The sequence below is a fragment of the Triticum urartu genome, chromosome 3A, assembly GCF_056163025.1.
Source record: "Triticum urartu cultivar PI428250 chromosome 3A, HENAU_Tu73, whole genome shotgun sequence".
NCBI lineage: Eukaryota > Viridiplantae > Streptophyta > Magnoliopsida > Poales > Poaceae > Triticum > Triticum urartu.
The window spans coordinates 112340318-112412406 of record NC_141875.1 but is presented as its reverse complement, the minus strand read 5'-3'; the positions used below and the strand labels follow the sequence as shown (position 1 = coordinate 112412406).

The window sequence follows — 72089 nt, the reverse complement described above, 5'->3', positions numbered from 1 at the left end:
CTATCGGATCTCACTTCCATAAATGAACATGAAGGGATTGACAACCCCTAATCGCGTTGGTTGCACTGAGCTCTTTGTGTTGTGTAGGTACGAGGGACTTGCGCGTGGCCTCCTACTGGATTGATACCTTGGTTCTCAAAAACTGAGGGAAATACTTACGCTACTCTGCTGCATCATCCTTTCCTCTTCGGGGAAAACCAACGCAAGCTCAAGAGGTAGCAAGAAGAATTTCTGGCGCTGTTGTCAGGGAGTCTACGCAAAAAGTCAACATACCAAGTACCCATCACAATCCCTATCTCCCGCATTACATTAGTTGTCATTTGCCTCTCGTTTTCCTCTCCCCCACTTCACCCTTGCCGTTTTATTCGCCCTCTCTTTCTCCTCCCCCTTCTCCTTCTCCGTTTGCCTTTTTCTCGCTTGTCTTGTCGTCATGGCTAGTCTTATATCTTCTCCGTTATCTCCCGAGAATGAAGTTCTAAATTTTAAACAAAGGGAGGGAGAAAATCTGAAAGACGCTTGGTATAGAATTTCCAATGCTCAAAACAGAGCTATCAGGAAGCAATCTACTTCAGTTCTTCTTTGTAATTTTTATGTGGGTGCTAGTCCTTGGTATAGATATATCCTTGATACCATTACCGGAGGGAATTTCTTGGGTAGCCATACTTTTGATTCTTATAATGCTATGATAGACTTATTTGGCTCACCACATCTTTTGGTTAATGGAACTATGTTAACTTTGGAGCATGTTATGCAAAGGCTTGAAATTATTGAAAAAAAAGTTGCTACTATTGAATCAATTGAAAATCTAGATAAAAAGATTCATAATCAGATCACTCAATATGGGTCTAAGGTAGGCATGACTTTGAAAAATATTACGGAGAAGGAACCCATGGTAGATGAGAAAATAAATCTAGATTCCTCTAGAATCGATAAACTTGAGGGTATCATTACCACTTTGGGAACCGCTTTTTCTTCCGCAAAGAATACTCCTAGTCCTCCCACTAAAATTGCTAAGCTTATGTATGTTCCTAAGAATAAGGGTGAATCATCTAGTAAGGAAACTGCGGGTCTTAAATCTATAAGTATTCATCCCGATATTTTTGATTTCATTAAGGAACCATTTGCTACAAATGAATTTTTCGATCTTGTGCCTAAAAGTTTGATAATTACTAAAAAGAAAGGGATCTCTAAGAAAGGTAGATGCCTCATTGAAGAATTGCCTTCCAAAGATGGCAACACCTAGATCTATCCTCGCTTTTATGCCTAGCTAGGGGCGTTAAATGATAGCGCTTATTGGGAGGCAACCCAATTTTATTTTTTTTATTTTTTTTGTGTTTTTCTTCTGTTAGGGAATAAATAACCCATCTACCCTCTGTTTGGGTGTGGTTTTGTGTTTTAATTAGTGTTTGTGCCAAGCTAGACCTATTGGATCTTCTTGGATGATAGTTATTTGATCTTGCTGTAATTTCCAGAAACTTTGCGTTCAGTGCCCGGATTACTAAAAATCATCAGAACGTGATAAAATACTGATCCCAATTGCTGCTGATCAATAAACAAATTCTCTAAGTCATCTAATTTTGGTAGATTTTTTGGAGTTCCAGAAGTTTGCGTTAGTTACAGATTACTACAGACTGTTCTGTTTTTGACAGATTCTGTTTTTCGTGTGTTGTTTGCTTATTTTGATGAATCTATGGTTAGTAAAATAGTTTATAATCCATAGAGAAGTTGGAATACAGTAGGTTTAACACCAAAATTAATAAAGAATGAGTTCATTACAGTACCTTGAAGTGGTTTTATGTTTTCTTTCTCTAACGGAGCTCACGAGATTTCTATTGAGTTTTGTGTTGTGAAGTTTTCAAGTTTTGGGTGAGTTCTTTTGATGGATTATGGAACAATGAGTGGCAAGAGCCTAAGCTTGGGGATGCCCATGGCACCCCCAATATAATCCAAGGACACCAAAAAGTCAAAGCTTGGGGATGCCCCGGAAGGCATCCCCTCTTTCGTCCACTTCCATCGGTAATTTACTTGGAGCTATATTTTTATTCACCAACATGATATGTGTTTTGCTTGGAGCGTCTTGTATTATTTGTGTCTTTGTTTTTTAGTGTGCCACAATCATCCTTGCTATACACACCTTTTGAGAGAGTCGTCTATGAATTAAAATTTGATAGAATACTCTATGTGACTCACTTATATCTTTTGAGCTATGTAGTTTTGCTCTATGTGCTTCACTTATATCTTTTGAGCATTGAAATTTTGCTCTATGTGCTTCACTTAGATCTTTTAGAGCACGGTGGTGCTTTGTTTTAAAGAAACTATGATCTCTAATGCTTCACTTAAATTATTTTGAGAGTCGTAATAGCATGGTAATTTGCTTAATAATAACTTGCTTGGTATTCAAGATTTGTGAAACTTTCTTTTGAGTGCGTTGAATACTAAGAAAAGTTGGATGATTGATAATTGTTTTGAGATATGGAGGTAGTAATATCAAAGTCATGCTAGTAGAGTAATTGTGAATTTGAGAAGTGCTTGAGTTAAAGTTTGCAAGTCCCGTAGCATGCACGTATGATTAACATTATGCAACAAATTTGAAACATGAGGTGTTATTTGATTGTCCTCCTTATGAGTGGCGGTCGGGGACGAGCGATGGTCTTTTCCTACCAATCTATCCCCCTAGGAGCATGCGCGTAATACTTTGGTTTTTGATGGCTTGTAGATTTTTGCAATAAGTATATGAGTTCTTTATGACTAATGTTGAGTCCATGGATTATACGCACTCTCACCCTTCCATCATTGTTAGCCTCTACGTTACCGTGCATTGCCCTTTCTCACATTGAGAATTAGTGCAAACTTCGCCGGTGCATCCAAACCCCGTGATATGATACGCTCTTTCACACATAAACCTCCTTATATCTTCCTCAAAACAGCCACCATACCTACCTATTATGGCATTTCCATAGCCATTCCGAGATATATTGCCATGCAACTTTCCACCATCCAGTTTATCATGACACATTCATCATTGTCATATTACTTAGCATGATCATGTAGTTGACATAGTATTTGTGGCAAAGCCACCGTTCATAATTTTTACTTGTCACTCTTGATTCATTGCATATCCCGGTACACCGCCGGAGGCATTCATATAGAGTCATACTTTGTTCTAGTATCGAGTTGTAATCATTGAGTTGTAAATAAATAGAAGTGTGATGATCATCATTCAATAGAGCATTGTCCCAAAAAAGAGAAAGGCCAAAGAGAAAAAAGAAGGCCCCCCCCCAAAAAGGGGCAATGTTACTATCCTTTTTCCACACTTGTGCTTCAAAGTAGCACCATGATATAGCGAGTCTCATATATTGTGCTTCAAAGTAGCACCATGTTCTTCATATAGAGAGTCTCTTGAGTTATCACTTTCATATACTAGTGGTAATTTTTCATTATAGAACTTGGCTTGTATATTCCAACAATGGGCCTCCTCAAGTGCCCTAGGTCTTCATGAGCAAGCAAGTTGGATGCACACCCACTTAGTTTCTTTTGTTGAGCTTTCATACATTTATAGCTCTAGTGCATCCGTTGCATGGCAATCCCTACTCCTCGCATTAACATCAATCGATGGGCATCTCCCTAGCCCATTGATTAGCCTCATTGATGTGAGACTTTCTCCTTTTTTGTCTTCTCCACACAACCCCCATCATTATATTCTATTCAACCCATAGTGCTATATCCATGGCTCACGCTCATGTATTGCGTGAAAGTTTATGAGTTTGAAATTATTAAGGTATGAAACAATTGCTTGGCTTGTCATCGGGGTTGTGCATGATGAGAGCATTCTTGTGTGATGAAAATGGAGCATGACTAAACTATATGATTTTGTAGGGATGAACTTTCTTTGGCCATGTTACTTTGAGAAAACATAATTGCTTTGTTAGTTTGCTTGAAGTGTTATTATTCTTTATGTCAATATGAACTTTTGTCTTGAATCTTTCTAATCTGAATATTTATACCACAATTAAGAAATTTTGCATTGAAATTATGCCAAGTAGCACTCTGTATCAAAAATTCTCTTTTTATCATTTACCTACTCGAGGACGAGCAGGAATTAAGCTTGGGGATGCCTGATACGTCTCCAACGTATCTATAATTTTTTATTGCTCCATGCTATATTATCTACTGTTTTGGACTATATTGGGCTTTTTTTCAACTTTTATATTATTTTTGGGACTAACCTATTAACCGGAGGCCCAACCCAGAATTGCTGTTTTTTTGCCTATTTCAGTGTTTCGAAGAAACAGAATATCAAACGGAGTCCAAATAGAAAAATCCTTTTTGGAACGTGATTTTCTTCTCGGATAAGACCCAGGAGACTTGGACCCTACTCCAAGAAGTACCAGAGGCGGTCACGAGGGTAGGGGGCACCCCCCTACAGGGCGCACCCCCCTGCCTCGTGGGCCCCTCGGTGCTCCACTGACGTACTCCTTCCTCCTATATATACCCACGTACCCCCAAACGATCAGAACAGGAGCCAAAAACCTAATTCCACCGCCACAACTTTCTGTATCCACGAGATCCCATCTTGGGGCCTGTTCCGGAGCTCCACCGGAGAGGGCCGTCATCACGGAGGGCTTCTACATCATCATAGCCCCTCCGATGAAGTGTGAGTAGTTTACCTCAGACCTTCGGGTCCATAGTTATTAGCTAGATGGCTTCTTCTCTCTTTTTGGATCTCAATACAATGTTCTCCCCCTCTCTTGTGGAGATCTATTCGATGTAATCTTCTTCTTTTGTAGTGTGTTTGTTGAGACCGATGAATTGTGGGTTTATGATCAAGTCTATCTATGAACAATATTTGAATCTTCTCTGAATTCTTTTATGTATGATTGGTTATCTTTGCAAGTCTCTTCGAATTATCCGTTTGGTTTGGCCAACTAGATTGGTAGTTCTTGCCATGGGAGAAGTGCTTAGCTTTGGGTTTGATCTTGCGGTGTTCTTTCCCAGTGACAGAAGGGGCAGCAGGACACGTATTGTATCGTTGCCATCGAGGATAACAAGATGGGGTTTATTTCATATTGCATGAATTTATCTCTCTACATCATGTCATCTTGCTTAAAGCATTACTCTGTTTTTAACTTAATACTCTAGATGCATGCTGGATAGTGGTCGATGAGTGGAGTAATAGTAGTAGATGCAGAATCGTTCCGATCTACTTGTCACGGACGTGATGCCTATATACATGATCATGCCTAGATATTCTCATAACTATGCTCAATTCTGTCAATTGCTCAACAGTAATTTGCTCTGTAGGGGAACGTAGCAGAAATTCGAAATTTTCCTACGGATCACCAAGATCTATCTATGGAGAGACTAGCAACGAGGGGAAGGAGAGTGCATCTACATACCCTTGTAGATCGCTAAGCGGAAGCGTTCAAGTGAACGGGGTTGATGGAGTCGTACTCGTCGTGATTCAGATCACCGATGATCCTAGTGCCGAACGGACGGCACCTCCGCGTTCAACACACGTACAGCCCGATGACGTCTCCCACGCCTTGATCCAGCAAGGAGAGAGGGAGAGGTTGATGAAGATTCAGCAGCACGACGGCGTGGTGGTGGATGCAGGGCGTCACAGTAGCAGGGCTTCGCCTATACTACGAGAGAGAGACGTAACGGGGAGAGAGGGAGGGGCTGCACCAAAGGCAAAAGGTATGTTTGAGAGGCCCTCCTACCCCACTATATATAGGAATCCCAAGGGGGGGTGCGCCAACCCCTAGGAGATCCAATCTCCAAGGGGGCGGCCGCCAGGGGAGGAGTCCTCCCCCCCAAAGGCACCTAGGAGGTGCCTTCCCTCCTTGGGACTCTTCCTTAGGGTTTCCTCCTTCACCCTAGGCGCATGGGCCATAAGGGAAGTGGCGCCCCAGCCCACTTTGGGCTTGATCCCTTCCACTTCAGCCCATGGGACCCTCCGGGATAGGTGGCCCCACCCGGTGGGCCCCCGGGACCCTTCCGGTGGTCCCGGTACAATACCGATGACCCCGAAACTTGTCCCGATTGCCGAAATAGGACTTCCTATATATAAATCTTTACCTCCAGACCATTCCGGAACTCCTCGTGACGTCCGGGATCTCATCCGGGACTCCGAACAATATTCGGGTTACTGCATACACATATCTTCATAACCCTAGCGTCACCGAACCTTAAGTGTGTAGACCCTACGGGTTCGGGAGACATGCAGACATGACCGAGACGTTCTCCGGTCAATAACCAACAGCGGGATCTGGATACCCATGATGGCTCCCACATGTTCCACGATGATCTCATCGGATGAACCACGATGTCAAGGACTTAATCAATCCCGTATACAATTCCCTTTGTCTAGCAGTATGTTACTTGCCCGAGATTCGATCGTCGGTATCCTTATACCTTGTTCAATCTCGTTACCGGCAAGTCTCTTTACTCGTTCCGTAACACATCATCCCGTGATCAACTCCTTGGTCACATTGCGCATATGATGATGTCCTACCGAGTGGGCCCAGAGATACCTCTCCGTTTACACGGAGTGACAAATCCCAGTCTCGATTCGTGCCAACCCAACAGACACTTTCGGAGATACCTGTAATGCACCTTTATAGCCACCCAGTTACGTTGTGACGTTTGATACACCCAAAGCATTCCTACGGTATCCGGGAGTTGCACAATCTCATGGTCTAAGGAAATGATACTTGACATTAGAAAAGCTTTAGCATACGAACTACACGATCTTTGTGCTAGGCTTAGGATTGGGTCTTGTCCATCACATAATTCTCCTAATGATGTGATCCCGTTATCAACGACATCCAATGTCCATGGTTAGGAAACCGTAACCATCTATTGATCAACGAGCTAGTCAACTAGAGGCTCACTAGGGACATGGTGTTGTCTATGTATCCACACATGTATCTGAGTTTCCTATCAATACAATTATAGCATGGATAATAAACGATTATCATGAACAAGGAAATATAATAATAACCAATTTATTATTGCCTCTAGGGCATATTCCCAACAGTCTCCCACTTGCACTAGAGTCAATAATCTAGTTCACATCGCCATGTGATTAACACTCACAGGTCAGATCGCCATGTGACTAACACCCAAGAGTTTACTAGAGTCAGTAGTCTAGTTCACATCACTATGTGATTAACACTCAATGAGTTTTAGGTTTGATCATGTTGCTTGCGAGAGAGGTTTTAGTCAACGGGTCTGAACCTTTCAGATCCGTGTGTGCTTTACAAATCTCTATGTCATCTCCTAGATGCAGCTACCACGTTCCATTTGGAGCTAATCCAAATAACTGTTCTACTTGGAGCTATTCTAAATTGTTGCTCCATTATATGCATCCGGTATCTCTACTCAGAGCTATCCGGATAGGTGTTAAGCTTGCATCGACGTAACCCTTTACGACAAACTCTTTTACCACCTCCATAATCGAGAAAAATTCCTTAGTACACTAGTTACTAAGGATAACTTTGACCGCTGTTCTGTGATCCATTCTTGGATCACTCTTGTACCCCTTGACTAACTCATGGCAAGGCACACTTCAGGTGCGGTACACAGCATAGCATACTGTAGAGCCTATGTCTTAAGCATAGGGGACGACCTTCGTCCTTTGTCTCTATTCTGCCGTGGTCGAGCTTTAAGTCTTAACTTCATACCTTACAACTCAGGCAAGAACTCCTTCTTTGACTGATCCATCTGGAACACCTTCATGATCATATCAAGGTATGTGCTCATTTGAAAGTACCATTAAGCATTTTGATCTATCCTTATAGATCTTGATGCTCAATGCTCAAGTAGCTTAATCTAGGCTTTCCAAATAACCCTATATGCTTTCTAGAAATTCTACGTCATTTCTGATCCATAACATATACTCATCAGAAATTCTATAGTGCTCCCACTCACTTCTTTGGAAATACAAGTTTCTCATAAACTTTATATAAACCCAAAATCTTTGATCATCTCATCAAAGCGTACATTCCAACTCCGAGATGCTTACTCCAGTCCTCAGAAGGATTGCTGGAGCTTTGCATACTTATTAGCATCTTTCAGGATTGTCAAAACCTTCCAGTTGTATCACATACAACCTTTCCTCAAAAATCGTCGAGGAAACAATGTTTTGACATCCTATCTGCAAGATTTCATAAATAATGCAGTGATTGCTAACATAATTCTAACAGACTCTTAGCATCGCTACGAGTGAGGAAGTCTCACCGTAGTCAACTCCTTGAACTTGTCGGAAACTTCTTAACAACAAGTCGAGCTTTCTTAATGGTGACATTTACCATCATCGTCCGTCTTCCTTCTAAAATCCATCTGTACTCAACAGCCTTACGACCATCAAGTAGTTCTTCCAAAGTCTACACTTTGTTTTCATGTATGGATCCTCTCTCGGATTATATGGCCTCGAGCCATTTATCGGAATCCGGGCCCACCATCGCTTCTCCATAGCTCGTAGGTTCATTGTTGTCTAGCAACATGACTTCCAAGACAGGATTACGTACCACTCTGAAGTAGTACGTATCCTTGTCATCCCATGAGGTTTGGGAGTGACTTGATCCGAAGTCTCATGATCAATATCACAAGCTTCCACTTCAATTGGTGTAGGTGCCACAGGAACGACTCTTTGTGCCCTGCTATACACTAGTTGAAGTGACGGTTCAATAACCTCATCAAGTCTCCACCATCCTCCCACTCAATTCTTTCGAGAGAAACTTTTCCTCGAGAAAGGACCCGATTTTAGAAACAATCCTTTATTGCTTTCGGATCTGAGACAGGAGGTATACCCAACTATTTTTGGGTTGTCCTATGAAGATGCTTTTATCCGCTTTGGGTTCGAGCTTATCGGCCTGAAACTTTTCCACATAAGCGTCGCAGCCCCAAACTTTTAAGAAATGACAGCTTAGGTTTCTCTAAACCATAGTTCATACGGTGTCATCTCATCGGAATTACGTGGTGCCCTATTTAAAGTGAATGTGGTTGTCTCTAATGCCTAACCCATAAACTATTGTGGTAATTCGATAAGAGACATCATGGTATGCATCATATCCAATAGGGTGCAGTTATGATGTTCGGACACACCATCACACTATGGTGTTCCAGGCTATATTAGTTGTGAAACAATTTCCACAATGTCTTAATTCTGTGCCAAACTCGTAATTCAGATATTCATCTCTATGATCATATCATAGATCTTTTATCCTCTTGTCACGACGATCTTTCAACTTCACACTGAAATTACTTGAACCTTTCAATAATTCAGACTCGTGATTCATCAAGTAAATGTACTCAACATCTACTCAAATCATCTGTGAAGAAAGAACATAACGATATCCACTACATGCCTCAGCACTCATTGGACTGCACACATCAAAATGTATTACTTCCAACAAGTTGCTTTCTTGTTCCATTTTACTGAAACGAGGCTTTCAGTCATCTTGCCCATGTGGTATGATTTGCATGTCTCAAGTGATTCAAAATCAAGCGAGTACAAAACGGTCCATTTGCATGGAGGTTCTTCATGCATATACACCAATAGACATGGTTCGCATGTCTCAAACTTTTCAAAAATGAGTGAGTCCAAAGATCCATCAACAGGGAGCTTCTTCATGCGTTTTATACCGATATGACTTACGTGGCAGTGCCACAAGTAGGTGGTACTATCATTACTATCTTTTGGCATGAACATGTGTATCACTACGATCGAGATTCAATAAACCATTCATTTCAGGTGTAAGACCATTTGAAGGTATTATTCAAATAAACAGAGTAACCATTATTCTCCTTAAATGAATAACCGTATTGCGATAGACATAATCCAATCATGTCTATGCTCAACGCAAACACCAATCTCGATGGTAGAGGGAGCGTGCGATGCTTGATCATATCAACATTGGAAACACTTCCAACACATATCGTCAGCTCACCTTTAGCTAGTCTCCGTTTATTCCGTAGCTTATATTTCGAGTTACTAACACTTAGCAACCGAACCGGTATCTAATACCCTGGTGCTACTAGGAGTACTAGTAAAGTACACATCAACACAATGTATATCCAATATACTTCTATCGACCTTGCCAGCCTTCTCATCTACCAAGTATCTAGGGTAATTCTGCTCCAGTGGCTGTTCCCCTTATTACAGAAGCACTCAGTCTCGGGTTTGGGTTCAACCTTGGGTTTCTTCACTAGAGCAGCAGCTGAATTGCCGTTTCATGAAGTATCCCTTTGTTCCCTTGCCCTTCTTGAAACTAGTGGTTTCACCAACCATCAACAATTGATGCTCCTTCTTGATTTCTACTTTCGCGGTGTCAAACATCGCGAATATCTCAAGGATCATCATATATGTCCCTGATACATTATAGTTCATCACGAAGCTCAAGCAGCTTGGTGGTAATGACTTCGGAGAAACATCACTATCTCATCTGGAAGATTAACTCCCACTTGATTCAAGTGATTGTTGTACTCAGACAATCCGAGCACAAGCTCAACAATTGAGCTTTTCTCCTTAGTTTGCAGGTTAAGAAAATCGTCGGAGGTCTTATACCTCTTGACGTGGGCACGAGCCTGAAATTCCAATTTCAGCCCTCAAATCATCTCATATGTTTCGTGACATTTCAAAACCGTCTTTGGTGCCTCAACTCTAAACCGTTTAACTGAACTATCATGTAGTTATCAAAACGTGTATGTCAGATGTTCGCAACATCCACAGACAACGTTCGAGGTTCAGCACACTGAGCGGTGCATTAAGGACATAAGCCTTCTAAGAAGCAATGAGGACAATCCTCAGTCTACGGACCTAGTCCGCATAATTGCTACTATCAACTTTCAACTAATTTTTCTCTAGGAACATAACTAAACAGTAGAACTATAGCGTGAGCTACGACATAATTTGCAAAATCCTTTTGACTATGTTCAGAATAATTAAGTTCATCTTATGAACTCCCACTCAGATAGACATCCCTCTAGTCATCTAAGTGATTACATGATCCGAGTGAACTAGGCCGTGTCCGATTAACACGTGAGACGGACTAGTCAACGTCGGTGAACATCTTCATGTTGATCGTATCTTCTATACGACTCATGCTCGACCTTTCGGTCTCTGTGTTCCGAGGCCATGTCTTCACATGCTAGGCTCGTCAAGTTAACCCTAAGTGTTTTTGCATGTGTAAATCTTGCTTACACCCGTTGTATGTGAACGAAAGGATCTATCACACCCGATTAACACGTGATGCTTCGAAGCGACGAACTGTAGCAACGGTGCACAGTTAGGGGAGAACACTTCTTGAAATTTTAATGAGGGATCATCTTATTTACTACCGTCGTTCTAAGCAAATAAGATGTTTAAACATGATAAACATCATATGCAATCAAATAATAGTGACATGATATGGCCAATATCATATAGCTCCTTTGATCTCCATCTTGGGGCTCCATGATCATCTTGTCACCGGTATGACACCATGATCTCCATCATCGTGTCTTCTTGAAGTTGTCTCGTCATCGACATGCAAGTCGTGATTCCCTTGACAAGAACATGATCAATCTCATACATCACATATATCATTCATCACATCCTTTTGGCCATATCACATCACATAGCATACCCTGCAAAAACAAGTTAGACGTCCTCTAATTGTTGTTTGCATGTTTTACGTGGCTGCTATGGGTTTCTAGCAAGAACGTTTCTTACCTACGCAAAACCACAACGTGATATGCCAATTTCTATTTACCCTTCATAAGGACCCTTTTCATCGAATCCGATCCGACTAAAGTAGGAGAGACAGACACCCGCTAGCCACCTTATGCAACTAGTGCATGTTTGTCGGTGGAACCGGTCTCACGTAAGAGTACGTGTAAGGTCGGTACGGGCCTCTTCATCCCACGATGCCGCCGAATCAAGATAAGACTAGTAACGGCAAGCATATTGAACAAAATCAACGCACACAACTACTTTGTGTTCTACTCGTGCATAGAATCTACGCAATAGACCTAGCTCTGATACCACTATAGGGGAACGTAGCAGAAATTCAAAATTTTCCTACGTATCACCAAGATCTATCTATGGAGAGACTAGCAACGAGGGGAAGGAGAGTGCATCTACATACCCTTGTAGATCGCTAAGCGGAAGCGTTCAAGTGAACGGGGTTGATGGAGTCGTACTCGTCGTGATTCAGATCACCGATGATCCTAGTGCCGAACGGACGGCACCTCCGCGTTCAACACACGTACAGCCCGATGACGTCTCCCACGCCTTGATCCAGCAAGGAGAGAGGGAGAGGTTGATGAAGATTCAGCAGCACGACGGCGTGGTGGTGGATGCAGGGCGTCACAGTAGCAGGGCTTCGCCTATACTACGAGAGAGAGACGTAACGGGGAGAGAGGGAGGGGCTGCACCAAAGGCAAAAGGTATGTTTGAGAGGCCCTCCTACCCCACTATATATAGGAATCCCAAGGGAGGGGTGCGCCAGCCCCTAGGAGATCCAATCTCTAAGGGGGCGGCGGCCAGGGGAGGAGTCCTCCCCCCCAAAGGCACCTAGGAGGTGCCTTCCCTCCTTGGGACTCTTCCTTAGGGTTTCCTCCTTCACCCTAGGCGCATGGGCCATAAGGGAAGTGGCGCCCCAGCCCACTTTGGGCTGGATCCCTTCCACTTAAGCCCATGGGACCCTCCGGGATAGGTGGCCCCACCCGGTGGGCCCCCGGGACCCTTCCAGTGGTCCCGGTACAATACCGATGACCCCGAAACTTGTCTCGATGGCCGAAACAGGACTTCCTATATATAAATCTTTACCTCCGGACCATTCCGGAACTCCTCGTGACGTCCGGGATCTCATCCGGGACTCCGAACAATATTCGGGTTACTGCATACACATATCTTCATAACCCTAGCGTCACTGAACCTTAAGTGTGTAGACCCTACGGGTTCGGGAGACATGCAGACATGACCGAGACGTTCTCCGGTCAATAACCAACAGCGGGATCTGGATACCCATGATGGCTCCCACATGTTCCACGATGATCTCATCGGATGAACCACGATGTCAAGGACTTAATCAATCCCGTATACAATTCCCTTTGTCTAGCAGTATGTTACTTGCCCGAGATTCGATCGTCGGTATCCTTATACCTTGTTCAATCTCGTTACCGGCAAGTCTCTTTACTCGTTCCGTAACACATCATCCCGTGATCAACTCCTTGGTCACATTGCGCATATGATGATGTCCTACCGAGTGGGCCCAGAGATACCTCTCCGTTTACACGGAGTGACAAATCCCAGTCTCGATTCGTGCCAACCCAACAGACACTTTCGGAGATACCTGTAATGCACCTTTATAGCCACCCAATTATGTTGTGACGTTTGATACACCCAAAGCATTCCTACGATATCCGGGAGTTGCACAATCTCATGGTCTAAGGAAATGATACTTGACATTAGAAAAGCTTTAGCATACGAACTACACGATCTTTGTGCTAAGCTTAGGATTGGGTCTTGTCCATCACATCATTCTCCTAATGATGTGATCCCGTTATCAACGACATCCAATGTCCATGGTTAGGAAACCGTAACCATCTATTGATCAACGAGCTAGTCAACTAGAGGCTCACTAGGGACATGGTGTTGTCTATGTATCCACACATGTATCTGAGTTTCCTATCAATAAAATTATAGCATGGATAATAAACGATTATCATGAACAAGGAAATATAATAATAACCAATTTATTATTGCCTCTAGGGCATATTCCCAACATGTTCACCCACCGTAAAAAACTTATGCTCTTGAGAGAAGCCACTAGTGAAACCTATGGCCCCCGGGTCTATTCTCATCATATCAATCTCCATCACTTTAATCTTGTTTTGTTTTTACTTTGCCTTTTACTTTTCACTTTGCATCTTTATATCAAAAATACCAAAAATATTACCTATCGGATCTCACTTCCATAAATGAACATGAAGGGATTGACAACCCCTAATCGCGTTGGTTGCACTGAGCTCTTTGTGTTGTGTAGGTACGAGGGACTTGCGCGTGGCCTCCTACTGGATTGATACCTTGGTTCTCAAAAACTGAGGGAAATACTTACGCTGCTCTGCTGCATCATCCTTTCCTCTTCGGGGAAAACCAACGCAAGCTCAAGAGGTAGCACCAGCTGGAAGCATAGCCTCATAGTTCTGCCACCAAAGACTAGGAGGACCTTCCAGGTGATATGCGGCATAGGTGACCTTGTCACTTTCAGCTACATTCGCAGAACGCAGCTTGTGAGTGATACTACGAAGCCAGTCATCTGCATCGAGTGGTTCAATGGAATGATGGAAGGTAGGTGGTTTCAGACCAATGAAATCATAGATGGTCGCTGACTCCTTGCACTGGGGTGCGGTGTTCTCCTCGATACGTGCTAACAAGCGGTTGGTCTCACGCTTGTTCATATCAACTTCTAACATGAACTTTGCCAACGAAGGCTGATCGGGAGGATCCTCATTCCTACCATCTCCATGGTTCCGGCTACGAGCAACAGAATTTCGGTTAACTGACAACATCCTGAAGAACGAAACCAAGGAAACAAGGATGGATTCAGCATCATCATAAGGATGTAGAATATAGTACAAGGAAAATACTATCTCTTGAACTCCTAGGACAATTCCGGCAGCATAACGACAGTAAAATGCTCAAAATGAGACATCCTGCAAATGATGGGGTAGCACCATACTCAACATCATCACTTAAGGTTCTGAGATATTACTAAACAGACTACACCGGAAGTACTTGAACTGGGATAAGACTCTGATCAACCAATCCTAAGAGACTACGGAGTAGTAACATGTGATCCTGATAGACAGAAGAGAAAACCTAGTTCCTTAACCCCGTAGGAAAGATAGGATGACTCAGATCAGAAGGGCAAGAGGTGAAAGGAGTAAAAAGAGCCTTACGTTCCCTTCCACAATCAATCCCCTTATATAACTAAAGAGTTTCTAGACTCAACTTCGACCAGGTTGGCTTGGAAATCCTACAGGTAGTCAGGCTCTGATACCAAAGCTGTCGGGACCCCGATTCCACGTCACGTTGATCTAGCCGGTAACACCTCATATCACTTTGCGGCCTCACGCACGGTATTCCCACGGGTGTCGCCTTACCTTGGCCCGGGACCGTTTGCGCCTTTTGGCTCACCTATATGATTGTGTCGCTAGCATCCATATGACAAAGAACCCGGGCCGACATGGCTAGTCGTGAACCCAAAGCGGCACTAACCTATGGGGACAGGCATACATGATTCACATCGAGCATGTCGGTCAGCAGCGTGTGAATTCGGGCTATAGCACTAGGCTAACAGGACTCCGGGGAACCCGGGCTGTAGCAGGCTAGGCAGGACTCCGGATGTCACCGCGTGACATTTCCCCGAAGGGACAGACACAAGAACGAAGTGAAACACATGCCGGCCAGTCAAGTGTCCTGAGCAGTAGTGCTGGGCTAGCAGGACTCCGGTGAACCAGACTGTAGCGGACTACTATGGCTCAAGGAAGCACTAGACTACATTTCCCCATAAGTGAGGCTACCAAGGATAAGCAACTAGATTGTCGGATCCCACACATAGCAATACACGTCACACGTACGCATAACATGCAAGTATGTGCTGTACAACATGGCATCACAACATAACGCAACTCATATAGATAAATGTTGGGGAACGTTGCAGAAAACAAAAATTTTCCTACGGTTTCACCAAGATCCATCTATGAGTTCATATAGCAGCGAGTGATTGGATGGATCTACATACCTTTGTAGATCACGAGCGGAAGCGTTCAAAGAACGGGGTTGATGTAGTCGAACACGACGTGATCCAAATCACCGATGACCAAGCGCCGAACGGACGGCACCTCCGCGTTCAACACACGTACGGAGCGGATGACGTCTCCTCCTTTCTTGATCCAGCAAGGGGGGAGGAGAGGTTGATGAAGATCCAGCAGCACGACGGCGTGGTGGTGGATGCAGGGCGTCACAGTAGCAGGGCTTCGCCGTGTACTACGAGGGAGAGATGTAACAGGGGAGAGGGAAGCACCAAAGGCTGAGGTATGAAGTCCTCCCTCTCCTCAACTATATATAGGAGGGCCAAGGGGGGGTGCGCCAGCCTAGGAGATCCAATCTCCTAGGGGCGGCGGCCAAGGGGAGGTTTCCCTCCCCCCCAAGGCACCTAGAGGTGCCTTCCACCATTGGGACTCTTCCCTTAAGTGGAACCCTAGGCGCATGGGCTTTTGGGGCTGGTGCCCTTGGCCCATCTAGGACAAGGCGCACCCCCTACAGCCCATGTGGCCCCCCGGGACAGGTGGCCCCACCCGGTGGGCCCCCGGGACCCCTCCGGTGGTCCCGGTACAATACCGATAACCCTGAAACTTGTCCCGATGGCCGAAACAGCACTTCCTATATATAATTCTTTACCTCCGGACCATTCCGGAACTCCTCGTGACGTCCGGGATCTCATCCGGGACTCCGAACAACATTCGGGTTACTGCATATACATATCTTCACAACCCTAGCGTCACCGAACCTTAAGTGTGTAGACCCTACGGGTTCGGGAGACATGCAGACATGACCGGGACGACTCTCCGGTCAATAACCAACAGCGGGATCTGGATACCCATGTTGGCTCCCACATGCTCCACGATGATCTCATCGGATGAACCACGATGTCGAGGATTAAACAACCCCGTATACAATTCCCTTTGTCAATCGGTATGTTACTTGCCCGAGACTCGATCGTCGGTATCCCAATACCTTGTTCAGTCTCGTTACCGGCAAGTCACTTTACTTGTACCGTAATGCATGATCCCGTGACCAGACACTTGGTCACTTTGAGCTCATTATGATGATGCATTACCGAGTGGGCCCAGTGATACCTCTCCGTCATACGGAGTGACAAATCCCAGTCTCGATCCGTGTCAACCCAACAGATACTTTCGGAGATACCTGTAGTGCACCTTTATAGTCACCCAGTTACGTTGTGACGTTTGATACACCCAAAGCACTCCTACGGTATCCGGGAGTTACACGATCTCATGGTCAAAGGAAAAGATACTTGACATTGGAAAAGCTCTAGCAAACGAACTACACGATCTTGTGCTATGCTTAGGATTGGGTCTTGTCCATCACATCATTCTCCTAATGATGTGATCCCGTTATCAATGACATCCAATGTCCATAGCCAGGAAACCATGACTATCTGTTGATCAACGAGCTAGTCAACTAGAGGCTTACTAGGGACATATTATGGTCTATGTATTCACACGTGTATTACGATTTCCGGATAATACAGTTATAGCATGAATAAAGACAATTATCATGAACAAAGAAATATAATAATAATAATTTTATTATTGCCTCTAGGGCATATTTCCAACAGTCTCCCACTTGCACTAGAGTCAATAATCTAGTTACATTGTGATGAATCGAACGCCCATGGAATTTTGGTGTTGATCATGTTTTGCCCTAGGGAGAGGTTTAGTCAACGGATCTGCTATATTCAGGTCCGTATGTACTTTACAAATATCTATGTCTCCATCTTGAACATTTTCACGAATGGAGTTGAAGCGACGCTTGATGTGCCTTGTCTTCTTGTGAAACCTGGGCTCCTTGGCAAGTGCAATAGCTCCAGTGTTATCACAGAAGAGTTTGATTGGCCCCGACGCATTGGGTATGACTCCTAGGTCGGTGATGAACTCCTTCACCCATATTGCTTCATGTGCTGCCTCCGAGGCTGCCATGTACTCCGCTTCACATGTAGATCCCGCCACGACGCTCTGCTTGCAGCTGCACCAGCTCACTGCTCCACCATTCAATATATACACGTATCCGGTTTGTGACTTAGAGTCATCCAGATCTGTGTCGAAGCTAGCGTCGACGTAACCCTTTACGATGAGCTCTTCGTCACCTCCATAAACGAGAAACATTTCCTTAGTCCTTTTCAGGTACTTCAGGATATTCTTGACCGTTGTCCAGTGTTCCTTGCCGGGATTACTTTGGTACCTTCCTACCAAACTTACGGCAAGGTTTACATCAGGTCTGGTACACAGCATGTCATACATAATAGAACCTATGGCTGAGGCATAGGGGATGACACTCATTTCTTCTATCTCTTCTGCCGTGGTCGGGCATTGAGCTGAGCTCAATCTCACACCTTGCAAAACAGGCAAGAACCCTTTCTTGGACTGATCCATTTTGAACTTCTTCAAAATCTTATCAAGGTATGTGCTTTGTGAAAGACCAATGAGGCGTCTTGATCTATCCCTATAGATCTTGATGCCTAATATATAAGCAGCTTCTCCAAGGTCCTTCATTGAAAAACTCTTATTCAAGTAGGCCTTGATGATGTCCAAGAGTTCTATATCATTTCCCATCAAAAGTATGTCATCTACATATAATATGAGAAATGCTACAGAGCTCCCACTCACTTTCTTGTAAATGCAGGCTTCTCCATAAGTCTGCATAAACCCAAACGCTTTGATCATTTCATCAAAGCGAATGTTCCAACTCCGAGATGCTTGCACCAGCCCATAAATTGAGTGTTGGAGCTTGCACACCTTGCTAGCATTCTTAGGATCGACAAAACCTTCCGGCTGCATCATATACAATTCTTCCTTAAGGAAACCATTAAGGAATGTCGTTTTGACGTCCATTTGCCATATCTCATAATCGTAGAATGCGGCAATTGCTAACATGATTCGGACGGACTTTAGCTTTGCTACCGGTGAGAAAGTCTCATCGTAGTCAACCCCTTGAACTTGTCGATAACCCTTAGCGACAAGCCTAGCTTTATAGATGGTCACATTACCATCCGCGTCTGTCTTCTTCTTAAAGATCCATTTATTTTCTATGGCTCGCCGTTCAACGGGCAAGTCAGTCAAAGTCCATACTTCGTTTTCATACATGGATCCTATCTCAGATTTCATGGCTTCTAGCCATTTGTCGGAATCCAGGCCCGCCATCGCTTCTTCATAGTTCGAAGGTTCACCGTTGTCTAACAACATGATTTCCAAGACAGGGTTGCCGTACCACTCTGGTGCGGAACGTGTCCTTGTGGACCTTCGAATTTTAGTAGGAGCTTGATCAGAAGTATCTTGATCATCATCAATAACTTCCTCTCTAGTCGGTGCAGGCACCTCAGGAACATTTTCTTGAGTTGCGCCATTTTCCGGTTCAAGAGGTAATACTTCATCAAGTTCTACTTTCCTCCCACTTACTTCTTTCGAGAGAAACTCTTTCTCCAGAAAGAGTCCGTTCTTGGCAACAAAGATCTTGCCTTCGGATCTTAGGTAGAAGGTATACCCAATAGTTTCTTTAGGGTATCCTATGAAGACGCATTTTTCCGACTTGGGTTCGAGCTTCTCAGGTTGAAGTTTCTTGACATAAGCATCGCATCCCCAAACTTTTAGAAACGACAGCTTAGGTTTCTTCCCAAACCATAATTCATACGGTGTCGTCTCAACGGATTTCGACGGAGCCCTATTTAAAGTGAATGTGGCAGTCTCTAAAGCATAGCCCCAAAAAGATAACGGTAAATCGGTAAGAGACATCATAGATCGCACCATATCTAATAGAGTGCGATTACGACGTTCGGACACACCATTACGCTGAGGTGTTCCAGGCGGCGTGAGTTGTGAAACTATTCCACATTTTCTTAAGTGTGTGCCAAATTCGTGACTTAAATATTCTCCTCCACGATCTGATCGTAGAAACTTGATTTTTCTGTCACGTTGATTCTCAACCTCACTCTGAAATTCCTTGAAATTTTCAAAGGTTTCAGACTTGTGTTTCATTAAGTAGACATACCCATATCTACTCAAGTCATCAGTGAGGGTGAGAACATAACGATAGCCACCGCGAGCCTCAACACTCATTGGACCGCACACATCAGTATGTATGATTTCCAATAAGTTGGTCGCTCGCTCCATTGTTCCTGAGAACGGAGTCTTGGTCATTTTACCCATGAGGCATGGTTCGCACGTGTCAAATGATTCATAATCAAGAGACTCCAAAAGTCCATCTGCATGGAGCTTCTTCATGCGTTTGACACCTATGTGACCAAGGCGGCAGTGCCACAAGTATGTGGGACTATCATTATCAACCTTACATCTTTTGGTACTCACACTATGAATATGTGTAGCTATACGCTCGAGATTCATCAAAAACAAACCATTAACCATCGGAGCATGACCATAAAACATATCTCTCATATAAATAGAACAACCATTATTCTCGGATTTAAATGAGTAGCCATCTCGTATTAAACGAGATCCTGATACAATGTTCATGCTCAAACTTGGCACTAAATAACAATTATTGAGGTTTATAACTAATCCCGTAGGTAAATGTAGAGGTAGCGTGCCGACGGCGATCACATCGACCTTGGAACCATTCCCGACGCGCATCGTCACCTCGTCCTTCGCCAGTCTCCGTTTATTCCGCAGCTCCTGCTGTGAGTTACAAATGTGAGCAACGGCACCGGTATCAAATACCCAAGAGTTACTACGAGTACTGGTAAGGTACACATCAATTACATGTATATCAAATATACCTTTGGTGTTGCCGGCCTTCTTGTCCTCTAAGTATTTGGGGCAGTTCCGCTTCCAGTGACCCTTCCCTTTGCAATAAAAGCACTCTGTCTCAGGCTTGGGTCCATTCTTTGACTTCTTCCCGGCAGCTTGCTTGCCGGGCGCGGTAACTTCCTTGCCGTCCTTCTTGAAGTTCTTTTTACCCTTGCCCTTCTTGAACTTAGTGGTTTTATTGACCATCAACACTTGATGTTCCTTCTTGACTTCTACCTCTGCTGATTTCAGCATTGCAAATACCTCAGGAATGGTCTTTACCATCCCCTGCATATTGAAGTTCATCACAAAGCTCTTGTAGCTTGGTGGAAGCGACTGGAGGATTCTGTCAATGACCGCGTCATCCGGGAGATTAACTCCTAGCTGAGTCAAGCGTTTATGTAACCCAGACATAGTGAGTATGTGCTCACTGACAGAACTATTTTCCTCCATCTTACAGCTGAAGAACTTATCGGAGACTTCATATCTCTCGATCCGGGCATGAGCTTGAAAAACCATTTTCAGCTCTTCGAACATCTCATATGCTCCATGTCTCTCAAAACGCTTTTGGAGCCCCGGCTCTAAGCTGTAAAGCATGCCGCACTGAACGAGGGAGTAGTCATCAGTACGTGTCTGCCAAGCGTTCATAGCGTCTTGGTTCTGTGGGACGGGTGGATCACCTAACGGTGCTTGTAGGACATAATCTTTCTTGGCAGCTATGAGGATGATCCTCAAGTTCCGGACCCAGTCTGTATAGTTGCTGCCATCGTCTTTCAGCTTGGTTTTCTCTAGGAACGCGTTGAAATTGAATACAATGTTGGCCATTTGATCTACAAGACATATTGCAAAGATTTTAGACTAAGTTCATGATAATTAAGTTCATCTAATCAAATTATTTATGAACTCCCACTTAGATTAGACATCCCTCTAGTCATCTAAGTATTACATGATCCGAGTTAACTAGACCGTGTCCGATCATCACGTGAGACGGACTAGTCAACGTCGGTGAACATCTTCATGTTGATCGTATCTTCTATACGACTCATGCTCGACCTTTCGGTCTTTTGTGTTCCGAGGCCATGTCTGTACATGCTAGGCTCGTCAAGTTAACCCTAAGTGTTTTGCATGTGTAAAACTGTCTTACACCCGTTGTATGTGAACGTAAGGATCTATCACACCCGATCATCACGGCGTGCTTCGAAACGACGAACTTTAGCAACGGTGCACAGTTAGGGGAGAACACTTCTTGAAATTGTTATGAGGGATCATCTTATTTAGTACCGTCGTTCTAAGTAAACAAGATGCAAAACATGATAAACATCGCATGCAATCAAATAATAAACGTGACATGATATGGCCAATATCACATAGCTCCTTTGATCTCTATCTTGGGGCTCCATGATCATCTTGTCACCGACTTGACACCATGATCTCCATCATCATGATCTCCATCATCGTTTCTCCATGAAGTTGCTTGCCAACTATTACTTCCACTACTATGGCTAACACGTTTAGCAATAAAGTAAAGTAATTTACATGGCGTTTCTCAATGACACGCAGGTCATACAAAAAATAAAGACAACTCCTATGGCTCTTGCCGGTTGTCATACTCATCGACATGCAAGTCGTGATTCCTATTACAATAGCATGAACAACTCATACATCATATATATAGATCATTCATCATTCATCACAACTTTGGCCATATCATATCACAAAGCACTTGCTGCAAAAACAAGTTAGACATCCTCTAATTGTTGTCGCAAGTTTTACGTGGCTGAATTAGGGTTCTAGCAAGAACGTTTTCTGACCTACGTAAAAGCCACAACGTGATTTGTCAACTTCTATTTACCCTTCATAAGGACCCTTTTCATCAAATCCGCTCCAACTAAAGTAGGAGAGACAGACACCCGCCAGCCACCTTATGCAACTAGTGCATGTTAGTCGGTGGAACCGGTCTCACGTAAGCATACGTGTAAGGTTGGTCCGGGCCGCTTCATCCCACAATACCGTTGAAGCAAGATAAGACTAGTAGCGCCAAGTAAGTTGACAACATCTACGCCCACAACAAATTGTGTTCTACTCGCGCAAGAAGAACTACGCATAGACCTAGCTCATGATGCCACTGTTGGGGAACGTTGCAGAAAACAAAAATTTTCCTACGGTTTCACCAAGATCCATCTATGAGTTCATCTAGCAGCGAGTGATTGGATGCATCTACATACCTTTGTAGATCGCGAGCGGAAGCGTTCAAAGAACAGGGTTGATGTAGTCGAACACGACGTGATCCAAATCACCGATGACCAAGCGCCGAACGGACGGCACCTCCGCGTTCAACACACGTACGGAGCGGATGACGTCTCCTCCTTTCTTGATCCAGCAAGGGGGGAGGAGAGGTTGATGAATATCCAGCAGCACGATGGCGTGGTGGTGGATGCAGGGCGTCACAGTAGCAGGGCTTCGCCGTGTACTACGAGGGAGAGATGTAACAGGGGAGAGGGAAGCACCGATAACCCCGAAACTTGTCCCGATGGCCGAAACAGCACTCCCTATATATAATTCTTTACCTCCGGACCATTCCGGAACTCCTCATGACGTCCGGGATCTCATCCGGGACTCCGAACAACATTCGGGTTACTGCATATACATATCTTCACAACCCTAGCGTCACCGAACCTTAAGTGTGTAGACCCTACGGGTTCGGGAGACATGTAGACATGACCGGGACGACTCTCCGGTCAATAACCAACAGCGGGATCTGGATACCCATGTTGGCTCCCACATGCTCCACGATGATCTCATCGGATGAACCACGATGTCGAGGATTAAACAACCCCGTATACAATTCCCTTTGTCAATCGGTATGTTACTTGCCCGAGACTCGATCGTCGGTATCCCAATACCTTGTTCAGTCTCGTTACCGGCAAGTCACTTTACTCGTACCGTAATGCATGATCCCGTGACCAGACACTTGGTCACTTTGAGCTCATTATGATGATGCATTACCGAGTGGGCCCAGTGATACCTCTCCGTCATACGGAGTGACAAATCCCAGTCTCGATCCGTGTCAACCCAACAGATACTTTCGGAGATACCTGTAGTGCACCTTTATAGTCACCCAGTTACGTTGTGACGTTTGATACACCCAAAGCACTCCTACGGTATCCGGGAGTTACACGATCTCATGGTCAAAGGAAAAGATACTTGACATTGGAAAAGCTCTAGCAAACGAACTACACGATCTTGTGCTATGCTTAGGATTGGGTCTTGTCCATCACATCATTCTCCTAATGATGTTATCCCGTTATCAATGACATCCAATGTCCATAGCCAGGAAACCATGACTATCTGTTGATCAACGAGCTAGTCAACTAGAGGCTTACTAGGGACATATTATGGTCTATGTATTCACACGTGTATTACAATTTCCGGATAATACAGTTATAGCATGAATAAAGACAATTATCATGAACAAAGAAATATAATAATAATACTTTTATTATTGCCTCTAGGGCATATTTCCAACAATAAAGGCCCAGAAGAGCCACATAGCATTAAATACAAACAGGGGTCACATGACCCATCATTCAGAGCATACAAGCAACGGAAGCATTACATGTCTGAGTACAGACAACTACAAAAGAAAAAGGCTAAGAAGCCTGACTATCTACAAGTCCCTCCCAAGGGCACAAGATCGTAGCTGAGGTGCAAGCTACTCGTCGAAGTCCAAGTAAACTAGTAAGACCGAAGTCTCCGCTGCAAAAACATAAATAAAGGAACGTGAGTACAAAGGTACTCAGCAAGACTTACATCAGATCCTATCATACATGCATTAGTATCAAGGAGGCAATGTGGGGTTCAGTTGCAGCAAACCAGCTTTGGCTCTGTGGCTAACCTGTACTACGACTGCTGGTAACTCTTTTGAGGTGGCGCACACGAGTCCACTAATCACCACATCAATACTCTACTATGGATTCATTCCCGTCTCCCTACGGAAGGCCATCCATAGCACTCACACCTGTCTTGAGCATTTTAGAGTATCCACTTTAAGTTGTCTATGTACCACGTAAGCATCCAAGAAGTCCATAACCGAGGACACGGCTATTCGAATAGATCATGATAACCCTGCAGGGGTGTACTTCTTCACACACGCTCTCACCACTTATCACCATGTACATGTCATGTATCTCAGCAACCTTCAAGCGGAAGCCTGGCGAGGGTGTCGGCCACGACCTGACTAACCACACAAGACTCTAGTCCAGGTTTATCGCCTATTCGGGTTCCATCCGCAAGGAGATCCGGCCGGGGTGTCTCTCACGGCCCCAAACGATGTGTGCAAGGTTCCCAAGCCCACCTCGCCGGATGGATCTATGCTTGGTACACCGTGCCACTTGTTCCTAGTCTGTCCCAAGCCCACCTGGCCAGGTGCCACTTGGTAGACTACTAACACTACCTACAAACACCAGAAACTATTTGCGAGTCCTGGACAGAGATCAAGTTGGTTAATAAGTCAAGAGAGCTTGGAGAGCCCGGAGCCCAATGTGTGGTAGTAGCTAGTCATTGGACAACTTACACAGAACTCAGTTCTTAAGGACGGTTCCAGTGAGACAACCCACCATGTACTCCTACATGGCCTCTCACCGCTACCTTTACCAAATCATGTTCACACGCTTAACTCTCAGCACCAGAACATATCGTACCACTCCAATTCATTCCCGATGAATCAGACCTGACACAACTCTAAGCAATAGCAGGCATGGCATGGCAAGAACGCAACATGGCTCAATCAACTCCTACACATGCTAGTGGGTTTTAACTATTTACTGTGGCAATGACATGTCATGCAGAGGAATGGGTTCAACTACCGCAGCATAAAGTAGCAGTTGAATTGTTGTTGTCCTAATGCAATAAAAGAGAACATAAGTGAGAGAGTGGGATCATATCAGAATGAACAAGGGGGTTTGCTTGCCTGGTAGATCAACAAGGAAGGTACTGCTCCTCAGATAGGTACTCTGGAACGGTCTCCGGAGCAGGACCTATCGAGAAGGAATGGTGTCGGTAATCAAATACACAACCATATGCAACAATATGATGCATGATCATGACATGAATATGTGATGCTGATTGAGCTAATGCAACTAGCTTTTATTTGGATGAAATCCATTTGAAGCAAATATTCAAATGCATCTCCAAACTAAGCTCTTTATATAAGCCATTTTAGTGTTTCACTTATACAGCATGTATAGGTTGGTTTGTCATGCATGAAAATGGTACAGATGGATAGATTGAATTTTTTTGATCATTTTCATATATAAATTATTTCAATCTGAGATACGGTTGAATTTCTATGAATTTTTGAAGTTTATAGCATTTTCTGGAATTTCCTAATTTATTTTAATACCAGAAATGATATATTGCGTCAGCACAGCGTCATGCTTACGTCAGCAGGTCAATGGCATTGACCAAGTCAAACCTGATGTGTGGGGTCCACACGTCAGTGACTCAGTTAGTTAACATGGGGTTTAATTAGTCTAATTAGGATTAGTGGGCGTCAGGCCCACTGGTCAGTGACTAACTAGGTAACTAACCTAGGTTAATTAGTGTTAAACTAATACTAACTAAAAATGTCAGGGGGGGTGGCCCACGTGTCAATGACCCAAGGGGGAGGGTCAAACCCCAGTCAGCAGTCAAAACCCGCCGGCGACTCGACACCGGCGAGGCCCGAGACGGCGGCGCGGCTCGGAAAACGCCCACAGGGCACGGGCGATGCTGTTCTTGGGCTCTTTGAAGAGCTCTTGCAGGCGCGCGTCTAGTGGTGGTGGAGGCCGGGCCTATGGTGGCCGGAGCCAATAACGGCGAGCAAGTCCGCGGCAGCCGGAGTTCGGTCAAGCTTGGGGTCGACGTTGCGGTGCACGAGAGGACTAGCTGATGGTGGTGTTGGGTTTCTGGGAGCATGCTAAACACGTAGCAGTGCTTGGACGCGAAGGTTGCTAGCCTATTCGCCAGCGACGACGAGCGCGGCGGCGGTGAGCTCTCCGGTCCGGTGGCTAGAACGCCTATAGCACGCAAATTAACATGGGAGAGGGGGGGAAGATGGCGGGGCTCACGACGATCACGAAGAGGGGCTCAGCTTGCTCGGGGATGGCTTGGCGACGGCGAATCGACATCGGCGGTGACCGGCTCCCGAGGTTGAAGACGGTGGCGATGATGACGCTACGGAGCGTCCCGGTTGGCTTGGCTTGGTGGAGATGACGAGGAAGACGATGCGGAGTTCGTGGGCACAATAGAGGGGCGAGGGAGTGGCGGTGGCTACGGCAACGGCGAACGGCGGTGACGAACGCGCTCGGTCGCGAGCGAGAAAGCGAGGGAGAGGAGAGGAGAGGACTGGGGAGAGTGAGAGGGTCCTGGGGGCGCGTGGCGTCGTCCAGACGCATCGGCGGAGGGACAGGCAGGCAGGGAGGGAGGAGGTGGCACGACGCGGCGGTGCGTGCGCGTCGGGCACGCGCCCGTCCTCCTGGCGGGAGGAAGACGACAAGGGAGGGGGGCAGGTGGGCTGGGCTGGCCAACTGGCCGGCCAGGCCGCACAGTGCTGGGCCAGCACAGGAGCTGGCCGTAGGTAAGTTTCTTTTCTATTTTTGTTTTGTTTTCTATTTTCTGACATTTGTTTCTGCTTAAAAATAATACTAAACTAATTTATTTTCTTATGCCAATTTTTGTAGGAGCTAATGGTATTATTTCAGAGCTCCTCAACAACTAGCATAAGTTTTGGACATATATTATATATATAACATATATATATCCAATGCAAATAATTATTGCATTAATTCCAAAAGGCCAAAATAAATACTTATGAGCTCCTGAAAATATTTGTTATGAATTTTACCTCTAACCAATATTTTCTGAGAGCTACATGAACATTTTCTTGGACCTTTTTGGAGCAATTTTTATCTGGGTTATTTCCAAAAATGATTCTGAGGGTTTCACAAATCCCCATTTCAAATTTAAATGGAATTTAAATATGATGCACAAATGACTAGCTGGTCTAGGTCATATCAGAACTAGGGATGTGACAGACACTCTCCCCTTTCGTTGCTATGCATCACCATGATCTTGCCTGTGCGTAGGAAATTTCTAAAATTACTGCGTTCCCCAACATTCCTCTGAGTCAACCTGGATGTCTTTGCATTAAGAGCTTATGGCAAGCCGGGGCTCTTTCGCAGAGCACCCACTTGCATTTGTTTACTGGTACTAAACAAGTACATGCTTCAAAGATTTGCACCCGACCCGAAAGTCACCATTCAAGCAAAGTTTCACTGTATGAAAGTTGCTGGAATAGTTAGCGACATCAATCACCTAGACTGTCTGGCTAACCCATGATGGTCCCGAAATCAAACGAGTGGCAGATGTGTGTGAACTTTACTCACCTCAACAAAGTTGTCCTTCGAAGCAAACTAAGTATTGTAAATTGTATGTGTGGATAACTTTTATTGTGTTCGTCTATGACAGGGGGGCTGATTTTTATATTCTTGATGTATGTCTTCATGAACAACAATGAGAATGATAAGGTTAACTTACAATGAACATGTATTTAACTTCCAATCATTACTCATTAAAAAATTCGTCGTCAGTATTTTATATAAATTGTACATATCTTAGAATGATTTTGGCTAAAATACTCACTTATAAATCGACTTAATTACAATCAGCATTCTTGGGGGCATTTTAAACATACCCTCATCTCACAACCACTCTACAGTCCTAACGCCCAACGACCAAAATTCATCACAGGTGCTTCCCCACACAACATCTTTATCACCAGTCAACCCACATCTGATTATATCACAACCGCAACACAAACAAACAGAGCCAAAATGGGTACGCATATGGTCACTTAGACCATGTTTGTTTGGGCTGCAACCTAGACAGATTCAATTGTGGACTTGTGCTAGTAAAGTTGTTGCACTGAGGAAGCTGCTGCAGTGAATGTTAGTTGTTTGGCAACACAACTGTGGAAACGGCTGTGAGCTGGTGAAAAAGCTGAAATGCCCCTAGAGTGCTGATGTTGGTTCATGGCGTAGGCGAGGAAGCTTGGGAGATCTGATTGACTTGAGCTTGGCTGATCTGAACTCTTAAGGATGAAGCTAACAATGTGACATGAAAAGTTCACCAAGGATTTGGAATGACCTTCTGTTAATTGTTTTTTGAGGAAAAAGGGTCTCTCTTTATTCATTATTAATCATGGGATACAAATAATGTCTGGAAGATCAAAGAGTCACAAATAGCAGCCAGCATCCATAGACCATGTTGCTTTAGCTAGACTATGTGTTTAAAGATTAAAACTGCGAAGCTGAAGGAGACATGCTGGAACAAGGAGCGACAAACTATGACGCCCGGATAATCAAGCTACAGTAATTCCCTCTAATTGTGCCATGTCATCATTTTCACTATTGCTAAATTCCCCTTTTGATTCAATCCAATTCAAATTCAAATTAAAGTCCGAAATTTAAATTTCTCAAACATGAAAACTAAAATGTTCAAATGATGGCAAATAATCTCTCGTTATTTTTTCATGTGGAAACTATATTTTATAAAGGGTTTAAGTGCCCTTAAGTAATCAAAGGAGTGGCTAAAAACAATTATAAAAGGCTTTTAACTAATAAACAAATACAACTAATTTTTATTTTGAGTACCAAACTTTTTGTGGCAGAGTTATAAATAGTACTGCTAATTTAGGTGCAGGAATGGTATTTTTATAAAGCTAAAGCTATATGAAAAGAAATTAGAAAACATAGAATTTTAAAAGAAAAAGGCAAAAAGAAAAACAAAAAAAGGAAACAAAAGACCCCTGGCTTCCCCTGGGCTTCGGCCCATTCCATCGCACCCGGCCGGCCCAGGTGGCCCAGCTGCCACCTCCCCATCGTTGTCGTCTTCTCCCCACGCCCCCCCATTGTTCGTCCGACCGCGCCCGCTGTCGCCGACGGACCAGCTCGCCGCCCCGCGCCGCTACAGGCCCCGGAGAGGATAAGGACGTCGACGCCGCGCTCCCTCGGGCTCCCCTCCCCACTTGCCCCTCGCTCTCCCACTCGCTCTCTTCCCCCCTCCAGATCAGCAGCGCCCGAGCGCGCCCATGGCCGCGCCGCCGTGCTAACCACGGCCACCGTCGTCCCCGAGCCCCTCCGACTACTCCCCGAGCACCGTCATCCTCCTTTACGTCCTCCATGCCGAGGATTTGGATCCGGGAAGCTCTACAGTGCTGGATCCCCGTCGCCATCTTCCTTGGGTCGCCGCTGTCGCCTTCGACTCCGGCCACCGCCATCCTCCCGTCTACGTCGCACCGTTGCTGCTACTAATCCGTCACCGGGCCCCCGTGCACCCACACGGTGAGCTCCCACGCCCCGCTTCCCTTTTCCCTCGTCGCCGTAGGTCGCCTCCCGAATCCCCCCCGCTCCGGCCACCTCTCGCGGTCACCGCCCTGCACGCGCCCGGTGGCCATGCTCATGCCCTGGACGCACCCCGGCCGCGCACGCCGCTCCCTGGACATGCCCAGGTGCGCGCCCGCCGTCACCCGCGCCTCTGTCCGCTCCCGCTCGAGCCCACCGATGGCTGTGCCGCCCGCTGCTTTCCTCCGGCGCCGCTTTCGACCGCACCGCAGCTCGCCAGACCACCTCCAACCGACGCGTCATCGTCTTGCCGTTCTAACGCGCCCGGCCGCGCTCGATTTGGTGCCCCGTAGGCGAATCCCGACGCACGCTGGCATTCGGTCGCTGCGTGCGAGCTCGCCGGAGCTACTCCGGCGGCTCCGCTGAGCTGGCCCACCGGGGCCCACCCCTAGGTCACTGCCTGTGGGCCTGGGGGCCCCAACTGGCCATGTTGACCGAGGTCAACTGTGCTGATGTGGCAGCTACTGCCACTGACATGCGGGCCCGCGTCATTTAAAACATTTTGTAAATAAATAAAATGCTAATTATTCCATTAATTAATTTAATTAACTAAATAGTCACTGACTACTGGGACCCACCCACTAATTAACCCAATTAGTTAGACTAAACCCCCTGTTAGTGACCCAGACAATGACATGTGGGTCCCACTGGACCCACCTGTCTGGTTTGACTGGTCAACCGACCAGTTGACCTGCTGACATCACTCTGATGTCATGCTTGCGTCATCAAACACTGTTCTAGATAATGTTGGATTTAAATAAATAATTAAAATCAGAAAATGATTTAAATCTTTAGAAAACCATATCTTTTAATCTGTAACTCGGATAAAAATACTTTCTACATGAAAGTTGCTCAGAACGACGAGACGAATCCGGATACGCAGCCCGTTCGTCCGCCACGCATCCCTAACATATCAAACTCGCAATTTTCCCCCTCCGGCTCCTTTGCTCGAAAATGCGAAACACCAGGGATACTTTCCCGGTGTTTTCCCCCCTTCGCCGGTATCACCTCATACCGCGTTAGGGCACCCGTAGCACCGATACTTGTCATGTCATGCATCGCTATGCATCTGTTTGCTTAAATATTTGTTGTTTCTTCCCCCTCTTCTCTCGCTAGACACCGAGACCGACGCTGTTGCTACCCAGTACGACTACGGAGTTGACGACCCCTCTCTCTTGCTAGAGCAACCAGGCAAGCCCCCCCTTGATCACCAGATATCGCCTACTCTCCTCTATACTTCTTGCATTAGAGTAGTGTAGCATGTTACTGTTTTCAGTTAATCCTATACTGCTGCATAGCCTGTCCTTGCTACTACTGTTGTTACCTTTACCTGCTATCCTACTGCTTAGTATAGGATGCTAGTGTTCCATTAGTGGCCCTACACTCTTGTCCGTCTGCTATGCTATACTATTGGGCCATGATCACTTCGGGAGGTGATCACGGGCATATACTATATACTTTACACTGTTACATTACCTGTGGTACTGTTCGGAGTTGGGGGCTGAAGGGGCAGGTGGCTTCATCCCGGTAGAGGTGGGCCTGGGTTCCCGACGGCCCCGACTATTACTTTGTGGCGGAGTGACAGGGCAGGTTGAGACCACCTAGGAGAGAGGTGGGCCTGGCCCTGGTCGGCGTTCGCGGATACTTAAACACGCTTAACGAGATCTCGGTATTTGATCTGAGTCTGGCCACTGGCTTATACGCACTAACCATCTACGCGGGGACAGTTATGGGCACTCGACGTCGTGGTATCAGCCAAAGCCTTCGTGATGTCAGCGACTGAGCGGCGCGCCCCGGATTGGACTGGAACGCCTGCGAGGCTAGGTCTGCTTCCGGCCGCCCTCGCAACGTGCAGGTGTGCAATGGGTGATGGGGCCAGACCCCTGCGCCATAGGATTTAGACCGGCGTGCTGACCTCTCTGTTGTGCCTAGGTAGGGCTGCGACGTGTTGATCTTCCGAGGCCGGGCATGACCCAAAAAAGTGTGTCCGGCCAAATGGGATCGAGCGTGTTGGGTTATGTGGTGCACCCCTACAGGGAAGTTAATCTATTCGAATAGCCGTGATCTTTGGTAACAGGACGACTTGGAGTTGTACCTTGACCTTATGACAACTAGAATCAGATACTTAATAAGAACACACCCTTCCAAGTGCCAGATACAACCGGTGGTCGCTCTCTCACAGGGCGACGAGGGGAGGATCATCGGTTAGGTTTATGCTACACGATGCTACTTGGTGAACTTACCATCTACTCTCTTCTACATTCTGCAAGATGGAGGTGGCCAGAAGCGTAGTCTTCGAAAGGACTAGCTATCCCCCTCTTATTCTGGTATTCTGCAGTTCAGTCCACATATGATACCCTTATTCCATTTGATACCAATGCATACATATGTAGTATAGCTCCTTGCTTGCGAGTACTTTGGATGAGTACTCACGGTTGCTTTGCTCCCTCTTTTCTCCTTTTCTATACTCGATTGCTGCGACCAAACCTTGGAGCCCAGGAGCCAGACGCCACTGTCGATGACTACTACTACTACTCGGGAGGTGCCTACTACTACGTGCAGCCCGCTGACGACGACCAGGAGTAGTTTAGGAGGATCCCAGGCAGGAGGCCTGTGCCTCTTTCGATCTGTATCCCAGTTTGTGCTAGCCTTCTTAAGGCAAACTTGTTTAACTTATGTCTGTACTCAGATATTGTTGCTTCTGCTGACTCGTCTATGATCGAGCTCTTGTATTCGAGCCCTCGAGGCCCCTGGCTTGTAATATGATACTTGTATGACTTATTTTTATTTGTAGAGTTGTGTTGTGATATCTTCCCGTGAGTCTCTGATCTCGATCGTACATGTTTGCGTGTATGATTAGTGTACGGTTAAATCGGGAGCGTCACACCGGCCTTCCTTCCCTCGCCGACACCGGTGGCGTCGCCGGCCAAAGGCCGCGTGGCGTAAGCGGCGACGGGGCGTCTTCTTCCCGCGCGCTGGGGGTGTGCGTCGCGGGGTGCGGCCTTCTGCGTCGGTAGCGACGGTCGTCGGCCCGTCCATGGGCTCTGCCTCCTCCCCCCGGCGTGTGGCGTCCCGGTGGTCCTGCCCCCTCCCCTTCCATGCGGCGGATCTTGGGGCTCCGGGGGCGGGGCCTTGTTGGCGGCGGATCTGGGTGCTCCTACCCAGATTCGGGTGGTGGCGGCGGCGGCGACCTGGCTAAGGTGGTGGCGGGGTGGCCGGCGGTCAGGCTGCGCCTTTCGGGGTGGAGGGGCGCCGGGCGTCCATGGCCGGGAGGCGGGCTGCGTCTTCGGCAGCATGCCACAACTGCTGCAAGGTGGCTCGGGGCTTCTCCTCGGGGACTCGACATGGATGTGGGCTGCCACGACGTGGTGGTAGCTCATGATGGTGGTCTGGTTTGTTTCATGGCGGCGGCCGGTCCCCTCCGGCGTCAGCCATCAGTGAGCGGCCTGTCTCGACCTTCGATTCCTCCCCTCGTCGTCTGGGCTCTACCCTCGTCGTAGGGCTGGTTCGCTCCCAGTTGCGGTCCATTGCTCGTCTCGTGCCCGTGGCTGCGAGACCGAACTCGTTTCGCGCCCGACAGCAGGACCGTGCCCGTCTCGCGCCAGGCAGCAGGACCGAGCCCGTCTCGCGCCCGGCAGCAGGACCGAGCCCGTCTTGCGCCCGGTGCAGCAGGACGGGTGATGGAGGCCTTTTTTGGCCGGCCCTTTGGGTCTCGGCGCGAGGGGCCGCCCAGGGGTGTGAAAAGGAGCGGCCTTTCCACTCGTCTCTTTGGTTGGGGTAGCGACGGGTCTCGGGTGAGGTAGTGTCAAGGTCTTGGATGTCGGGGCGGCGGCCCTGGTGGTGGTAGCGCGGTGCTCATGGGCAGATCCCGTGGCTTGGTGCTGCCCGGTGACCATGGCCGTGTGGGCGGCATGGTGGCAGGGTGTGGCGTTCGGTGCCAGTGAGTGTTTGCTAGGGTGAAAACCTGTTCTATCTTCAGACGGACCGGCGGCGGCGTAGCACGTTACCTTCTTGAAGGCGTCGTCGCGGCTCTCACCGGTCATCGTGTCGCTCCAGGGGAAATTCTGACCCTCGGGTCGGGCGGTGGCGGCGCGTTGGCGTCGTAACCTTCTTGGAGGCGTCGCCTTTGAGCTCACGATTCGTCATATGCGGCTTCATCTTTTCGCGGTGGCGTGTTCACGGTGAAGGTCCCCGATTACTCCTGTAGTGTTAGGGGTGGTGTTGCTGCACTCAACGCTTATGTACCTCTTCTTGTGTGTGTGTGCGTGTGTTTGTCGTGGGTGCGTTTGTACTTGGACTGTGGTTGATCTTAGCTTTATATTTAAAGCGGGGCGAAAGCCTTTTTCAATAATATTTTACAGGTGGAGATCAAGAGTCAAGGAAAGTGCTTCGCTGCAAGCATGAGCCTCCAGGCTAGCTGGGTAAGTCAGGCTATTAAGAACAATCATCAAAGCATCCAAGAAAATACCAGCATTGTCACGGCAAATAGCAGTTGCCCCTCCAAGAAAATACCAGCATTGTCACCTGGTGCCGCAAACTGAAGATCGTCAAGGAACTTGTTCACAAAACTGAACGTGCTTAGCGAACTCCAGAATTCCTCGTCGTGGATGGCTCGACAGCGTGCCCACCATATAGCCGGGTCATAAGGTCACAAGTATTCGGGAGTCGGGCAAGATCATCTTGCTTCAGCGTGTCAAAGAGACAAAAGAGCCTGATCAGCTTTGCGAGCGAAGAGCTGCCCCTGCGTGCTTTGGCACGTAAAATGGGCTGAAACTATTTTGGGATGTGGATCGGCAGTCAGTCCTTTTTCGAAGTTTGGCTGCAACTTCAGCTTGTTCCTATCGGAAGCTAGCTCCCAAAGCATAAACAAACTACAGGGTCGAGCAGAGCAACTCCAACGGGCCGACCCACCCGGCGTCCGTCCTGTTTTTCATATGGATCGGCAGCGCGCCCAACGCGTCAACCTATATGTGCATGCGTGGCCGGCTGGCCGCCCAATTTTGCATTGCATTCTCATATATGGTGAAATGAAAATTTAACAAACAAAATAGTCCGCTCAAATAAATAGTATAGTTTACATGCCAAATAAAAATAAAAATATTTCACATAGTTTTACAAAATGAATAAAAAAGATATATCTATTGGTTGCCAACATGAGTCCACATATACTCAACTAAATCATTTTGCAGTTGCACGTGAGTTTCCCAATCACGCATGTCTTTATGAAACTGAGTGAACTGCTCAAATGTTGCCGCTACTCCATGCTCAGGCACAACATTCTCACCCTGAAACTGAAAGCCTTGATCGTATAGACGTTCCGGACGCTCGTCTTCTACGATCATGTTGTGCATGATCACACAAGCAATCATCACCTCCCATAGTTTTTGCGTGCTCCACGTATTAGCAGGATACCGAATGATGCCCCATCGAGATTGTAAAACACCAAAGGCACGCTCGACATCTTTTCTAGCACTCTCTTGCTCTTTGGCAAATCTTTTCCTTTTCTCTCCGACAGGGTTGGGTATTGTCTTGACAATAGTGGTCCACTGAGGATAGATACCGTCACCCAGATAATACCCTTTGTCGTAGGTGTGGCCGTTGACAGTAAAGTTCACCGGTGGGCTGTTGCCTTCGGCAAGCCTAGCAAACACCGGCGAGCGCTGAAGCACATTGATATCATTGTGTGATCCAGCCATGCCAAAGAAAGAGTGCCAGATCCAGAGATCTTGAGACGCCACGGCCTCTAGTATGACAGTGCAAGCCCTGACATGTCCCTTATACTGCCCTTGCCAAGCAGAAGGGCAGTTCTTCCACTCCCAGTGCATGCAGTCTATGCTGCCAAGCATCCCCGGGAAGCCCCTGCTAGTGTTCATCGCCAACAAACGGGTTGTATCTTCAGCTGTCGGCTCTCTCAAGTACTCAGGGCCAAACACAGCAATCACAGCCTTGCAAAACTTATACAGGGACTCTAGGCATGTAGACTCGCTCATACGGACGTACTCGTCAATGAGATCACCGGGCACTCCGTATGCAAGCATTCGGATGGCGGCAGTGCATTTCTGATAAGAGGAGAAACCAATCTTGCCGACGGCATCCTCTTTGCACTCGAAGTAGTCATCATATCCGACCACTTCCTCTCTAATACGGTTAAAAACATGCCTACTCATACGGAACCGGTGGCGAAATTTGTGATGTTTGAACAACGAGTTTGTTGTATCAAAGTAGTCCTTCCAGAGAAGGAAATGCCCGCTCTCCCGGTTACGATTCAACGCCGGAAGGTGGCCCGGAATGGAGCCACGGAACAACGGCCGCTGGTTGTTGAGGTGGTGATGGACCAACACAGCAGACAATATCTCCTCCTCGTCGTCGGACGAATCGTCGGAGTCGCAAAGAACATTGTGGAAAAAGAACTCGTCGACGGAGTCCATTTTCGTACCTTGGCAAACTGTCGAACAGCTTGCGGGCGTCGAAGAAGGAGACGGCCGACGAGGGGAGACGTGGCGCCCACAGACCAGCTAGCTGCCCGGCCGGCGTCCGACGAGGGTGATGGCGTCCGACGAGCGTGTCGGTCGTCTGTGGCTGGGGCGGCGAGGCGTCTTTTTGGTCGCGGGGCGGCTGGGCGTGGGGGAAACAGCGGCGGGGAACCAGCTTGCTCCCCGGCGTCCAAACGGCGGCGGCGGGCGACTGGGGGCAGGGACGGCGTTACTGGGCGGATGTGGAGGCGGCGGCAGCTGGAAGAGTCGCCGGCAAAATGGGTGGCGGCGTCGGTGACGGAGGAGCCGGAGGCGAGGGTTGCTTGTTGGTTGGGGGGAGGGATGGCCAATGTGCCACAAACGAGCGGGCCCGGGGACAGGAGTAGGCGAGCAAGCGCGCGTCCGTCGCGTGTCCGCGCCGACGCAAATCAGGCTAAAAAATGGGCCTGGAATGGGTTGCCCGCGGACGAAAAACGAACGTGCGTCCGTTTGGGTCGGCGCGTTGGGCCGCCACTTTTGTCCGCGCCGACCCAAACGGACGCGGGCGGACGAAATGGGTCGCCCCATTGAAGTTGCTCTTATAGTCTCAGACCTTGTTCACAATGTTATACTCCTCAGTGATTCATCATGTCATCAAGGTCAATTTCAACAATTCCACATCAACATATTTTCTAGAGTGAATTCTGTTTTTTACCCCCTACTTTGACATTTTTGACATCTGTTACCTGATTTAGCGGGATTTCATTCGTTTTATCCCATTTTGCAAAAGTGTTATCACAATTTACCCTGTTTAAAATTTCGTGATCGTTCTGACCGATCGGTGCCAATTGTCAGGTCCAGCTGGCCTGCCACCTCGGTGGTTTTTCCTGACTATTTTTCTCAGTAGGTCCTCGTAACTTATGCCATCCGTCCCGACTCGATGGAGGTCGCTCGCGCGTGTCCCGAGTCGGCCGCGCCATGTGTGCCTCCAGTCGCTTGTGTTGCACGCCCCCAATCGATTGTATCGCCAGCCAGGCTTCCTACCAAACTCGGCTACGGCTCGCTCACACCTAGGGTTAGGGATGTCGGACATCGGCGGCGGCGGGTGATGATAGGCCGGCCATGCAAGGGGATTGCCATACTGTTTGTGACTCACTCTGATGATCGCCAGCGGCCATGCCTCAAAGTCTTGCCCACTGCTCCTCGCCTACATCGTCCTACCACCTCCTAACGAAGGAGGCAGTGGTTTTGAGCCAAACGGCAGGATCGTGCGTGCTATTTAATGTGAGCGGTGCATACCATGAATAATGGAGGCCGGTGTGGTGTGACCAGACATGGGCGATTTGTCCATCGGGCGCTAACGAGCTGCTCTAGTGCCATCATATTGAGCCTGACCGGTCTGGAGAAGCTAGGCAATGTGGGTTCGGCATATAAAAAAAAATCAGCAAAAATACCCACCATTGTGGCATGCGAGTTGGACCTAACAATTGGGACCCCCCGGTCAAAACGCTCACAAAATTTTAAACATGGTAAATTATGACAACACTTTTGCTAAATGAGATAAAACGAATGAAATCTCACTATATGAGATAATTAGTGTTAAAGATTTCATAATAAGGGTCAAAACCGGAATTCACTTTATTTTCTATCGTCGGTGATCCCACATGTCCAGCTTATGGTTATGGGACACCCATGTCGCCTTCGGATCGAAGGGTCGACCCAGTTCAGTTTCCAATCCATAACAGTTTTCCATTTTTGATCTGGCACGTGTTTCAGAACATCTATTTGGAATGCTGAACATCGTTTCCAGATGCATGCAATATAGGGTTATAGTCCTTGCTCGTAGGGATTGATCTAGGGCATAGAAAATTAGCTGCCTAGCTGGTGTGATCTGCACTAGTACCTGTCTAGTTTATTCTGTCAGATCCACTAGTGTAGGCCGGTGCCTTTGTATTAAATCCTGAATAAATCTAGCTGGAGCAGTTGAGTTTCTATGCTAGCCAGTTTTTAAATTAAGTCTCCCGCTCTCTTCGTGGCCCTGTTCTGGTGGACGCTGTGGGAAGAACGTAACAAAGGACTTTTGAACTTACGATGTAAGCGAGAGGACACGATCTCAAGGCAGATAGTCTGCATCGATTATCTTCTTCTTGCGATGAAAATGCAATGCTTGTTGCAAATAATTAAGAAAAACCTTTCCGGCATGTGCACCCCAAAACTGTACACAATACCATCAATGTAAAGTTAACGCCAAAGGTAAGAGGGCGACAAGCTTAATAAATATGGAGAAAAAATATGCATCCTTGGTTATAGATTATGTCACCACCATGGCACCATCCATGGTTTGACAAATCCCTTGGTTACATTTGCCAATCGTTTGGCACCATCCTCAGATTCTCGATCAACATCTCGATTCAATATAGTCGATGCAAATGCATTTGTACATTATTGTGCAGTATTACTCGCATATATATTCAGGGAACGCTGTAGCCACGGGATGTACTTAAACAATTTGAAACCGCAGAGAGCACGGCTTACACACCATGCATGTGCTATGTACATGGTTTTAGTATAAATAAGCTAAAGGGACATGCCTTCGTCTCCTGGCATGGTGTGGTGACAGAAGCGAGTCTCAAATAAGAATTCGAACATAACCACATGCAAACCAGAGCTATTTGTTTTAACCAAGCAAAGCATCATGTTGGATTGGTTCTATACTTCATTTAATTTCTTCAAGAGGATTATATTGAAGGACTTGCATGCAACCTGACGAGTCCCTGCACTTCGAGTTAAATAGTACATCCTCCATTTCAAAAAGAAAGGCATCTTAGCAACAATGTCTTGGTAGTAAGTAGTGCATCCTCGATTTCAAAATGAAAGGCAGCTTAGCAATAATTCACATATGGAGTTAGAAGAGGTGTTTAGACTTCATGCATTGGTTCATGGAGTTGTTTATTATAAATGCTCTTGCATGCATTGGCCGATTGTACCTCGATTTCCTAATACGCGTTGCAAAACGTCAAAAAACCTAAGATGCACACCTCTTTGAACTGGAGGGAGCATTACACGCTCTAGAGGTTGAAGTGATTCGATAGTGTCAAAAAACATCTTACACTATGGAACGGAGGGAGTACTAGTCTTCCCCAAAACTGGCTTTGATGCACCAATGGGGTTTTGAACCGTCCATGTGCAACCTGAGAAGGCTCCTGCGCCCTTTCTGCTTGCTAGTTACTCCCTCCGTCTTATATTATGTGAGTATATTGTATGATGTAATAATCGGAGGAAAATTTTTGGTCTATGGATGTATATACATCCTATATGAAAATAATGGTAACTAAATAAAAAGTCAAAAGATCTGAAAATATTTTTGAAACAAAGTTGACCTTCCATTGTACTTGCAAGAAAAATTCCAGAAAAAGGAAAAACCATGTTGACTTCTTTAAAAAAAATTAGTCAAAATTGTGTGAATAGTAACCTATAATAGCAAATATATTTTCTTTGCCCAGAAATCAAAGCGGGGTTTTTGTTCGCGAAAATTTGTATACTAGTGCATAATAAACTCAAGTTTGTTCTAAAAAATCAAAACTTTTTGACTTTTTTGTAAAAAGAAATTCTTATATAGGGTGTATATACATCCTGGAACCAAAGGATATTTTCCATGTAATAACGTCTTATATTATGGGACGGGTGGAGTACTTTAATTTTGTTACTTTTCTATTTTGTATGAAGCTAGTGTATGGCTGGACGTTGTGAATGTCTCTTCGTTTGGTTTTTTGGGTCTAGGGCATGACTGCAATGGCCGGGGAAGCTCTTTGTATTTCGTTGCATCGTCCTGACGAAACAATACAAGAAAATAAAATACTTTTTTTGCGAGATAAGAGAATAAAATACTTAGTGATCTAATAAATAATATAATTGCATATTTCATCTGTATGTTGAGGCGGCGGTGATAATTGCAAGATCGTGGTGACCCGTGTTGGTGGGCGGTAAGTTTGGTGGAGCGTGACAGATCGTCCGGGGTTATGGGTGTTTGGCAGACGGGAGAAATCCCTGTCGGCTTGCCCGGTACCGGCGCGGTGACACCCATGGGCGCCACCGTTTCTTCTTGAAGGGCGCCGGGTATTCCCCTTCCCCATGCCCCTCCGGGTACGGGGGAAACCCTAGGACCAGTCCAGGCAGCAGCATTGTATTCGTCGCGTTCCTTCCCGAAGGTGTTGCTTGCTATGCGGAGGTTCGAAGTGCTAGCAGTGTGGTGGAAATTCTCTGGTGGGCATAGCGGTTGCGGGTCATCATCGTTTTCGTCGATCCGACGTTGTTGACATTAGTTTGTTCCTTCCTTTTTTTTGTTTCATTTGGGCATGCTTGTGTTGTTTGCCCTAGCATTGGACTCACAGTTGTATCGGGTGATTGCTATATTTATATTAAGAAAAAAGATTTCCACGCTTTATATTATAAAGCATCCATCACCGATTACAACCGAGAGCCGATACAAACACACACCACCACTACACACACCATGCACCCAAGGCAAGAACACACACCCAGGGAGAGATAGAAGGGTGCCAGGCACCGACACACCACTCCAACAAACTACAAAGCACACTAAAGATGAGCAAAGAGGCATCGCCTTGAGTCGACCGAGATCACCATGAGCAACCAGCGAGAAGAGGTGAGACGACCGACGATGGAGCAAGGACTCCAAAACGGTGCCTCCAACAAGGGCACGACCATAGCCGCCACCGTTCGATCACGCAGATCAGGCTTTCACCCGGAGTCACCCGAAGGAAAATGGGGCACCGCGACGGAGCCTGCAGGAAGGAAACGACGTCCGCGGACGCCGCCACCGTCGGCCAGTACGAGGACTGGGCAAGTGATGTACCCCGGTGCACCAACCCTTCGGCATATCCCCTGCTCCGCCAACCACCCACATCCATGCCGCTCGCGCAGCCATGTCTGCTCGCCCGCACCCGAGCTGCGCAATCTGCCCAAGATCCACGCATCTCCTGCCGCCAGGGCCACCGCCCAGCATCCAGACCGTCCCGGCACCCTCAAAGGAGACGGCTTTGGACGGAGCCAACTCCCACCATCGCCGCAACCGGCAACGACCGTCCCGCCTCGGACATCGCATGGGACAACAACCATGAAGCCTCAGGCCAGGGAAAGGGGAAGGGGAGGTGCGCCACTCGGCCACTCCCGGCACCCACGGTCTCTCTCCCCCCCCCTCTCCGAAGCACCTGCTTCGCCCCGGCCCTGCTAGTGGCACAACCCAACGCGAGGCCACCGACGCCCGCTCGTCCGACAAAGGAGGAAGAAGAGCCACCGCCAGGGAGGGGTCCAGGGACAGCCTGCCCGCGCCACGCGCGCCGACCACAGCCAAGAAGGACGCCCAACTGTACCTCGGAGCCCGCACGCGCCACCACCACCAACCGCCACGCCAACACCACCGCCACCCCTATGCACGACGGTGCCAGCCGCCCGTGGCCCTGCTGCACCCAGCCCCCGCTGCCAGAAGAGGTGCCGGAGGCAGATCCGGCCGGATCTGACCGGAGCCCACCCACGTGCACCACCTGAAGGGCCGGCCATCGCGAGATCCCGAGAGCCCGCAGCCGCCACGCCGCAAGCCACCGCCCAGGCCGTCGGCGCACCACCGAAAGACGAGCCCGCCGCCGCGCCGCCGCCCCCACGCAAGGCCGGCGGCTGCGCCCGATCCAGCCGTCCCGTGCCGGCCTACCATGGAGGAGCACAGGGGAGAGGAGAGCCCCGCCTCCGCCAACGCCGGCCGGGCTTTGCCCGGCCGGCGGGGGAGGAGGGACGGGGAGGGGAGAGAGTTTGGGTGGCGGCTAGGGTTGCCCCCCGGGCCGCTCACGGGAGCGACCGGGAGGGAGGATTTTTTTTTTTTTTGAGTTGTTTGGATTGTTTACCACATGTGTCATGTGGTTGGAAGGATTTTGAGAGTAATCTGTCATGTCAATACATAAGCCGTTAATATTCTGTCCAAAAAATACATTCCCTGTTAATATTCCGCCAGAAAAATACATTCCCTGTCAGAACCTCCAGAGGTCAGATACAAATGCATGGTCATCACCATCATCGTCGATCATATCCTCGCCCGCCTCTTCTGGCGGCGTCGGAGGCGGCATCGGCGAGAAACCGAACATGACATCATCCATAGCGGGAACATTAGTCCCCGGCGCCGACGACGCTGGCACCGACGGTAAGGCATCCATAAACGACCAATCAAGCACATCGTCGTAGGCAGCGGCACTGCCAGCGGAGGGCGATGACTCTACAGCTATGCCATTGCTCGTGCTCGTCACGTCCTGCGACGGCAAAGCAGTGGTGACCGTCATTGTCCGGCCCGCCGGAATCGGATATGCGCGGTTCGCGTGCCTCGTGGCGGCGGCCTGGATACACTCGGGCGTAGGCACCATGCCAGGGACGTGCTGGACGTCGGGCGGGAACTCCGGGAAGTTGAGAGACCCGGCGCGGGAGCCGCGGAGGCAGACGGCTGCCGCGTCGAACGCACGCGCCGCCTTCTCGGCGGACGGGTAGGAGCCGAGCCATATCCTCTCACGGCTGTTGGGCATGCGGATCTCCGACACCCACCGGCCCCATTTCCGCAGCCGGACGCCCTTGTACCGCCGTTCTGGCGGTGGCGGTGACGGATGTGGCTCTGCCGAGCCTTCGCCGCCGCTTGCACTACTGGCTCCATCCATGGCTATAGGTAGCACGTTCGGATGAGCACACTTCGCTTTAGCTAAACTAGAGAGTGGTCATTTAGATTGTGGGAGATCGTGGTCAACGACTGATGGATTTAACCGGCGATCCAGAAAGAGATTTATACTACACAGAAGACGTGTGGTTTGGTGACATTATCAGTTCTCAACCACCATGGCAGCGGAGGGGAGAGGCAGGAGCCACAGTTTTGTCGAGCACGTTGTGAAAATGAATATTCTACATGGAATCGTGCGATTTGCTCTTTTGTCGCTATAAGGGGAAGTGAAGCCTCGACGATCCTTCGAAATGTAATAGGCAGCATATAACTAGTAGGACTGTGTAACGTGTACTAGACGTTCTGTTGCACCGTTCTTTTCTAAGCATTCATAACAATTTTCTATCCCATCCGTCTCATAATATTATCTTGCAAAAAACGTCTTATATTATAGGACGGAGGGAGTATTTGTCAAGAATGCAATCCGTAATCTACACAAGCTCAAGGATCCGGCCTTACTGATCAAGCTAGATATCGCTGGTGTGTTCAAAAATGTGTCCTGGTCCTTCTTACTCGAGCTCCTACCCCGGATGGGTCTTGGCACACCTGCTCTCGCTGCTATGGTCTTCCACCTCTTTCCGGGTATTGGCAAATGGAGAGCTTGGGCAACCCTGTACTCACTGTCGTGGCATGCGCTAGGGCAGTCCGCTCTCACCAATGCTATTCACCATTGCAAATCCTTGCCAAAGCAGTGTCCATTCATGCTCTCACTCCCATCCATTTATCGTTGTCTTAACTGCGGGTGAGTCTCTATGCTAATGATGTTGCGCTTTTCATCTACCCCCAGTTTCCTTATATTATGCTTACCAAAAGATCCTTACCTACTTCAGTTCCGCTTCTGGCCTCGCCTGCAACATTAGCAAGAACGGTATCTACCCCATTCGTTGCAACAACTTAGACCTTTCGACTCTACTACAACAATTTTCAGTGCCTATTCTTCAGTTTCCATGCATATACCTTGGCCTACCTCTACACCATAAAAACATTACTAGAAATGATATCCAACCTATCTCGACAAGTTGGCATGAAAGATTCAGAGATGGCCCGGCAAGCTTATGTCTGGGGATGCCCGATTGCGACTGATTAACTCGATGCTTTTAACCATTCTCGTGTATCTAATCACCATTTTTCAAGCTCGGTATCTTGGCTATAAAGCAGATCGACAAGCTGAGACGAAACTTCCTCTGGTGTTCCAGGCCAGATGGTGACAAAGGAATCGTAGTGGTAAACTAGTCAATCCTCTGCCAGCCTAAATGCCTCGGTGGCCTTGGCATCATCGACCTCAAGCGCTTCGGCCGGGATCTGCCTCTCAAATGGAAATGGATGGAATGGCACGCTCAAGACGGCCCTTGGGTTGGATCGCCGATTCCATGCGATTGGGATGACATCGACATGTTCGTCGCCTCCACCAACATCACCTGGGGCTGCGGATCTCGTGTCAGGTTCTGGCAGGATCGCTGGCCTGGCGGGGAGGCTCCTTACCATCTGGCCCAGATCTTTTCTGCCTCTGGTACAAGAAAAGCTTATTTGTAGCTCGTGCCTCGATGATCAACGCTGGCTTTCAGGCTTGCACCACATTTCATCTGAACCTGAGCTCAGGCAATGCACCAGGCTATGGACTAGGCTGCGGCATATTGTTCTCGATCCTGGGATGATAGATGCAATCTCCTGGAACTGATGCGCCTCCGGCACATACACTGGAAGTTCCTCTTACTGCCAGTTCCTCAGATTAACATCTCATGCAAATTGCAAGAAGATCTGGAAGGCTAAGGTGCAGGCCAAATGCAGGTTTTTCTTCACACTTTTTCTGAAAGGCAAGAACCTCACCAACAACAATCTGACCGTGTGGTCTCCCACACAACCCAAGCATGGGTTATCAAATCGAATATTCCATTATTAGTTATGGTTTCATTTATCTTTTTCCGCACTTATCTTATTAGTTTCTTCTTTATTAGTAACATTCTTTTCTTAATACGTGGATGCGTCCTATGTAGCCTTTGTTGGTTATGGGACCAACTTCGGATTCTTCCATCTGAGTGGATACAGCCGATTTTATTTGGTTTGGGTAGAAAACAGACATTTTCTTTTGTTTGTAGTTGGGCTTGCCCGAAACACAAGTACCCTTGTGTAAAAACCCACCTAAATTAAGAGGTCGTGATGATATCATCTATGTCCGTGTCACTTCTTATGACCAAGGAAACGGGAGAATGCACACTGCCCCTGGCAAGTGTGTTGGGCCGTGACCATGATGGGAATGGGCTTTCCAAATAGTTGTGTACATTAAACTATTACTATATCTATAAGAAAACTGTAACCATGTTATGTCGTTGTATACTGAATTTTAATAATTAAATCGAGTAAGTAGAATACATCCACAAATTCTAACTTGTCTTTCAACATGACAACCCCGTTCATGAAAATTACAAGCATATCAAAATAGAGGCGGAAAATAAAATAAAAAACCTGTTCTTCTTCAAATACACAAACATTTTTCAAAACGAATAAATTGGCGTACACATGGCAGTAGCAGGAACACGTTGGATACACAAAATCTACTCACAAACAAATACAATAACAGTCGTTAATTTTGTTGGATCAATGTTGAAGCAGCACAAACGCACACAGTGCTTAATTAGGCGCTCACACGGTGACACCTCCTCTCCGCTCCGTACGCGCGCGAGATCGACGGGGCAGCAGAGGCGGGCATACGGAGGACGAATCAGTTCATGTTGCGCGCGCAGCGCGTGATGGCGGAGCAGCCGCGCGTGTAGGGGTTGGCCTGCTGCATCGAGCCGCAGTTGGTGTAGTAGGACTTGTCGCGCTTGTTGCAGGGGACCTGGTCGGCGCGCAGCGCCGCGTAGCTGATGTACCTGGCCGTCGGCTTGCGCGCCAGCGACCGGCGCAGGGCCTCGCCGGTGCCGTAGGCGCCCGTGCCCATCTCCTCGTCCTCGTCCACGCCGCACTCCCCGACGGCGCCGTCGCAGGTCGCCGCGCGCGTCAGCAGCATGGAGTCCTGCTCGCCCGCGGAGGCCGGGGCCGGCAGGCACGCCACCGCCGCGGCGGCCACCAGGAGCGCGAGCAGGGCGACGCCGATCCGGGCCATGTCGGTCTTCAGTCTGGTTGCGGGTTGCTTGGGGTCTGTCGGTCTGCGGCTAGGGTGGATCCCTCCATGCCTTCATCTCTCTTTGAAGGGGATGGGAGGAGGGAGAGGTGGAGAGGAGACGCGGGGGAAAGGGGATTTGGAATGGGAGGAGCTGGACGGGAGAGGAAGCAGGGCGGCCGCACGTCGGATTGGCCGGTGCCACCGCGCGTTGCGGCCTCTTGCCCCGGCACCTGCGAGGGATCAACTGACGGTGCAACTGGTTTCTTGCGCTGGCCTAATTTTAGCTTTGAAGAAGATCAACTGGCACGTACACGCATGGGCTCATTCCACGTTTCTTTGCTCCTCCGACGAATTAAGTTTTTTTTTCTAAGATAACTCTGTCGAATTAAGTTTTTTTTAGGCAACTCTGGCGAATTAAGTTTTTCTAGGGGCAATCCGAGCTTTAATAAAGATCAAAAGCCACAGTTTATGAAATACATCTCGGATCATGGGGATGGCCCAGCCACACATAGCGTTCCGGGCTTAACGAAAGAGCAAATTTTGCTAACTATGAGCCTCTACATTCGAGTCATGACTTTCAAAAGTAAAACTACATCTAACATGATGAACCCTCTACTGAATCTCCTTGATGACAGTGTCGTATCTTCCACGATTTTCTGAGTTTATATCGCCCACTGTTGGTGTCAAAACCGGCGAATCTCGGGTAGGGGTCCCGAACTGTGCGTCTAAGATCGATGGTAACATGAGACAAGGGGCACGATGTTTATTCAGGTTCGGACCCTCTCTATGGAGGTAATACCCTACATCCTGCTTGATTGATATTGATGAATATGAGTATTACAAGAGTTGATTTACCTCGAGATCGTAATGGCTAAACCCTAAAGGTCTAACTTGTATGGCTATGATAATGAATCTCCCTTATCCAAACTAAGTCCTCCGGTTTATATAGACACCGGAAGAATTTAGGGTTACACAAGGTCGGTTACAAAGAAGGGAATCTACATATCCGGTTGCCAAGGAGAGTTCCGTCCGGACACGGGTGCAGTCGACGGTCTTCGTATCTTCACAGCCCATTAGTCCGGCCCATGGCTAACAGGTCGGACGCTCGAGGACCCCTTAGTCCAGGACTCCCTCAGCAGCCCCCAAACCAGTCTTCAATGACGAGGTGTTCGGCAGATAGGTTATCTTCGGCATTGCAAGACGGGTTCCTCCATCGATGACTTCTGAGTAGTGTGTTCGGCTTTCCATTTAATGTTGTACTCATTGGCTTCTGCGCATCAACAACTTCAGTTTCCACGTGTCGAGTGAATGCGAGAGGTCAGGGTATTTTTACATATACCACCTGAAGGAAATATTCCCTAGAGGCAATAATAAAGTTATTATTTATTTCCTTATTTCATGATAAATGTTTATTATTCATGCTAGAATTATATTAACCGGAAACATAATACATGTGTGAATACATAGACAAACAGAGTGTCACTAGTATGCCTCTACTTGACTAGCTCGTTGAATCAAAGATGGTTAAGTTTCCAAGCCATAGACATAAGTTGTCATTTGATTAACGGGGTCACATCATTCGAAAATGATGTGATTGACTTGACCCATTCCGTTAGCATAGCACTTGATCGTTTAGTTTGTTGCTATTGCTTTCTTCATGACTTATACATGTTCCTATGACTATGAGATTATGCAACTCCCGTTTACCGAAGGAACACTTTGTGTGCTACCAAACGTCACAACGTAACTGGGTGATTATAAAGGTGCTCTACAGGTGTCTCCGAAGGTACTTGTTGGGTTGGCGTATTTCGAGATTAGGATTTGTCACTCCGATTGTCGGAGAGGTATCTCTGGGTCCACTCGGTAATGCACATTACTATAAGCCTTGCAAGCATTGCAACTAATGAGTTACTTGCGGGATGATGTGTTACGGAATGAGTAAAGAGACTTGCCGGTAACGAGATTGAACTAGGTATTGAGATACCGACGATCGAATCTCGGGCAAGTAACATACCGATGACAAAGGGAACAACATATGTTGTTATGCAGTTTGACCGATAAAAGATCTTCGTAGAATATGTAGGAACCAATATGAGCATCCAGGTTCCGCTATTGGTTATTGACCGGAGACATGTCTCGGTCATGTCTACATAGTTCTCGAACCCTTAGGGTCCGCACGCTTAAAGTTTCAGTGACGATTTGTATTATGAGTTATGTGATTTGATGCAACGAAGGTAGTTCGGAGTCCCGGATGAGATCGGGGACATGACAAGTCTCGAAATGGTCGAGGCGTAAAGATCGATATATTGGACGACTATATTCGGACATCGGAAAGGTTCCGAGTGATTCGGGTATTTTTCGGAGTACCGGGGAGTTACGAGAATACAGGGAAGTAGTATTGGGCCTTAATGGGCCTTAGTGGGAAGGAGAGGCAGCAGCCAGGAGGTGGCGCGCGCCCCTCCCAAGCCCAGTCCGAATTGGACAAGGGGTTTGGGGCGCGGCCCCCTCTCCCTTCCTTCTCCACTCTCCTCCTTTCCCCCCTTCTCCTAGTTGGACTAGGAAAGGAGGAAACCTACTCCTACTAGGAGTGGGAATCCTACTCCCTTGGCGCGCCCCTCCTAGGGCCGGCCTCCTCCTCCCTTGCTCCTTTATATACGGGGGCAGGGGGCACCCCAAGACACACAAGTTGATCTGTTGACCTCTCCCAGCCATGTGCGGTGCCCCCCTCCACCATATTCCACCTCGGTCATATCGTAGCGGTGCTTAGGCGAAGCCCTGCGTCGGTAGCAACATCATCACCGTCATCACGCCATCGTGCTGACGGAACTCTCCCGTGAAGCTCTGCTGGATCGGAGTTCGCGTGACGTCATCGAGCTGAACGTGTGCTGAACTTGGAGGTGCCGTGCGTTCGGTACTTGGATTGGTCGGATCGTGAAGACGTATGACTACATCAACCGCGTTGTGCTAACGCTTCCGCTTTCGGTCTACGAGGGTACGTGGACAACACTCTCCCCTCCCGTTGCTATGCATCACCATGATCTTGCGTGTGCGTAGGATTTTTTTTGAAATTACTACATAACCCAACAGTGGTATCCGAGCCAGGTTTTATGCGTTGATGTAATTTGCATGAGTAGAACACAAGTGAGTTGTGGGCGATATAAGTCATACTGCTTACCAGCATGTCACACTTTGGTTTGGCGGTATTGTTGAATGAAGTGGCCCAGACCGACATTACGCGTACGCTTACGCGAGACTGGTTTTACTGTCATGCTATGCACACAGGTGACTAGCGGGTGTCAGTTTCTCCAACTTTAGTTGAACCAAGTGTGGCTACGCCCGGTCCTTGCGAAGGTTAAAACAACACCAACTTGATAAACTATCATTGTGGTTTTGATGCGTAGGTAAGAACGGTTCTTGCTAAGCCCGTAGCAGCCATGTAAAATTTGCAACAACAATGTAGAGGACGTCTAACTTGTTTTTGCAGGGCATGTTGTGATGTGATATGGTCAATACATGATGCTAAATTTTATTGTATGAGATGATCATGTTTTGTAACCGAGTTATCGGCAACTAGCAGGAGCCATATGGTTGTCGCTTTATTGTATGCAATGCAATCGCCCTGTAATGCTTTACTTTATCACTAAGCGGTAGCGATAGTCGTGGAAGCAAAAGATTGGCGAGACGACAACGATGCTATGATGGAGATCAAGGTGTCGCGCCGGTGACGATGCTTCCGAGATGGAGATCACAAGCACAAGATGATGATGGCCATATCATATCACTTATATTGATTGCATGTGATGTTTATATTTTATGCATCTTATCTTGCTTTGATTGACGGTAGCATTATAAGATGATCCCTCACTAAATTATCAAAGTATAAGTGTTCTCCCTGAGTATGCACCGTTGCGAAAGTTCTTCGCCCTGAGACACCACGTGATGATCGGGTGTGATAGGCTCTACGTTCAAATACAACGGGTGCAAAACAGTTGCACACGCGGAATACTCAGGTTAAACTGGACGAGCCTAGCATATAACATATATGGCCTCGAAACACTGAGACGGAAAGGTCGAGCGTGAATCATATAGTAGATATGATCAACATAGTGATGTTCACCATTGAAACTACTCCATCTCACGCGATGACCGGACATGGTTTAGTTGATATGGATCACGTGATCACTTAGAGGATTAGAGGGATGTCTATCTAAGTGGGAGTTCTTAAGTAATATGATTAATTGAATTTAAATTTATCATGAACTTAGTCCTGGTAGTATTAGCATATCTATGTTGTAGATCAATAGCTCGCGTTTAGCTCCCATGTTTTATTTTTGATACGTTCCTAGAGAAAACTAAGTTGAAAGATGTTAGAAGCAATGATGCGGATTGGATCCGTGATCTGAGGTTTATCCTCATTGCTGCACAGAAGAATTATGTCCTTGATGCACCGCTAGGTGACAAACCTATTGCAGGAGCAGATGCAGATGTTATGAACGTTTGGCTAGCTCAATATGATGACTACTTGATAGTTTAGTGCACCATGCTTAAACGTCTTAGAATCGGGACTTCAAAGACGTTTTGAAGGTCATGGACCATATGAGATGTTCCAGGAGTTGAAGTTAATATTTCAAGTAAATACCCGAGTTGAGAGATATGAAGTCTCCAACAAGTTCTATAGCTAAAAGATGGAGGAGAATAGCTCAAGCAATGAGCATGTGCTCAGATTGTCTGGGTACTACAATCGCTTGAATCAAGTGGGAGTTAATCTTCTAGATAAAATAGTGATTGACAGAATTCTCTAGTCACCATCACCAAGTTAGTAGAACTTCGTGATGAACTATAATATGCAAGGGATAACGGAAACGATTCCCAAGCTCTTCGTGATGCTGAAATCGACGAAAGTAGAAATCAAGAAAAGCATCAAGTGTTGATGGTAAACAAAACCACTAGTTTCAAGTAAAGGGACAATTGGAAGAAAGGGGAACTTCAAGAAGAACGGCAAGCAAGTTGCTGCTCAAGTGAAAAAACCCAAGTCTGGACCTAAGCCTGAATCTGAGTGCTTCTACTTCAAAGGGACTGGTCACTGGAAGCGGAACTACCCCAAGTAATTGGCGGATAAGAAGGATGGCAAAGTGAACATAGGTATATTTGATATACATGTTATTGATGTGTACTTTACTAGTGTTTATAGAAACCCCTCAGTATTTGAAACTGTTGGGGAATGTAGCGGAATTTTAAAATTTTCTACGCATCACCAAGATCAATCTATGGAGTCATCTAGCAACGAGGGAGAGGGGAGTGCATCTACATACCCTTGTAGATCGCGAGCGGAAGCGTTCAAGAGAACGGGGTTGATGGAGTCGTACTCGTCGTGATCCAAATCACCGATGACCTAGCGCCGAACGGACGGCACCTCCGCGTTCAACACACGTACGGTTGGGAAGACGTCTCCTCCAACTTGATCTAGCAAGGGGGAAGGAGAGGTTGATGGAGATCCAGCAGCACGATGGCGTGGTGGTGGAAGCAACGGCGATCTCGGCAGGGCTTCGCCAAGCTTAGCGAGAGGGAGAGGTGTCATGGGAGGGAGAGGGAGGCGCCAGGGGCTAGGGTGCGGCCGCCCTCCCTGCCCCCACTATATATAGGACCCCTAGGGGGGCGCCGGCCCTAGGAGATGGGCTCTTCAAGGGGGGCGGCGGCCAAGGGGGGTGGCTTGCCCCCCAAGCCAAGTGGGGCGCCCCCACCCCTAAGGTTTCCAACCCTAGGCGCAGGGGAAGGCCCAAGGGGGGCGCACCAGCCCACTAGGGGCTGGTTCCCCTCCCACTTCAGCCCATGGGGCCCTCCGGGATAGGTGGCCCCACCCGGTGGACCCCCGGGACCCTTCCGGTGGTCCCGGTACAATACCGATTACCCCCGAAACTTTCCCGATGGCCGAAACTTGACTTCCTATATATAAATCTTCACCTACGGACCATTCCGGAACTCCTCGTGACGTCCGGGATCTCATCCGGGACTCCGAACAACTTTCGGGTTACCGTATACTAATATCCCAACAACCCTAGCATCACCGAACCTTAAGTGTGTAGACCCTACGGGTTCGGGAGACACGCAGACATGACCGAGACGACTCTCCGGTCAATAACCAACAACGGGATCTGGATACCCATGGTGGCTCCCACATACTCCTCGAGGATCTCATCGGATGAACCATGATGTCGAGGATTCAATCAATCCCATATACAATTCCCTTTGTCAATCGGTACGTTACTTGCCCGAGACTCGATCGTTGGTATCCCAATACCTCGTTCAATCTCGTTACCGGCAAGTCACTTTACTCGTACCATAATGCATGATCCCGTGATCAACCACTTGGTCACATTGAGCTCATTATTATGATGCATTACCGAGTGGGCCCAGAGATACCTCTCCATCATAGGAGTGACAAATCCTAGTCTCGATTCGTGCCAACCCAACAGACACTTTCGGAGATACCCGTAGTGCACCTTTATAGTCACCCAGTTACGTTGTGACGTTTGGCACACCCAAAGCACTCCTACGGTATCCAGGAGCTGCACAATCTCATGGTCTAAGGAGATGATACTTGGCATTCGAAAAAGCTATAGCAAACGAACTACACGATCTTTGAGCCATGCTTAGGATTGGGTCTTGTCCATCACATCATTCTCCTAATGATGTGATCCCGTTATCAATGACATCCAATGTCCATAGTCAGGAAACCATGACTATCTTTTGATCAATGAGCTAGTCAACTAGAGGCTCACTAGGGACATGTTGTGGTCTATGTATTCACACATGTATTACGATTTCCAGATAACACAATTATAGCATGAACAATAGACAATTATCATGAACAAGGAAATATAATAATAACCATTTTATTATTGCCTCTAGGGCATATTTCCAACAGTCTCCCACTTGCACTAGAGTCAATAATCTAGTTACATTGTGATGAATCGAACACCCATAGAGTTCTGGTGTTGATCATGTTTTGCCCTAGGGAGAGGTTTAGTCAACGGATCTGCTACATTCAGGTCTGTATGTACTTTACAAATATCTATGTCTCCATTTTGAACACTTTCACGGAATGGAATTGAAGTGACGCTTGATATGCCTGGTCTTCCTGTGAAACCTGGGCTCCTTGGCAAGGGCAATAGCTCCAGTGTTGTCACAGAAGAGAGTCATCGGGCCCGACGCATTGGGAATGACTCCTAGGTCGGTAATGAACTCCTTCACCCAGATTGCTTCTTGTGCTGCCTCTGAGGCTGCCATGTACTCCGTTTCACATGTAGATCCCGCCACAATGCTTTGCTTGCAACTGCACCAGCTTACTGCCCCACCATTCAAAATATACACGTATCCGGTTTGTGACTTAGAGTCATCCAGATCTGTGTCGAAGCTAGCATCGACGTAACCCTTTACGACGAGCTCTTCGTCACCTCCATAAACGAGAAACATATCCTTAGTCCTCTTCAGGTACTTCAGGATATTCTTGACCGCTGTCCAGTGTTCCATGCCGGGATTACTTTGGTACCTTCCTACCAAACTTACGGCAAGGTTTACATCAGGTCTGGTACACAGCATAGCATACATGATAGACCCTATGGCCGAGGCATAGGGGACGACACTCATCTTTTCTCTATCTTCTGTCGTGGTCAGGCATTGAGCCGTGCTCAATCTCGTACCTTGCAATACAGTCAAGAACCCCTTCTTTGACTGATCCATATTGAACTTCTTCAATATCTTGTCAAGGTACGTACTCTGTGAAAGACCAATGAGGCGTCTCGATCTATCTCTATAGATCTTGATGCCTAATATGTAAGCAGCTTCTCCAAGATCCTTCATTGAAAAACACTTGTTCAAGTAGTCCTTTATGCTTTCCAAGAATTCTATATAATTTCCCATCAACAGTATGTCATCCACATACAATATGAGAAATGCTACAGAGCTCCCAGTCACTTTCTTGTAAATGCAGGCTTCTCCATAAGTCTGCGTAAACCCAAACGCTTTGATCATCTCATCAAAACGAATGTTCCAACTCCGAGATGCTTGCACCAGCCCATAGATCGAGCGTTGGAGCTTGCACACCTTGTTAGCATTCTTAGGATCGACAAAACCTTCTGGCTGCATCATATACAATTCTTCCTTAAGGAAACCATTAAGGCATGCCGTTTTGACGTCCATTTGCCATATCTCATAATCATAGAATGCGGCAATTGCTAACATGATTTGGACGGACTTCAGCTTCGCTACCGGTGAGAAAGTCTCATCGTAGTCAACCCCTTGAACTTGTCGATAACCCTTAGCGACAAGCCGAGCTTTATAGATGGTCACATTACCATCTGCTTCTGTCATCTTCTTAAAGATCCATTTATTTTCTATGGCTCGATGATCATCGGGCAAGTCAGTCAAAGTCCATACTTCGTTTTCATACATGGATCCTATCTCGGATTTCATGGCTTCCAGCCATTTGTCGGAATCTGGGCCCGCCATCGCTTCCTCATAGTTCGAAGGTTCACCGTTGTCTAACAACATGATTTCCAAGACAGGGTTGCCGTACCACTCTGGTGCGGAACGTGTCCTTGTGGACCTATGAAGTTCAGTAGCAACTTGATCTGAAGTTTCATGATCATCATCATCAACTTCCTCTCTAGTCGGTGCAGGCACCTCAGGAACATTTTCTTGAGTTGCGCCACTTTCCGGTTCAAGAGGTAATACTTCATCAAGTTCTACTTTCTTCCCACTTACTTCTTTCGAGAGAAACTCTTTCTCTAGAAAGGATCCATTCTTGGCAACAAAGATCTTGGCTTCGGATCTGAGGTAGAAGGTATACCCAATTGTTTCTTTAGGGTATCCTATGAAGACGCATTTTTCCGACTTGGGTTCGAGCTTTTCAGGTTGAAGTTTCTTGACATAAGCATCGCGTCCCGAAACTTTTAGAAACGACAGCTTAGGTTTCTTCCCAAACCATAATTCATACGGTGTCATCTCAACGGATTTCGACGGAGCCCTATTTAAAGTGAATGCGGCAGTCTCTAAAGCATAGCCCCAAAATGACAGCGGTAGATTGGTAAGAGACATCATAGATCGCACCATATCCAATAGAGTGCGATTACGATGTTTGGACACACCATTACGCTGAGGTGTTCCAGGCGGCGTGAGTTGTGAAACTATTCCACATTTCCTTAAGTGTGTGCCAAATTCGTGACTCAAGTATTCTCCCCCATGATCTGATCGCAAGAACTTGATTTTCCTGTCACGTTGATTCTCGACCTCACTCTGAAATTCCTTGAACTTTTCAAAGGTCTCAGACTTGTGTTTCATTAAGTAGACATACCCATATCTACTCAAGTCATCAGTGAGGGTGAGAACATAACGATAGCCACTGCGAGCCTCAACACTCATTGGACCACACACATCAGTATGTATGATTTCCAATAAGTTGGTTGCTCGCTCCATTGTTCCTGAGAACAGAGTCTTGGTCATTTTACCCATGAGGCATGGTTCGCACGTGTCAAATGATTCGTAATCAAGAGACTCCAAAAGTCCATCTGCATGGAGCTTCTTCATGCGTTTGACACCTATGTGACCAAGGCGGCAGTGCCACAAGTATGTGGGACTATCATTATCAACCTTACATCTTTTGGTATTCACACTATGAATATGTGTAACATTACGCTCGAGATTCATTAAGAATAAACCATTCACCAGTGGAGCATGACCATAAAACATATCTCTCATATAAATAGAACAACCATTATTCTCGGATTTAAATGAGTAGCCATATCAAATTAAACGAGATCCTGAAATGTTCATGCTCAAAGCTGGCACTAAATAACAATTATTGAGGTTTAAAACTAATCCCGTAGGTAAATGTAGAGGTAGCGTGCCAACGGCGATCACATCGACCTTGGAACCATTCCCGACGCGCATCGTCACCTCGTCCTTCGCGAGTCTCCGCTTATTCCGCAGCTCCTGCTTTGAGTTACAAATGTGAGCAACCGCACCGGTATCAAATACCCAGGAGCTACTACGAGTACTGGTAAGGTACACATCAATTACATGTATATCACATATACCTTTAGTGTTGCCGGCCTTCTTCTCCGCTAAATATTTGGGGCAGTTCCGCTTCCAGTGACCACTTCCCTTACAATAAAAACACTCAGTCTCGGGCTTGGCTCCATTCTTTGGCTTCTTCCACGCAGCTTGCTTACCGGGCGCAACAACTCCCTTGCCGTCCTTCTTGAAGTTCTTTTTACCCTTGCCTTTCTTGAACTTAGTGGTTTTATTCACCATCAACACTTGATGTTCCTTTTTGATTTCCACCTCCGCTGATTTCAGCATTGAATATACCTCAGGAATGGTCTTTTCCATCCCCTGCATATTAAAGTTCATCACAAAGCTCTTGTAGCTCGGTGGAAGCGACTGAAGGATTCTGTCAATGACCGCGTCATCCGGGAGATTAACTCCCAGCTGAGTCAAGCGGTTATGCAACCCAGACATTTTGAGTATGTGCTCACTGACAGAACTATTTTCCTCCATCTTACAACTGAAGAACTTGTCGGAGACTTCATATCTCTCGACCCGGGCATGAACTTGGAAAACCATTTTCAGCTCTTCGAACATCTCATATGCTCTGTGTTGCTCAAAATGCTTTTGGAGCCCCGGTTCTAAGCGGTAAAGCATGCCACGCTGAACGAGGGAGTAATCATCAGCACATGACTGCCAAGCGTTCATAACGTCTTGGTTCTCTAGGATGGGTGCGTCACCTAGCGGTGCTTCTAGGACATAATCTTTCTTGGCAGCTATGAGGATGATCCTCAGGTTCCGGACCCAGTGCGTATAGTTGCTGCCATCATCTTTCAGCTTGGTTTTCTCTAGGAACGCGTTGAAGTTGAGGGCAACGTGGGCCATTTGATCTACAAGACATATTGTAAAGATTTTAGACTAAGTTCATGATAATTAAGTTCATCTAATCAAATTATTCAATGAACTCCCACTCAGATAGACATCCCTCTAGTCATCTAAGTGAAACATGATCCGAGTCAACTAGGCCGTGTCCGATCATCACGTGAGAAGGACTAGTCAACATCGGTGAACATCTTCATGTTGATTGTATCTTCTATACGACTCATGCTCGACCTTTCGGTCTTCCGTGTTCCGAGGCCATGTCTGTACATGCTAGGCTCGTCAAGTCAACCTAAGTGTATTGCGTGTGTAAATCTGGCTTACACCCGTTGTATTCGAACGTTAGAATCTATCACACCCGATCATCACGTGGTGCTTCGAAACAACAAACCTTCGCAACGGTGCACAGTTAGGGGGAACACTTTCTTGAAATTATTACGAGGGATCATCTTATTTAAGCTACCGTCGTTCTAAGCAAATAAGATTTAAAACATGATAAACATCACATGCAATCAAATAGTGACATGATATGGCCAATATCATTTGCTCCTTTTGATCTCCATCTTCGGGGCTCCATGATCATCGTTGTCACCGACATGACACCATGATCTCCATCATCATGATCTCCATCATCGTGTCTTCTTGAAGTTGTCTCGTCATCTATTACTTCTCCTACTATGGCTAACGGTTTAGCAATAAAGTAAAGTAATTACATGACGTTTATGTTGACACGCAGGTCATAAATAAATTAAGACAACTCCTATGGCTCCTGCCGGTTGTCATACTCATCGACATGCAAGTCGTGATTCCTATTACAAGAACATGATCAATCTCATATATCACATATATCATTCATTACATCCTTTTGGCCATATCACATCACATGGCACATGCTGCAAAAATAAGTTAGACGTCCTCTAATTGTTGTTGCAAGTTTTTACGTGGCTGCTATAGGTTTCTAGCAAGAACGTTTCTTACCTACGCCAAAACCACAACGTGATATACCAATTTCTATTTACCCTTCATAAGGACCCTTTTCATCAAATCCGATTCGACTAAAGTGGGAGAGACAGACACCCGCTAGCCACCTTATGCAACTAGTGCGTGTCAGTCGGTGGAACCAGTCTCACGTAAGCATACGTGTAAGGTTGGTCCGGGCCGCTTCATCCCACAATGCTGCTGAATCAAGATAAGACTAGTAACGGCAAGTAAATTGACAATATCGACGCCCACAACTGCTTTGTGTTCTACTCGTGCATAGAAACTACGCATAGACCTGGCTCATGATGCCACTGTTGGGGAATGTAGCAGAATTTTAAAATTTTCTACGCATCACCAAGATAAATCTATGGAGTCATCTAGCAACGAGGGAGAGGGGAGTGCATCTACATACCCTTGTAGATCGCGAGCGGAAGCGTTCAAGAGAACGGGGTTGATGGAGTCGTACTCGTCGTGATCCAAATCACCGATGACCTAGCGCCGAACGGACGGCACCTCCGCGTTCAACACACATACGGTTGGGAAGACGTCTCCTCCAACTTGATCCAGCAAGGGGGAAGGAGAGGTTGATGGAGATCCAGCAGCACGATGGCGTGGTGGTGGAAGCAACGGCGATCTCGGCAGGGCTTCGCCAAGCTTAGCGAGAGGGAGAGGTGTCACGGGAGGGAGAGGGAGGCGCCAGGGGCTAGGGTGCGGCTGCCCTCCCTCCCCCCACTATATATAGGACCCTAGGGGGGCGCCGGCCCTAGGAGATGGGATCTCCAAGGGGGGGGCGGCGGCCAAGGGGGGTGGCTTGCCCCCCAAGCCAAGTGGGGCGCCCCCACCCCTAGGGTTTCCAGCCCTAGGCGCAGGGGAAGGCCCAAGGGGGGCACACCAGCCCACTAGGGGCTGGTTCCCCTCCCACTTCATCCCATGGGGCCCTTCGGGATAGGTGGCCCCACCCGGTGGACCCCCGGGACCCTTCCGGTGGTCCCGGTACAATACCGATTACCCCCGAAACTTTCCCGATGGCCGAAACTTGACTTCCTATAAATAAATCTTCACCTCCGGACCATTCCGGAACTCCTCGTGACGTCCAGGATCTCATCTGGGACTCCGAACAACTTTCGGGTTACCATATACTAATATCCCAACAACCCTAGCGTCACCAAACCTTAAGTGTGTAGACCCTACGGGTTCGGGAGACATGCAGACATGACCGAGACGACTCTCCGGTCAATAACCAACAGCGGGATCTAGATACCCATGTTGGCTCCCACATGCTGCTCGATGATCTCATCGGATGAACCACGATGTCGAGGATTCAATCAATCCCGTATACAATTCCCTTTGTCAATCGGTACGTTACTTGCTCGAGACTCGATCGTCGGTATCCCAATACCTCGTTCAATCTCGTTACCGGCAAGTCACTTTACTCGTACCGTAATGCATGATCCCGTGATCAACCACTTGGTCACATTGAGCTCATTATGATGATGCATTACCGAGTGGGCCCAGAGATACCTCTCCGTCATACGGAGTGACAAATCCCAGTCTTGATTCGTGCCAACCCAACAGACACTTTCGGAGATACCCGTAGTGCACCTTTATAGTCACCTAGTTATGTTGTGACGTTTGGCACACCCAAAGCACTCCTATGGTATCCGGGAGCTGCACAATCTCATGGTCTAAGTAGATGATACTTGACATTCGGAAAAGCTATAGCAAACGAACTACATGATCTTTGAGCCATGCTTAGGATTGGGTCTTGTCCATCACATCATTCTCCTAATGATGTGATCCCATTATCAATGACATACAATGTCCATAGTCAGGAAACCATGACTATCTTTTGATCAACGAGCTAGTCAACTAGAGGCTCACTAGGGACATGTTGTGGTCTATGTATTCACACATGTATTATGATTTCCAGATAACACAATTATAGCATGAACAATAGACAATTATCATGAACAAGGAAATATAATAATAACCATTTTTTTATTTCCTCTAGGGCATATTTCCAACAGAAACTAGTTCAGTTGCTAAGAATAGTAACTCGAAACGGGAGTTGCAGAATGAACAGAGACTAGTTAAGGGTGAAGTGACGATGTGTATTGGAAATGGTTCCAAGATTGATATGATCATTGTCGCACACTCCCTATACTTTCGAGATTAGTGTTAAACCTAAAATAAATGTTATTTAGTGTTTGTGCTGAGCATGAATATGATTGGATCATGTTTATTGCAATACGGTTATTCATGTAAGTTAGTGAATAATTGTTGTTCTATTTACATGAATAAAACCTTCTATGGTCATACACGCAATGAAAATTGTTTGTTGGATCTTGATCGTGGTGATACACATTTTCATAATATTGAAGCCAAAAGATGCAAAGTTAATAATGATAGTGCAACTTATTTGTGGCACTGCCGTTAGGTCATATTGGTGTAAAGCGCATGAAGAAAATCCATGCTAATGGGCTTTTGGAATCACTTGATTATGAATCAGTTGATGCTTGCGAACCATGCCTCATGGGTAAGATGACTAAGACTCCGTTCTCCGGAACAATGGAGCGAGCAATAGATTTGTTGGAAATCATACATACTGATGTATGTGGTCCGATGAATATTTAGGCTCGCGGCACGTATCAGTATTTTATGATCTTCATAGATGATTTGAGCAGATATGAGTATATCTACTTGATGAAACACAAGTCTGAAACATTTGAAAAGTTCAAAGAATTTTAGAGTGAAGTGGAGAATCATCGTAACAAAAATAAAAGTTTCTACGATATGATCGCAGAAGTAAAATATTTGAGTCACGAGTTTCGCCTTCAGTTAAAACAATGTGAAACAATTTCACTACTCACGCCACCTGGAACACTACAGTGTAATGGTATGTATGAACGTCGTAATCATACTTTATTAGATATGGTGCGATCTATGATGTCTCTTACTGATTTACCACTATCGTTTTGGGATTATGCATTAGAGACAGCTACATTCACATTAAATAGGGCACCATCTAAATCCATTGAGACGACACCGTATGAACTATGGTTTGACAAGAAACCTAAGCTGTCGTTTCTTAAAGTTTGAGGTTGCAATGCTTATGTGAAAAAGTTTCAACCTGATAAGCTCAAACCCAAATCGGAGAAGTGTGTCTTCATAGGATACCCAAAATAAAATGTTGGGTACACCTTCTATCACAGATCCGAAGGCAAGATATTCATTGCTGAGAATGGATCCTTTCTAGAGAAGGAGTTTCTCTCGAAAGAAGTGAGTGGGAGGAAAGTAGAACTTGATGAGGTAACTGTACCTGCTCCCTTATTGGAAAGTAGTTCATCACAGAAATCTGTTCCTGTGACTACTGCACCAATTAGTGAGGAAGCTAATGTTGATGATCATGTAACTTCAGATCAAGTTACTACCGAACCTCGTAGGTAAACCAGAGTGACATCCGCACCAGAGTGGTACGGTAATCCTGTTCTGGAGGTCATGTTACTTGACCATGATGAACCTACGAACTATGAGGAAGCGATGATGAGCCCAGATTCCGCGAAATGGCTTAAGGCCATGAAATCTGAGATGAGATCCATGTATAAGAATAAAGTATGGACTTTGATTGACTTGCCCAAAGATCGGCGAGCCATTGAGATTAAATGGATCTTCAAGAGGAAGACAGATGCTGATAGTAGTGTTACTATCTACAAAGCTAGAATTGTTGCAAAAGGTTTTCGACAAGTTCAAGGTTTTGACTACGATGAGAGTTTCTCACTCATATCTATGCTTAAGTCTGTCCGAATCATGTTAGCAATTGCCACATTTTATGAAATCTTGCAAATGGATAAACAAAACTACATTCCTTAATGGATTTATTAAAGAAGAGTTGTATATGATGCAACAAGAAAGTTTTGTCAATCCTAAAGGTGCTAACAAAATATGCAAGCTCCAGCGATCCATCTATGGACTGGTGCAAGCATCTCGGAGTTGGAATATACGCTTTGATAAGTTGATCAAAGCACATAGTTTTATACAGACTTGCGGTGAAGCCTGTATTTACAAGAAAGTGAGTGGGAGCACTACAACATTTCTAATAAGTATATGTGAATGACATATTATTGATCGGAGATAATGTAGATTATTCTGCAAAGCATAAAGGAATGTTTGAAAGGAGTTTTTCAAAGAAAGACCTCGGTGAAGCTGCTTACATATTGAGCATCAAGATCTATAGAGATAGATCAATACGCTTGATACGTTTTTTCAATGAATACATACCTTGACAAGATTTTGAAGTAGTTCAAAATGAAACAGTCAAATAAGGAGTTCTTGCCTTTGTTACAAGGTGTGAAGTTGAGTAAGACTCAAAACCCGACCACGGCAGAAGATAGAGAGAGAATGAAAGTCATTCCCTATGCCTCAGCCATAGGTTCTATAAAGTATGCCATGTTGTGTACCAGATCTATTGTATACCCTGCCCTGAGTTTGGCAAGGGAGTACAATAGTGATCTAGGAGTAGATCACTAGGCATTGGTCAAAATTATCCTTAGTGGAATAAGGATATGTTTCTCGATTATGGAGGCGACAAAAGGTTCATCGTAAAGGGTTACGTCGATGCAAGTTTTGACACAGATCCAGATGACTCAAAGTCTCAATCTGGATACATATTGAAAGTGGGAGCAATTAGCTAGAGTAGCTCTATACAGAGCATTGTTGACATAGACATTTGCAAAATACATACGGATCTGAATGTGGCAGACCCATTGACTAAACTTCCCTCACAAGCAAAACATGATCACACCTTAGTACTCTTTGGGTATTAATCACATAGTGATGTGAACTATATTATTGACTCTAGTAAACCCTTTGGGTGTTGGTCACATGATGATGTGAACTATGGGTGTTAATCACATGGTATTGTGAACTATTGATGTTAAATCACATGGCGATGTGAACTAGATTATTGACTCTAGTGCAAGTGGGAGACTGAAGGAAATATGCCCTAGAGGCAATAATTAATTTATTATTTATTTCCTTATTTCATGATAAATGTTTATTATTCATGCTAGAATTGTATTAACCGGAAACATAATACATGTGTGAATACATAGACAAACAGAGTGTCACTAGTATGCCTCTACTTGACTAGCTCGTTGAATCAAAGATGGTTAAGTTTCCTAGCCATAGACATGACTTGTCATTTGATTAACAGGGTCACATCATTGAAGAATGATGTGATTGACTTGACCCATTCCGTTAGCATAGCACTTGATCGTTTAGTTTGTTGCTATTGCTTTCTTCATGACTTATACATGTTCCTATGACTATGAGATTATGCAACTCCCGTTTACCGCAGGAACACTTTGTGTGCTACCAAACGTCACAATGTAACTGGGTGATTATAAAGTGCTCTACAGGTGTCTCTGAAGGTACTTGTTGGGTTGGCGTATTTCGAGATTAGGATTTGTCACTCCGATTGTCGGAGAGGTATCTCTGGGCCCACTCGGTAATGCACATCACTATAAGCCTTGCAAGCATTGCAACTAATGAGTTAGTTGCGGGATGATGTGTTACCGAACGAGTAAAGAGACTTGCCGGTAATGAGATTGAACTAGGTATTGAGATACCAACGATCGAATCTCGGGCAAGTAACATACCGATGACAAAGGGAACAACGTATGTTGTTATGCGGTTTGACCGATAAAAGATCTTTGTAGAATATGTAGGAACCAATATGAGCATCCAGGTTCCGCTATTGGTTATTGACCGGAGACATGTCTCGGTCATGTCTACATAGTTCTCGAACCTTAGGGTCCACACGCTTAAAGTTTCGGTGACGATTTGTATTATGAGTTATGTGATTTGATGTACCGAAGGTAGTTCGGAGTCCCAGATGAGATCGGGGATATGACAAGGAGTCTCGAAATGGTCAAGACGTAAAGATCGATATATTGGACGACTATATTCGGACATCGGAAAGGTTCCGAGTGATTCGGGTATTTTTCGGAGTACCGGCACTACAAAAAAAGACACATCCGTGACATTTTGGGCCGAACGAATTTTTTTCTGTCATACATATGACACTTCTATGACGATAATTGTGACAAAACCCGGTATCATCATAGATGTGGTGGGCTCCTACTTCTATGACAAAAAATCATGACAGAAAATGGGCTTTTCGTCCTGGGCGGGTCGGAGACGCAGCTGCATGACATTCTTTGGGCCGTCCATGACGGAAAAAACCATGGTAGAAGCGAGGGCGAGGAAAATTTCGGGGAGTTCCCAGTTACGGTGGGAGGTCGGGGGCCTAGCGATGCACGTTTCTCTCGTACACGTACGTGCGTGTGTATGAGGCGTTGGCTCTAACTGAACCCGAGCGAGGCGTTGGGCTCTAACTGGACCCGAGCAATTGCACTGCAGGCTACACGTTACTAAACCCGAGCGATCGATCGATGGCTGTTAACTGAACCCGATTGAGCGATTCCTTCGCTACTGCTGCTAACTGAAGCTGATCGATGCTGCCTCTGGGATGAACAGTGAGTGTTGCGGGGCGTTTGGATGAACAGTGAGCGGTGGCATTGCCTCTAGATGAACAGGACCCCATGGTGTGGTGGAGGGCTGGATGAACAGTAGACAGTGGAGGGGTGCCCGTGGAGGGGTGGTTGAATAGGACCCCGTGGTGTGGAGGGCTGGATGAACAGTAGACGATGGAGGGGTGCCCGTGGAGGGGTGGTTGAACAGTAGCCAGTGGAGTAGCGCGCGGTGGAAGCTGGATGAACAGGAGCCCGTGGAGGCTGGAGGAGGTCGACGTTGGAGATGAATAGTATCCCGTGGAGTCCCGTTTTGCGGTACGCCACACTCCTCCCGATGAACAGGACCCCCGTCTCGACCGTGGCGGTCCAACACAAGTCCGTTTTATCCGTTTTGCGGTACGCCACACCCTCCCGATCAACAGGACCCCCGTTTCGACTGAAGGACGTCTGTTACCTCCGTTTTGCGGTACGCCAGACCCCTCCCGATCAACAGGACCCTGTTCCGAACGTAGGAGGTCCGTTTCCTCCGTTGTGCGGTACGCCAAGCCTCGTTTCCATTGCCTGTTCCATCCAAGCCCTCCCGATGAACACGACCACGCATTCCGTTCTGACCCAGCCGGTTGGCTCCCATGCGTTCCGTTGCCTCCCGATGAACAAGACGCATTCTGTTGCCTCCCCATGAACACGACGCATTTCGTTGCCTCCCCATGAACACGACGACGACGCTGTTTCTCCGTTCCGACCCAGTCATGTACACGATCCCTGGCCGTACGTATGCGCGAGTAGGCGTTCGAGACCCCGCCCGTATGTACACATACGTGGCCGTATTTTCTTTCTTGCACCCTGGCCGCTGTACGTACGTGTACATGCTACGTGCGCGCCTCTACTACGACACGTACGCGCCTCTACTACGATACGTGCGTGCCTCTACATCCACCAGTATATATGTATGTACACGTTCGCGACCAGAATGACAACGCTACGTATGGTTCGACCAGGTGGGTTCCGACTGCCAGGCACTTCCTTGCATGCGAAGATGTAGCTGGTGGGTCCCAGTAGTCAGGGGGGCGAATCGTTTTGTTTTTTTGCCTGGACGCACTTCCTTGCGTGCGAAGGTGTAGCTGGTGGGTCCCAGCAGTCAGGGGGAAACGTTTTTTTCATGAAATACGGTGGCCCGTCCGGTAGGTGCCCGCTGTCAGGTGGAGGAATAATTATTTTGCGTGTAATAAGGAGGCACTTCCTTGCTGCGGCCGTGGACCCAGTTGTCAGCGTCTCCATGCACAGTACTCTTCCGATGGAAGTCGGTCGTTGACCACATTGACCACGCCGCGCCGAGAGCACCATGGTGGTGGACGACGGCGAGGCCTAGGAAGGGGACGACACGAAGGCAGGGAAGACTCGGCAGTTGTTTCCCACGCGGAGGGGAGTACGACTGTACGAGGGTTTATTGGTTCGTCTGCCATCGCCGGAGAATAACAACAGGTGTGGGTGAGTAGAGGGATGGCTAGGCCAGCGATGGGAGTACGGTGGGGCGGTGAGGCCTGCGCGGCAGCATAGCCAGCCGCGGGGAGGAGGGAGTAGGCAGTCCCGCCGGCGCTTGTTTGAGCGGCTGGAGCAGGAAGAGCAGAGATTGAAGAAGCACGACGGCCGTTGGATGGACATCCAACAGTCAGTGCTTGTGCGTCAACCTTTGTTTAGGAAAGCCTCAAATCTGTGGAAAACAGCATACAACCCATCTGCCATTATTTCTAATAATTTACAGCCCATTTGCTAATTCTTAAGGTTTTTTTGGAGCCCATATTCTTTTTGTTAGCATTACAGCCCATATTGTGGCCGCGGTTAAAAAATTATACGAAATTTTGCATATTTCGGTGCGGTCTGAACTGTTTTTAATCCCGAAATTTCGACTCACATTCAAACTGATTTTAAAAATAAATGTATATCAATATAAAATCCAACAAATTCTCCACGCATAAAAATTAATGTAATTTAAAATCTTGAAATGAAAAAAAAGATATTTGAAACTAATTGCCGGTTTAATGTGTTTTAAAAATTTACAACCCATTTCTCATTACTGATGGGCCATTTTCTCGGCCAGCCGAATGAAAGCTCTCCTCGTCTTGAAATATTTGCAGCCCAACAGGCCTGACAAAGCGACTTACTTGGCAAATCACAAAAAAACTGGGCTGTGGCCGTGGACCTAGCTGTCAGCCTCTCCACATACGGTACTCTTCTGATGGAAGTCGTTCCTTGACCACGTTGACCACGCCGCGCGGAGAGCACCACGGCGGTGGACGACGGCAAGGCCTAGGAAGGGGACGACGCGGAGCCGGGGAAGACGCGGCAGTGGAAGCCCGCGCGGAGAGGAGTACGAGGGTTCACTGGTTCGGCTGTGGTGTGAGGCTGCCATCGCCGCAGGGCCTGGCCAGCGGTGGGAATAGTAGGGGGCGGTGAGGCCTCTGCGGCAGCACAGCCGGCCACGGGAGGCAGGAGCATGCGGCACGACCGGCGCTGCTTTGGGCGGCTGGAGCAAGAAGACCAGAGGTTGAAGAAGCACTACGACCGTTGGATGGACATCGTACGGTCACTGGAGCTAGAATCGTTCATATTGACTAATTTGACAAAGCCCTTCGTCCCCGTCAACTTAATAGGCCCACAAGTCAGCCTCCCACCAAGGTGGGTCCCAGCTAGCCGAGGGAGTATTCATTTTTTTGTGCGTAATAAGGAGGCACTTCCGGTGGGTCCGAGCTGACAGCGGGGGGAACATTTTTTCGCGAAATAAGGTGGCCCGTCTGGTAGGTCCCAGCAGTCAGGGGGAAACGATTTTTTTCGCAAAATACTAGTGGCCCGTCCGGTGGGTCCCCACTGTCAGGTGGAGGAATAATTATTTTCCGCGTAATAAGGAGGCACTTCCTTGTGGCTGCCGTGGACCCAGCTGTCAGCCTCTCCACGTACAGTACTCTTCCGATGGAAGTCGGTCATTGACCACATTGACCACGCCGCACCGAGAGCACCACGGTGGTGGACGACGACGAGGCCTAGGAAGGGGACGACGCGGAGCCGGGCAAGACGCGGAAGTGGATGCCCATGCGGAGAGGAGTACGAGCGTTCACTGGTTCGGCTGCGGTGTGAGGCTGCCATCGCCGCAGAATAACAGGGGGGTGTGGGTGAGTGGAGGGATGGCCTGGCCAGCGGTGGGAGTAGTATAGGGGGGGTGAGGCCTTCGCGGTAGCACAGCCGGCCACGGGAGGCAGGAGCAGGCAGCACGACCGGCGCTGCTTTGGGCGGCTGGAGCAAGAAGACCAGAGGTTGAAGAAGCACTATGGCCGTTGGATGGACATCATACGGTCACTAGAGTATTGACTAAGTTGACAAAGCCTTCCGTCCCCGTCAACTTAGTAGGCCCACAACTCAGCCCAACAATATGGTGGGTCCCAGCTAGCAGGGGGGTATTCATTTTTTTGGGCGTAATAAGGAGGCACTTCCTTGCATGCGAAGATATAGCGGGTGGGTCCAACCTGTCAGCGGGGGGGGGGCATTTTTTCGTGAAATACAGAGGCCCTTCCTGTGGGTCCTAGCTGTCAGGTGGAGGAATCATTATTTTGCGCGTAATAAGGAGGCATTTCCTTGCGTGCTGCCGTGGACCCAGCTGTCAGCCTCTCCACGTACAGTCCACTTCCGATGGATGTCGTTCATTGACCATGTTGACCAGGCCGCGCCGAGAGCACCAGGGCGGTGGACGACGGCGAGGCCTTGGAAGGGGACGACACGGAGCCAGGGAATACTCGACAGTTGTTTCCCACGCGGAGGAGTACGAGGGTTTACTGGTTCGTCTGCCGTCGCGCGGAGAATAACATCATGTGTGGGTGAGTAGAGGGATGGCTAGGCCAGCGATGGGAGTACGGTGGGGCCGTGAGGCCTGCGCGGCAGCATAGTTGCCCGCGGGAGGAGGGAGCAGGCAGTCTGCCGGTGCTTGGTTGAGCGACTGGAGCATGAAGAGCAAAGATTGAAGAAGCACGACGACTGTTGGATGGACATCCAACAGTTACTGCTCTCGTGTGTTGACTAACTTGACAGGGCGTTGCGTGCGTGTCAACCTTTTTTTTATGAAAGGATACGCGTCAACCTGTAGTAGGTGCACAAGTCAGCCTCAAATCTGTGGAAAACAGCATACAGCCCATCTGCCATTATTTCTAATAATGTACAGCCCATTTGCTAATTCTTAAGAATTTTTTTGGAGCCCATCTTCTTTTTGTTAGCATTACACCCCATATTGTGCACGGTTAAAAAGTATACGAAATTTTGCATATTTCAGTGCGGTCAACTGTTTTTAATACAGAAATATCGATTCACATTCAAACTATTTTGAAAAATAATTTATATAAATATAAAATCCAAATAATTGTCCGCGCATAAAAATCAATGGAATTTAAGATCTTGTAATGAAAAAAAATTGAAACTAATTCCCGGTTTGATGTGTTTTAAAAATGTACAGCCCATTTCTGGGCAAACCGAATGAAACTCTCCTTGTCTTGAAAGATTTACAGCCCACCAGGGCCGATAAAGCAAGTAGGCCTTGTTTGGGTATTTCTTTAAAAAAATAGAACTGGGCTAGCCATTTTCAGCAAGAAAAAAATAAAATTGGGCTCATGATGAGGTAAACATAAATAAAACCCTGGCTAGACGGGCCACTGCCCCCGCATAGCCCCGTTGTTACCCTGATCCGTCACTAAAACTAGTATAAATAACAACTGCTTGTTCCTCAAAAAAAAACTGCGTGACTTGTTGGGTCCCTGGTGTCAGCCGCTCGTAGTGTAATTCTCTCGTTTATTGACTACGTTGACAATGGCGTGAGCCCCAGATTTCCAACCATTAGGCGGAACAGTATTTTTGGGCTTGTACTATAGAGGCACTTGCTTGCGTACTACCATGACGCTGGTGGGTCCCTACTGTCATCCTCTCCACGTACAGTCATCTCCTTGTTCGTCTCGGTTGTTGACGACGTTGAGAACGCAAGAGGGTGGCGCACCGCGCACGATGAGCGAACCAAGGCCGCAAGGCGGAGGACGACGGCGAAGCCTCGGACGGAATGAACAGGAGCCGTTGAAGATGCGCCGGTCCAGTCGCAGGCGGAGGGGAGTACGAGGGTTGACTGGTTCGGGAGCGGGTGTGTGTTGGGCCTCACGTCGCCGGAGAATAACAGGACGTGTGGGGGAATAGAGGGAGGGACTGGCCAACGTTGGAGGGTACGTACGGTAGGGCGGCAGAGGCGTAGCCAGCCATGGGAGGCGGGAGCAGGTGGAACCGACGGGGTGGTTTGGTTTGGGCGGCTGGAGGTAGAAGAAGACAAGAGATAGAAGATACACGACAAATGTTGGATGTCAATCCAACGGCTGGTAGGCAGAATCGTTTGTTGACTTGCTAGTAAGTCGACACCACCTTGGATAGGCTATTTCCTCGCGGGTCCCAAATGTCATAATCCAAATCTGTCGTGGTCATGCGGCCTTTCCTATGAAAATTTACAGCCCATTTGATGTGCTAGTTCGAAATAAATTTGTGGGTGCTGGTGGGGCCTAATCACTTGGCTTCTGTAATGCACAGTGAGCTCAAGCAGCCGGCGAAAGTGATGTTATTTCCCTTGGTTGGGATTTGTTACAATATTTCACTCAAAATTAAACGAATGGCAAGCCATTTGCCTTGTTTCAAAGAAAATATGACAGTCACAGCCGAGTTGAAAAGGGCAGGAACATCTAACTCTAGCTTACAAACTGTACAAAAACACAAGGGTTAATTGTTCATCAGGTTTACAAAAAACCAGATTGAAAAGGGCAACAACATCTAATTCCAGCACTGTTTTCGGCAGTCACAGCCAAATGGATCGGTCAGGTCCATAGAATGAACATCCTGGGTCGTAAAATTTACTGGATTATGACCACAATATGTTGTAAATAGAAACCCCGGCACGTTCAGAAGCTCTTTTGCCCACCTGAAACTCCTTTTTTTGCTCTTCGACATACCCATCCGTCAATTCAGTAAATATATGGGCTTTTGAATTGATTTTACTATTACTAGTGTGGATGGGCTGTTTTGTCTTGGGCCCAGAGAAACAATTACTACTAGTATAGTGGAGACACTCTACCGCTTCTGGCTCCTCCTAGGTCATTGAAACTGTTGGGGAACATAGTAATTTCAAAAAAAAAATCCTACGCACACGCAAGATCATGGTGATGCATAGCAACGAGAGGGGAGAGTGTTGTCCACGTACCCTCGTAGACCGAAAGCGGAAGTGTTAGCACAACGCGGTTGATGTAGTCATACGTCTTCACGATCCGACCGATCAAGTACCGAACACACGGCACCTCCGAGTTCTGCACATGTTCAACTCGATGACGTCCCTCGAACTCCGATCCAGCCGAGCTTTGAGGGAGAGTTCCGTCAGCACGAGGGCGTGGTGACGATGATGATGTTCTACCGACGCAGGGCTTCGCCTAAGCACCGCTACGATATGATCGAGGTGGATTATGGTGGAGAGGGGCACCGCACACGGCTAAGAGATCAAGAGATCAATTGTTGTGTCTATGGGGTGCCCCCTGGCCACATATATAAAGGAGTGGAGGAGGGGAGGGGCCGGCCCTCTCTATGGCGCGCCCTAGGGGAGTCCTACTCCCACCGGGTGTAGGATTCCCCCTTTCCTAGTAGAACTAGGAGCCCTTCCAAGTAGTAGGAGTAGGAGAGAAGGAAAGGGAAGGGAAAAGGAGAAGGAAGGAAGGGTGCGCCCCCTCCCTAGTCCAATTCGGACCAGCCCATGGGGAGGGGTGTGGCCACCCTTTGAGGCCTTTCTCTCCTTTCCCGTATAGCCCATTAAGGCCCAATACGAATTTCCGTAACTCCCCGGTACTCCCGAAAATACCCGAATCACTCAGAACCTTTCCGATGTCCGAATATAGTCGTCCAATATATCGATCTTTATGTCTCGACCATTTCGAGACTCCTCGTCATGTCCCCGATCTCATCCGGGACTCCGAACTCCTTCGGTACATCAAAACACATAAACTCATAATATAACTGTCGGAGTAAATGACCACGGGTAGCCTAGCCGGCTCCCCCTGGCCCTTCTGAAAAAAATTACGAGCCAATCCGGCCCTCAAGAATCCAAGAAATGGGGCCGCCTTCCCCTGCCGGCTGTCTCCCAGGCCGACTATCGGAAGGCGGCCTGGCTTTAGCCTTCATGAAGAAAGCCGCGGGAGGGCCGGCTCCAAGAAGCCGTCCGCAAGAAGCCGACTCCCACAAAGC

General features: G+C 47.2%; 2 protein-coding genes across 2 annotated transcripts; both read right to left on the bottom strand.

Annotated features, from left to right (window-relative positions):
- Positions 1-42496: 42496 nt before the first annotated feature.
- LOC125546714 (ethylene-responsive transcription factor ERF018-like) lies at positions 42497-43276 on the bottom strand. The gene has a single exon (XM_048710871.2). It carries the CDS (start codon positions 43198-43200, stop codon positions 42529-42531), a length of 672 nt encoding a protein of 223 aa, XP_048566828.1. The 5' UTR covers positions 43201-43276; the 3' UTR covers positions 42497-42528.
- Positions 43277-45627: 2351 nt separating this feature from the next.
- Positions 45628-46436, bottom strand: LOC125548094 (protein RALF-like 33). Its single transcript, XM_048711776.2, has one exon. The coding sequence runs from the start codon at positions 46357-46359 to the stop codon at positions 45976-45978; it is 384 nt and encodes a 127-aa protein (XP_048567733.1). The 5' UTR covers positions 46360-46436; the 3' UTR covers positions 45628-45975.
- Between the last annotated feature and the right edge of the window lie 25653 nt (positions 46437-72089).

What these genes read in the sequence shown, in the direction of transcription:
- LOC125546714 (XM_048710871.2), bottom strand. Translation starts at nt 43,200, where the DNA reads ATGGATGGAGCCAGTAGTGCAAGCGGCGGCGAAGGCTCGGCAGAGCCA.
- LOC125548094 (XM_048711776.2), bottom strand. Translation starts at nt 46,359, where the DNA reads ATGGCCCGGATCGGCGTCGCCCTGCTCGCGCTCCTGGTGGCCGCCGCG.